The sequence below is a fragment of the Pelmatolapia mariae genome, linkage group LG1 (assembly GCF_036321145.2).
Source record: "Pelmatolapia mariae isolate MD_Pm_ZW linkage group LG1, Pm_UMD_F_2, whole genome shotgun sequence".
In the NCBI taxonomy this organism is placed as follows: Eukaryota; Metazoa; Chordata; class Actinopteri; order Cichliformes; family Cichlidae; genus Pelmatolapia; species Pelmatolapia mariae.
The window spans coordinates 13,552,733-13,606,529 of NC_086227.1; the positions used below are offsets into that span (position 1 = coordinate 13,552,733).

General features: G+C 41.2%; 3 protein-coding genes across 4 annotated transcripts in view; 2 read left to right on the plus strand and 1 right to left on the minus strand.

Annotated features, from left to right (window-relative positions):
* Window positions 1-16,300, plus strand: part of tnfaip8l3 (tumor necrosis factor, alpha-induced protein 8-like 3) — a 19,929-nt gene extending 3,629 nt beyond the window's left edge. The window contains exon 2 of the mRNA XM_063485561.1: window positions 15,169-16,300. Coding sequence (XP_063341631.1) covers window positions 15,169-15,731 — 563 coding nt within the window. The 3' untranslated portion in view covers window positions 15,732-16,300. The remainder of the gene's footprint in view (window positions 1-15,168) is intronic.
* Window positions 16,301-25,890: 9,590 nt separating this feature from the next.
* Window positions 25,891-39,378, plus strand: scg3 (secretogranin III). 2 transcript variants are annotated; one of them, XM_063472825.1, is made up of 12 exons: window positions 25,891-26,310; window positions 27,281-27,333; window positions 27,470-27,512; window positions 27,684-27,881; window positions 29,015-29,157; window positions 29,520-29,669; window positions 29,751-29,964; window positions 30,327-30,443; window positions 33,428-33,511; window positions 34,121-34,231; window positions 36,224-36,313; window positions 38,481-39,378. In XM_063472825.1, exons 1-12 carry the CDS (start codon window positions 26,205-26,207, stop codon window positions 38,597-38,599), a joined length of 1,428 nt encoding a protein of 475 aa, XP_063328895.1. In that variant the 5' UTR covers window positions 25,891-26,204; the 3' UTR covers window positions 38,600-39,378. The 2 variants fall into 2 exon arrangements, with proteins under 2 accessions (XP_063328895.1, XP_063328904.1); XM_063472834.1 differs by having other exon boundaries at window positions 25,892-26,310; window positions 27,684-27,869.
* lysmd2 (LysM, putative peptidoglycan-binding, domain containing 2) lies at window positions 39,159-46,788 on the minus strand. The gene is made up of 3 exons (XM_063472845.1): window positions 46,336-46,788; window positions 43,828-44,183; window positions 39,159-41,007 (listed from the first exon to the last, which is right to left on the minus strand). Exons 1-3 carry the CDS (start codon window positions 46,579-46,581, stop codon window positions 40,956-40,958), a joined length of 654 nt encoding a protein of 217 aa, XP_063328915.1. The 5' UTR covers window positions 46,582-46,788; the 3' UTR covers window positions 39,159-40,955.
* Window positions 46,789-53,797: the final 7,009 nt, after the last annotated feature.

Below are 53,797 nucleotides of genomic sequence, written 5' to 3' on the forward strand. Positions count from 1 at the left end.
AGCACACAGAGCTGTGCTGCAACCACTCTGAAAAAAGGCCATAAAAAAACCCAGCTCAAACAGAAAGGATCATATTTTCTTACCCATAATCATCCAGTCATGCGCTGAGCATGCCTCTGACCATACCAATATCCACAAACTGATTCACCCAGTCATCCTGTCCCTCCTTTCTGTGGCGGGGCGGGGATGACCACACCTAATTATGAGTCAAAGCAAAGCTGACTGTCAGTACACCTGTTCTCCTGTGTATGTTGCACAATAGGTGCAAAATAGAGGCTAGACATTTCACTAAACTGTAATGCTTCAGGGCTTTCAGACACTCCTGTTTTCCACTTTGAATTATTTTTTATATATCGCTATATTATATTAAGTTATATTACTGTGGCATTATGTTTAGCTATTAACCACGTTCTGTTTTTGGATGATTTATCCTGGTAATGCGATTCTCTCTAATACCATAACTCCATCAGCCCTGTATAGCTCTATTTCCAGGCATTTGTGTTTACCTTCAGATTCACAGGAAAAGCAGACTTGTTGAAAAGGGGAGCTTTTTGGCTGTTGTAACAACAGCTGTGATATCCATAGTGGCGTGAGGGCCGTTTCTGTGCTTCTATTAAAAACACAAAACTGCAGATGTTGTCTGATGACACAACTGAAATGCGATCTTGGGCCAGTAGATTATCCCCGCCATTCATTCACATGTTTGCGCACCAACAAACCTGCTTTATTTTCCCTGTTAACCGCCACTATTCCAAGCTTCCACAAACACTTGAGCTATCTCCGACACATCAGAGCAGGCCAGATGCACTCGGCAATCAGAGAAACGCTTCTGCCTCATGATTGCCATGTTGGCAGACTGGCCACATGCTTTGCACATGTGAGCCAGCCCTGGATACACTGCAACACTCCCATAGATACACACAGACATACTGAAAAAAAGCCTGCGCTCTTCTCGCTCATATCCTTGGTCTCCCAGCACATGCATCCCTAAACTCTGCATTTAATCTGGCCCACAGATGGAGATGTGCTCACTGCCCTACACCCAGCCCTCTGTACACACGCGCATACACACAAACACCCACACTCAAGACACCAGGAGCTGGTTCTGGAAAATTGTAACACGAACTGAGAGAAAAAAAAACACAGGAGCGAAGCCGTAAGTGGAAAAGACGACTCAGGAGAAAATAGTTTTTCCTACAACTGAAGCAAAAGACAAAAAAACCCTTTGGTCACTATCTGTGTGTGAGTGCACTTCCTCTGTATGCACATGCATGCATGCATGCACTGACACAATAATACCGTGGCATTTCACGGTGTTTGTAGGACATTTGGAAAGAGGATTGTCTCCCCACGGCTGAGCCATTACTGAAACACGGAGTTAGACCGCAGAGGCACTCTGACAGGCATTCTGGTCAAAGGCCTCATAGACACACATTCATAAGGAGGAGATGGCTGTGGTTTCACAGGAGGGCCATTCGAAGCAAAGCAAACAGTCAGTAGTGGCGCCTGAAGTGAGAGACGATCTCTTTGGGGAGAGCAGTATGCATTAAATGAAGGCTGGACTGGTGTTTGAGAACCACTGAGCCTGTGCAGATGCCGCCTCTGTGAAGGAGCGTGTGTTGGTTTATTTTCTCACTCGTGTTGACCTAAAATCACAATCTCAGATAGAAAGTGTTTCAAAGTGTTCTTTAAGTTTACTTTGTGGTTACAAGAGTTTTCTACATTAGTGCCAATAGAAAGCGATGTCTGGGTTTTTCTGACTTTCTGACATTTCCCCAAAAAACTAACAAAAAAACCCAAAACTTAACATGCAGATGGTAAAAAGCTAAATACACTTTTCCTCTCTCCCACTCCAAAAAAAAAAAAAAAAGATAGAAAACAATGTGGAGTGGGAGGCAATTACACACACAGCTTTTCACACTTAACTCTAGGAGAACTGAACAAACTGTGCTGATTATAGCATTATAGAGTTGTGGTAGGGAAAAGCACCCGTGTTCATCATATTTCATAACAGTTTAGCAGTGTGTCATGTTGATCCTGCTTTCAGAAAACCTTTAAAAACAATTTCTAGTGAGATAGGAGACGGCCGCGCAGACAGAAGTAGCCCTGGCAGCTATGTTGTGGGCGTAGACATTTCACGAGCCTTAATGGTAGCTAAAACTTTACTCTGTGTTATCCCTGGAGGCTGGGATTTGAATTAACTCATGGAATGATTCGGTTTAGGCTTGTAATAAGGAGTCGAAAGAAAAATGCAGTCAATAAAAGTCAGTTAGAAACATACGAATATGAGAAAGAGAGGGAGCGTTGTGAGTCTGCGTGAACCACAGTTATTTCCTGGTCATTAGTTAGTGGTGTGTTGGCAGCCAAGGCGGCAGAGGCCCTTTGGCTTCACACTAACGCGCGTCGTGCGCAGAGAGGGAGGGCCCGCAAGGTCAAAGCTCAAAGCATATGCAGTTTCATCACTTCAATCAAAGCAGGAGCAATCTGAAATCCTGAAACCCTGATCTTAATATTCTTTGCTTGACTATTCATTACTCTATAATAGTTTATTATTATTGATGCTTTATTTCATCTGTCCTCTGGCTATCCTGACAGTAGCATTTGTGTGAATATTAGATAGAAAGCACTTAGATAGAAAGAGCATTTAAAAGTGCTTCTGCAAAGGGGTGTTAATGGGTCAATGAGACAAGTTGTGTAAAGTGCTTTGAGTGCTCAGATAGAGTAGAAAAGCGCTACATAAGAACCAGTCCATTTACAAATTGTCTGAATCAGTGTTCACAGTATGTCGAGCTGGTCATGTTTAAATCTTGGGCTTGCATTCGCTAAAGGACGCTAATTGAAGTGCACAGCAAACATCACAATTTTCCAAATTACAAACATCCCTGCGAGGTGACAAAATCAGTGAGGTCATCACATTTTACCAGCAAGTACAGGAAAAACCTGTGAATAACAAGGATAATGGACAGAGAGGCCTAGCAGAATTATGTAGTGGTTTTTTTTTTATAATGGAAGAGAGAATAGCTGGGGGGCTTTCAGCTCTGTATGAGGGCAGCGACAGACTGAGCTCCTCTGTGAGTGATTCGAAGCTTCTCAGTGCCTCATTTTTATTTTTTTTTATTTTTTTTACGTGAACTCGAAGTGAGTGAACTAGTAAACAAACCAGGAGGCCAAAGTTCTGGGAAGGGGGGAATTTGGGTGGGCTGTCATGGTCTGGATGATTTTGCATGCGAGTATCTGTGTGTCCGCGCATCTTCTCGAGCACCCGTGTGTCCCTTTGTGAACGATGCCACGGCATGCTGAGACTTGGCCGAGGTCTATGAGAGGAGCGACTCACCCAGGGCCGGAAAACGCTTACTTCCTCGACACTGTAGATGCGCTGAGAAATGGAGAGGGAGGAGCAGATGAGAAAGACACAAGAGCTTCGTGTGTGTGTGTGTGTGTGTGTGTGTGTGTGTGTGTGTGTGTGTGTGTGTGTGTGTGTGTGTGTGTGTGTGTGTGTGTGTGTGTGTGTGAGACAAAGACACTGCAGCCAGTTCTTAATACAGCTGTATGAGAATGAGAGGGGGAGAGGTGTTGTTTCTTTTTTTCTGTTTAGCTTTTTTTGGTGTTGTGCGCGGCTATGTCTGACGTTAAGGGATTTTGACAGGAGTTAGGCAGTCAAACTGTGGACGTATGATCTCACCTCTTTTTCTTCGACACCCCCACCTCCTCCTCCATCCTTGCTTCCATCACTCCTCCACACTCCTTTATTTAAGTGACCTGACACATCTGCAGACGGTATAGATTGCTGCGACAGTCTATTTGTTTTGATTTTTTTCTTTCATCCGCAGTAATTCAGAGCATTTCTCAAGCAAAGATAGTCAGTTTTTCTCTCTTTTTTCGACCATCTTCAGCTCAGACTGAAAGGCGTGAAAGGAAAAGGTGCATTCCTCTTTTTCTTGCCCTTTGATTCTGTAAAAGGCATAACTTCTTTATTTTTAGAGGGAAAATGGGAAACTTGTAACAGAGAGGCTGAATACATCATACTCCCCTGCATTTTATTAGGCCTCAGCCCCACAGTCTATCATTATAGTTAACGCACAAGCCCGCACACACACATTTGTTTCCAGCTGTCGCTGGAGTACCCTCGTTTTATGAATCAGATTATTCGGTGCACAGAAGCAAATTTGTCATTTCTTCGCGTAGAAATGTGGAGTCTTTTTCTCCATTCAGTCAACATCATCATAATGAGATTTGTCAGCTGGTGATGGTGGCAGAGTACTTTTCCACAGAGGCTCCCAGAGAAGGGAAGTGGAGAGGGGAGACAGCCTGCAGCTAGTTCCCATACCCAGCTAGCCAGGTACCCAGTTCACTGTGGCCTGGTGCTTTACTGTAATTAAACAATGGCACAACATGGAAACCACAGCTGGTGGAGATATTTGCTTTGCAGCAGAGGAAAGGTCAAATGGTCACAATCTCACAGGACCCTGCAGTCCACGCTGGGTCCTAACAGGATGTCTTGGATGCCACTTCTGATCCTCAGCGGACCAGGAGCTCCTTTGGTCTTCATAACAAGGAGTGACTGTGATGAAAGCCAAGGGCAGAGTAGAGGGTCGGGGTCAAATAGCTGCTGTCTGTCACTCTCCCTCTTTTCCGCCACCCATTTTTTTGGGTGGGGGTAGGGGGGTTGTGACAGGACATCAAGCCAGCGGCACATTAATCAATCAGACATCTTCTGCAAATGCTTCATTTCGCCCAATCTCTTTGGTTCAGCTCTACAGGGACGTGGCCATTAAAACTAAGAGACGGAGAGAGACAAAGAAAGAGATGAGGAATGGAGCATTAAATAAGGCTGCGCGGCTGCCAACGGCAATCTGTTCTTGTGTCCCTCATGAATCAGAGAGCCCTCCTAAGTGCTTTTCCCTGGACCCTTCATCACAGTGGACATTTAAACCAGTCCCAGGATAAACACACTTATAGTTTCAAACTCTGTCGCAAACCTCTTCATTACAGCTACATTAACATCAGTCCTTTTTTTCCCCCCTTTATTTAGAAACGGCCTTTAAAGCTTTTCCTGGTTGATATTCATCCATTATGCAGTGAGTAACGCTGAGTGAAACCATTTCTGAATAACACACAGAGGACTCCTAACTTCAGAGGCCAATTAGCTTCTATTTTCCAGCTTCATTAAGAGCGTTTTTATGCCTTGTTTTTTTTTTCATTCCACAATTTCCTTTGACTTAAAACTATTTGATTGCAAAGCCACCAAAGAAAAAGTCTGAGAATGGTTTATTTTTAAGCTCCTCCGAGCACAAAATAATTTGATAATGACCTCACCAATCTTATAGTTTCTGTATGCTCTGAAACAAACTATTGATCCAACCTGCTGTTCAGCCACACTGAAGGAAAAACGTGTTTGTTTGTTTTTTCTGTAGCTGTACAACTGAATATACAAAATGCTTTGGAGCACACACACTAAAAATATAATAATAATGTACATATGCAGCATGACGTCAGCTGATTTTTCTTTCTAACATAAATATATCACAAAGCAGCTGTGATTCAGCAGTTTCTGGTTATTGGTTATTTTCCTGCAGCACTTGAAATGCGATGAAATGAGATTCATATTTCATCTCCCCACCCTTCCACACATATATTATATATATATGTAAAGCCTGAGGCAGCAAGATCCCCTCCAATACAGAAGCCAACACAGATCAGTGATAACAGACATGATATTTATTAGGTCAGAATTAGCATGACAAACATTAGCTTGCATGGAGGTGGGTCGGCAGAGAGGCTTGCAGGGGCAGAAGCAACTGTGAGCAGGCTAAAGCCAGTTTTTATAAAGTGCACCCCACGTGTTATCTGTTGAGCCATCAGATGAGCTGTTATGAGTCGCTGTACGGGGATACCAGGCTGAGCTTGATTCCATGTCCTGCCTCAGCTAATGCTATATGCTCAGCCACTGGCTCACACTCATATGCTGTTATCTGCACTGAGAATATATGCTGATCGTCAAGTTGAGTCAAAATCAATCCATCAAAGGAAATCACATAATAAGTGTCCCGTGGCATCAGGCTTTAGCAGACCATATATTTTTACTTTTATTAATACAGGCAGATTGACTGAATATATATTTTTTCTTTACACTTAACTGAAAATGCTTATCAGAAATCACACACATATAAATATTGCAGGCTCGGTGAAAACAGTCACAGGATCAGTTTGTTTGCTTTCTTAGTCAGTTCTCCAATTTGTGATGTTTCCATCACGTGCACTGTCTTTATGACCTTTATCTCACTAGTACTCGTCTGTAACCTTTGTGATGATGCAGTCACTTTTGTGCCTCATATTATCCATAGCATCCATAAAAAGCAGAGACAGGTAACACCTGCACAAAGCATTAACAATAGAGCAGTTTGCATTTGTCTTGTTTGTCATATTTTTGCACAACGCTAGCAGTATTAAAAGCCTCGGGGGCATAAATCGGGACATATTTTTTCCCATTACGCTCATTAAAGCGTGAGCTGTAACCTACAGCATACCCTTCGGTTTCAGCCACACACACTACATTCATACTTTAAGCTCCATAACCCCACTTTGCACAAATGAAAGTCATTAAAGTATTAAAGCTGAGTTATTTATTAACCCTAAACTTCTGAATGCCACTCTACATCCTGAGCAGCTGTTAAAGGCACAGTGACTGACCTCTTTCAGCACCAGACTGCCCTTTGGAAACTGGCTCAGAGTCAGATTTTACATGTCATGAATAATGCACATCATTGTGCTTCACTCCACTGAATCGCACTGTTTTTTTCTCTGTGCACTAATCATAGCTTTGTCAAGTTTTATCAGATGAGAAACAAACACATACATTGCAACAGACAGAGTGTGCAGGGGCGCTATGTTTGACTCATCTTCTGAGGAGCGTTGTGGGAGTCCAAAAAACGCCTATGCAGAGACTTTTGCAGGTCCAGGGCGAGTGGAGGAGGAACATGAAATGACAAAAATTGGTTCCCATTCGTCAACTCCTTCCTTATGTACAAAGGCATCGTGATGTGTCTTTATGCAGCCTTTATCTACACGGCAGTATATTAGTGAAACAGCGAGTCTGACAAACAGCAGCTCAACAAGTCAGAAGCCTCGAGACTGACAGTGGAAAATAAATATGTCCCTCCTCCAGCTCCTCTGTCGAGGTACCAGCTGGCACAGTCCACCGGCCTCTTGGGCTCGCTTAACACCAACCCTGTAGGCTATTAAAACCCCCTTTAAGATCACTGAATGACCCACTCCTTTGTTTTCCTAAAGCCTTGTAAATGCAGCCAGAGAGAGTCTCACTGCAAATCCTTATTGGGAACCAAAAGCAAACGAAAAGGCCAAGGCAAAAGAAGTGGAAGTCAAGCTGCCACCCTTGTTTACTTCTGCTGCGTGAGGAGCATTCTCCCTGACATTTTCCTGGTATTGATACATCGTTGGTGCCTTTTTTGTGCTCCGAAATGGCATCGCTGATGGATGGCAGACTTTATTACCGAAGGCTTTCCCCAGATATTTTACAGCAGAAAGAAATGATGTAAATTTTTCCAGTGAAATTCATTTTATTTATGTGCATTTGTCACATAAATAGAAAATAGAAACCATATACAGCCACTATATATCATATATATGAATCATCATATATAGCACAGTAATGTGCAATTGGTCTTATAATGTGTCCAGCGAGCATATGAGTCGTTTAGATGTGGTAGCTAGGAATGTCTGTGTCAGTCTCTTTCCATCTAGCTGTAAAGCTATCATCACCCCAGTTAATTAGTGGTCAAAGCTGGTCTGCAGATATACATCTTTTAGTTGTTACATTCCATTACATTTTTATTCGTTGGCATTCAGAGTGCAGTCTATCAAATTTGGGCTTTTTTCCCCTTCTCAGTATTTTATATATGCTACGTAAACCCATTCTGTAGACAGTTTTTGTGATATTGGTCATAAAAAAATGCATGCACATTTTCATTCATCACGTGTATCTTACTCCTGAAATCCAGACATCTTCCTATATCCTTTCTCAGATATTGGTTGATCCGATTACGTTTGGCACCATATGCCACTGATATTGCTTTGCTATTTGATTAACTTTGAATCTCACAGAATATGCTTGATCTTTCCTGCAGGCACATATTTGAAGAGGAAAGTTTGAACACTTAGATTCTGCACTGTAACTCAGTTTCTCTGTGATTCTCATCATCCTTAAAAGGAGGCATCTAAATCCATAAAATACATCATCATGTCATCCGTGCAAGGGCTAATTCTATGATCCCTGTTCCTTACAGCTACTCCCCTCAGCTCCCCGTCCTGGCAGATAGCTTGGGCCAGTGGTTTGATATAAATAGCAAACACTTTAGGAATAAAACAACATTCCCATCTCCTTCCTGTTTGTAACACATATCTCCGATAAGGAGCCACTTACCTTTACCTTTGCAATATGATCCTGATACATTGCTTTGATGCAACATTATATATTCAGTAAAACCAGATGTTTTATATAAAAAGAATCTCAATTAATTCTGACACTGGTCAGTAGCTGTCTTATAAAAAAAAGTAATATAAAGTAAAATATGACTTTGTGCAACTCCTGCAGAAGTCCATTTTTATATAACACATGAGGCAAAAGGGTATTTACACTGTACTTCTGTTCTCCTATAAAAGAAAATACCTGAAAAGGAAAATGTCTGGAAAATTATTGCACTTGCAGAGTGCCAAGAATGTCCTGGAAACCACTCATTTCAAAGAGGCATACAATACATAGCTGCTGGTGAATAGAAAATTGGTTGCAGATGGAAAGTCACCGTATACCAGGAGGTTTTTGGTGATGCTGTGAACAGGCAACAAGGAAGCTTTGCAGAGCTAAACTGTGTTTTTGTTTGCTTTGGACCTTTTTTGCATCTCAGAGCTAGGTTGTGTGTCAATAGTATTTACTGTTTGAAACAGGTGCTATACACACATTTATATAGTGCTTTTCCAGTGTTACTTACATATATATATATACACACTTACAGGACTTTATTCTATGTGATCTAATTGAAATTCATCTATTTCTCTGAACGTTTTTCATTCCTCTTCTTTTGCTTTTTTGTTGTCACATGTTCATCATATGCTGATATCCATCTTCACTGGAAATAATTTGTATGCTCACCCGTGTCTGTTGCATAAACACTAAGACATGTGCTGTTAGTGTATCAGTGGCTAGCTGGCTTTAAAAAAACAAAAACAAAACAAAAAAACCCTCTGCACCTGCGCTGAGAATGTGACCTGGTTTGTTGTCATTAGTAAACCCCGCACGGGGATGCGCTTATCAAGTATTATGTTTCCTTGTGTGAGCGGGTCTGTGTGCCTGTATCACTCACGTTGTGGGTACATTAATGTCACGTTATAGAGCCCTCCCTGCCTTTTAAGCACAAAAAGCAAGTCCTCCGTGCATCAGTTATCGCAGTTTAGACCAAAGACGAAGTTAATGTTGGGGTTAGAAAAATAGTTTAGTAAGGCTAAGACCCCAAGGAAATGATTTTAGGTCATTATAATGTTTTTGGAAGAGGAAATAGAATTATTGTGTGTGTGCGTGTGCATGTAGTCACCTGACAGGATCAAGATCCTGAGTATTCAGAAACTCTGAATGTTTCAGACTAATAACACTCTAATGGCTGCACCAAATGACTCATAACTCTCTAAAAACAGTCCAGACAATATTAAAAAAACAAAACTGCTAAGACAGCTCCACTTAGGAAGCCTTTTTTTAGAACAACCTCTTTCCCTTTAGGTCAGTTACATCTTTGATTATGTCTGTAAACAGGTAGTATTTCTTTAGATTGTCATGAAGCTTTTTTTTCTGGTCAAAGGACAGACACAAAATATACACGTACTGTGTCCAGACTTACACAGAGCCGCCTCATATTTGTGTGTTCCACACTTCCGGATGTAAAGTGCCTCCAGTGTTGACTCAGTAAAGGCCAGCCAGCTATTGTCAGTCTTAGTTGCTGGCTCTGCTAATGGCTCATTCTTCTGATTAGTCTGGAACGAGACCAACACAAGCCTTTTCCACCCCCACCGCCTCACAGCTGGGTGTGCTACAGAAAATGTCCAGATTAGCAAATCTTGCATCCAGTGTTGAGCTTTAGCACTTTACACAAATAGAAGCAGCTCACTTTTCATCCAAAGAAAACATATATTTTCTTGGATTGTCAGCATTCAATGATCAGTGATTCCCTTTAAAGTGGGACAGTTTAAAGAACGCAACAGCTGAAACAAAGTTGACTGCACATTTTTATAAGAATGCACTGTTTGGTATTAACCATCCTTTCACTATTGCTGACTCATTCCTAGTCTGTATAATGTCTGCTTATTATATCCTCACACTGGAGCAGCATCTCAATCCATCACCCATTTAAAAAGCTTCAGGGTCAGTATGGAGAGGAGGACTAACTCATGCTCATTATATATGGACATATCTGTTCACTAGAGCCAGTGGCTCCATAGTGTGGTGGTTTAAACATGTGCTTAACAAGCAAAAGATTGCCCACTTGATCCTGAGAGGATACACAGATCCCTTAGGGGTTGCACCAGGAAGGCGATCTGTCATAAAAATCTGCAGAATTAAAAATTACAGCGCTACCTGCTGCAGTCACCTCTTCCTCGGACTGCCCGAAAGCAGCTAGCTGTTTGCAAGAGCCATGACATTTGCCCTTTTCAGGTTGTGAAACATAAGGCTACAGCTTCACTTCACACAGGGACCCTTAAACTGACAAATAAATATTTTTCCATCTCATTCTCGGTTGCTTGATGTTAGTGTCTCTGGCTGCAATCAAAATAATTTCGTCCAGATGGATCTTTTTTTTTTTTTTCACTCCAACACCTTGAGCAGGGCAGGTTTGGCCGGTCTCCATGATCCACAGTGGATGTATGTTCTGATGCAGTGCAGCTGAAACTGTTGACTCAGGCCTCTGAAAACACCAGGCGGAACAAAGAGAGACTGTCTAGTCAACAGCCATGGCCAGAGAGCAGCAAGCACCTTACTAATCCTGATGTTAAAAGTAAACTTCACCAGCTCCCAAAACATGCTTATGTAACCCCTCTGATGGGCTTCTGCGATTGGCCCTGCGTTAGCAGTTTAGCTCCGCTCCCTGTTTGTGTTCAGCAGCGTATTCAGAGCAACCGCTTTGTTTAGTAAAAACTTTTACAGCAGAGAGTGATGCAAAGGAAATAATGAGCAGGTAGGAGAAGAAGTGCCAGTGCTGGAGAAAGTTAGCATACAGTTTTTTTTCTGGCCGTGTCTCCTCTGACAGCTTGCACTATTCCTTAACTTGTTCTGACATTGTGGTTCATGCATGTCACTCAGCACAGCCTCTGGGTGACAGGCTGTACGTGTGTGTGTGTGTGTGTGTGTGTGTGTGTGTGTGTGTGTGTGTGTGTGTGTGTGTGTGTGTGTGTGTGTGTGTGTGTGTGTGTGTGTGAGAGAGAGAGAGAGAAAGAGAGAGAGAGAGAGAGAGAGAGAGAGAGAAGGAAAGCTTGGACTTCTCACTGTCTTCTTGTTCACTCCCATAATGATCCACCCTCACTTACTCGCTATGTGCTAAAATCTCCAGTCAGTATCTGAATCACCCACCTCCTTTACCAGCACTCTGACTCACACCTCAAGCGGCCTCATGTCCAGTCTTCTCAGTAATTTCCCCCCGCCCCTTCCACCACACTCCTTCATTTTTGCTTACATTCTTCATCACTCTGGGATGCGCAAACAGACTTGAGACAGGGGTCAAGGCGAGTGAGTCGATAGCCACCTGCTGTTGCTCAAAAAAGAGGCTCCGGGCTGCGTGTTGAGGAGTGGCAGGAGAATAATTAGTCTGCTTTTAGCTCTGCAGAGAAGAAAAAAGAAAAGAAAAAAGAAAGTGAGAAAGTGTCCAGTCAATTCCAGCTCAATAAATCTTTTGGCATAATCACAGCAGATGTTGTTTTCATTTTTGTTTGCATCTTTTTTTTAATTTAATTTAGAAATGGAGTCACTCGCACATACTGGTGGGATCCAAATCCAAGTCGCCCGCACCGCCATCGGTCTGACAAGGCCGGCTTTATGGAGCAAGCTGTCACCTTTATCAGTGTGCCAGGGTTTCAGAAATCTATCCAGTTGGGTTTCTGAATATCAGAGGCTCGCTGGAACAAAGAGCTGCTTCAGAGGAACAGGAAATGACTGTGACAAAGAGAGTCTGTTGATGAGAGGCACAGACACAGATCTGCCTAATCAGAACCAGTCATATGTATATTATGGTGTGACTATTCAAATATCATGGAAACTATCGTGCAGCTGCTCAAATGTTTATGTGCATGATTCTCAGTTATTTCCTAGTTGGTTTCTTGGAAGTCTTTTAAGTGGATTGTTTATGAAGTTGTTGGAGTCCTATTGTAGCTTGTCTGTGGCCTCTATGGTAAAGAAAGGATAGATGGACATCTTTAATAAATGGAAAATGTAGCAGCCCTTTTTTTTAACAAGCAAATATTTAGTAATTTTGCTCTGTACACACAGTGTGGTCCCACCACAAGCAAGGAAATCAACATACAGTACATTTATCAGTAGGAAAAGCTGTGAAACTTGTGAAAACACAGTGAAAAGTCAAAAAATTAATGTCCTGCTTTACAGGCCCATCCAATTGGTCTGATTGGAGTCCTCGCCTCTTCTGGCCCCCGGGCCTTATGTTTGACAGCCCTGCTTTAACACCGATACAGCAAAGCGACTGTGATTTTTATGATAAGTGATTTTTTTAGGCTTGGTTTTACTCTCACCACACTCTTCTTCAGTTATAGTTTCAATACTGTAGTCCATCTTAGGTTAAAAACTTAGGTAAACCTATTGTAAGCTGTGCAGCACCAAACAGCAGGCAAACATACAGGAAAGCAACGTGGAGCATTTAGCTGCTAACAAGCTATGAGTTTCCCTCAGCAAATGGTAGGAAGCAAACGGTAATTTTAAATTTGCTAAATTGCCAGAAACGTGACTCCAAACAAATGCTGACGTTGCTCCACAAACAACTGTTAGTTTACCAGCACCTCCATACTGTCAGGTTTATGTGGGGATAATTCATCAAAGCTATGCTCACTGCTTATTTATGCCACGCCAAACTGGACAAAAAAAGAAAAGAAAATCGGGACATATAAATCCATCATGAAATATTGCACACTTCCAAAATCTGAAAGAGTAGGATATATGCCATGCAACTCACTTCCTCGGAGACCACAAGTGAAACGAGTGTTTTCATAGTGATTATAGTCAGGATGACACACTTATCCCTGTTCCCAGTAAAAATCTGCCTTCGTGGTTTACTGAACTCATAGAAATACCAGAAATATTGACACCTCATGATTTAAATAGCACTGGGAACTTCTGTGTCCTCATGCTCACCCACCACACGTTTGTCAAACGCACAATAGGTCTCGCCCCCGCTCTCCTGAGGCTCTACAAAGAAAAAGTGAAAAGAGACATCAGATTTTTTTTTTTTTTTTTTAATGCGATGGGGGAAAGGACTGTAGACAAAGACATCTGCTGTTAAATGTCATGGTGGGCTAATTATATATACATGAAATGTCATTTAGCTGCAGACCAACACAGGAAATGTCACTTCTGTACATTCACATGAAATGCCACTGATTAGGTTTTCCCAATTGTTGCCCACCCCACCCCACTCCCCCACTTCCCCCAAATTCAAACACCTCCTTTGTATTGAAATAACAAACAACCAGATGATGTGACAATGCTGTGAATTCTAAACAGTCACATACAGGAGCTGTGTGCTTAAATAAAATTATAATGACAACTAAGCAGGTGTTCCTTTTCGAATATGGGCTCATCTGTTGCTCTGCGCTAAGCCCACTGGGCAATGGCACACTCATCCTCACTTTTTCTACCCCCTCTCTCCCACTCTGGACGTAGATGTGGAGGAGGGAGCGGTTGACAACGTGCCCAGGGAACAGGGGGTGGGGTGGGGGGTAGTGAAGCCTCTTTGCTTGGCTTTAATCATAATAGGAGTTATCTGGTGTGTAATTTGAAGCTGGGTGGCACCTAAATAAAACCCCTTTCCATCCTCCCACTCCTCACATTCACACACAGACACATGTTTGGCTGCTCGTATTGCTTCATGAGGACACAAGGAGCCTTTGATGTTCGCTCTGAGATAAACTGTGGCTGCAGCGGGACGCAGACTAACAAATGTGATCAATCTGGACTTGTAAAAGGAAAGTGTGCGAAAAGGAATCTTATCTATCTTCAGCTGTTTGAAGTTTTCCAGGGAAGACAGTCATTCCTCCCATAGCCTGCCCGCTAAACCACTGCCAGCTCCAGGAAGGCCGCCGCCCTGCTGTAGAATGTAGATGCGTCTCATTTTATCCCTCGTTCACTTCTTCAGACTGTCGTCTGTACCTTTTTTTTTTGCCCTTGAAACAAAATATAATCTTGTTTAGAAAAAAAAAAAAAAAAACAGAGTCGTATATCTGAATAGACTGATTTATTCGACTTGACCTTTCATCCCAAGAGGAACTTGCAGCATTGCCATGTAATCATATGTACTCACATAAAACCGTTACCAGTTTTCTTGTAACAAAAAAAGAAAAAGAAAAAAACTAAGAAATTTCTGCAGTGTCATGTCATGAAACGAGCGACTTGCAAAAGCCTGCTTGTCCAGATGGATTTCAGCTGTTATGTACATGTAAGCATGTAAGAGTGTGTAAACAATGACTAATGTGTGCATCATTTATTTTCTTTCATAATTTCTTTTATTTCTCTTTCATTTGCCACCTTCCCACCTGGTCATGGCAGATGACTGCCCCTCCCTTAGCCTAGTTCTGCTGGAGGTTTCTTCCTGTCAAAAGGGAGTTTTTCCTTCCCACTGTCGCACACTGCTTCTTCATAAGAGGTCTTTTGATTTTCAGAATATTGAATATTGTTGTTATCCTATATTCTAAAGAGCTTTGAGTCGACTCTTGTTGTGATTTTGCGCAACAAATATTTCTCACCTCTGAAAGGTGCAGCACACATTTAAGTTTTTAACTCATTTGTAAACCTTCTTATTTTGGATTGGTCATCACGAAGTGCAATATATGCTGCAAAATTAAACTCACGTGTCTTTTCTTTTTGTCTCCTTTTCGTTTCTCTTCCTTCAGGGCAGGAGAGCTTCAACTCCCGTTCCCTGGCTCTGCAGGCCCAGAAGAAGATCCTGAGTAAGATGGCCACCATGGTGGTGGCTAACATGCTGACGGATGATACCAGCAGTGAGATCTTGGACGAGCTCTACAAGGCGAGTCGGGAGTTCACCAAGAGCAAGAAGGAGGCCCACAAGATCATCAAGGACGTCATCAAGATTGCTCTGAAGATTGGCATCTTATACCGTAACCACCAGTTCAGCCCGGATGAGCTGGACACAGTGGAGCGCTTCAAGAAGAAGATGAACCAGGCGGCCATGACGGCGGTGTCGTTCTACGAGGTGGAGTACACCTTTGACCGGAATATTCTGTCAGAGCTTCTGCTGGAGTGCAGGGACCTGCTTCACGCCTTGGTCGAGCAGCACCTGACCGCACGCTCACATGCCCGCATCGATCACGTTTTCAACCATTTTGCCCACGGGGAGTTCCTGGCCGAGCTGTACGGAGACGGAGAGGAGTACAGACTCTCTCTGAGGAAGATCTGCAATGGCATCAACAAACTGCTGGACGAAGGAACGCTTTAACCTCTTGCACTTGACCCCTTTCACCTCAAGCTCTTTCTCCCTTTGCTCCTTTTCTCGCTGGCCTCTCCTTTGTATGTCCTTTTCACTTGACTGCCACATCCTCTTATTGCTCTCGTCTTCCTGTTTCTTCCGCATCGATTTCCACGGAGGTTGTTGTAACATCCTGCTGTTATGGTTCAATGAGGGATTCTTTTTTTTTTTTTTTGGACTGTCTTTACACTCAGTGGAATCCTTTCTGCACGCTAAGACAGCCTGTTTCACATTGTATGCATTTTACATCCTCTTTGTGTGCAAAAGTGTACTGTACCAATGGCCAAAAAAAAACTTGCAGTAGGTATATTTGGATATGGAAGATAATCAGTTGTAGTAATCAGTCTTTCTATGTGTGGTTGCATGTGTGCGTGTATGAGAGGATGGCTGCGTGTGCTTGTATGGGATCCGCTTGAATAACGTTGTGTAGTGTTTGTACATAAGACCAATAATGACCTGGTATGTATTATGTATCTGTGTCAATCTTCTCAACAAGGGTGTAACACGTGTCCTTTATTAAAGATTTCTTTAAATCATTATTTTGCATTTTTTTCCTTACAACAATAGCTCCACGTGGGCTGGGAAAGCTTTTAGGAAACACGAGTTTGTTCCCTCGTGTTGGCAGTCATAACGCTAATTTTCTCCCGTGACTCACGTCGTAGTCAACTGAAAAAGGAAAACAATGATTTGCTTGATTGCTAACCAGTTACTCTCTTTTAAACTAGAATAGCTCTTTTAAGGGGAAGTATATGGGGGGACTTTCTTGTCCATTTGACCCAGATGCTTGCCAGACATAAATCTGCACATGTTTTGAAATGTCCAGAGAATTCAGTGATTTGTTATTTCTGGTTCATTAGATGCCCTCTGCCTCTGTTCTGCTCCCCAGGCCAGGAAAACATATTACTGGTGGCTTGGTGTGACTCCAGCAGCGTAACTCTGGCAGAGAAGAAGTCCAGTTTTGTGTCTGTGTTCTCTTACAGAAAACACAGAACAAGGAGACCACCCACCCAATGTTCACCCTTTTGCACTCACTGTCAGTCAGATGCAGACGTCGAAATAGTCATGCAGCTATTGTTACTGGACGCTTACTTTCATGTCACTCACCATAAACTTCCATTACATCTATAAATCTTTGTTCTTCTAATTCCCGGCCATTGCACAAAACCTCCAGCTGTTTCCAGATTCTTAAATCAAACAGGCTGGATATGAGAGCGGGAGATAAAAGTGGATGCATAATTTATAATGTTGACTAGTTTGAATTAAAGAACTGCTACAGGAAAAAAAGACCGCACACACGTACGTGCACATGCGCCTCTCCTCTACTTTTTTGTGGATTTCCTTCCATTGGCTCATAGAGGCCGATTTATAATAATCAGTCATCCCATCTAACTCTCAGTAACTTGATTTTCTTTTTAATTCCCAAAATATCTAACTTGTCCTTTAACCCTAATTCAAACTTTATCTTAAACTTTAAGTAGATCCTGTGGTCAAGACAGACCCGGCTGTAACTGGGTCAGTTTTGACTTTCGACCTCTTGTGTGGGTCAAGCTTTAAAAACATTGAATCTGACATTTCCCAGAATGCCACCAAAATGGTCTTTTCTTTGAACCCGAACCGCCTCCTATGAATTCATATAAACATCTAGCAAAAATGAAGTATGTAATGCAGTCCCCAAACCCAGGGCAAAAAAACCCCCTTGTAATGTCATTTCTCAGACTTTGATAAAAACCTTCCAGAACCACAGACATACTACTAACTGCCTCAGAAGAGCACTTGTGTTAAATTATCTAATATGCAGAAGAACAGTAAATGTAAGCAAAACCTCAAAACTAATGAGATATTCTCTCATTAGAAGGTTAGAAGTTCAAGAAGGACACACATACACAACACAGAGGAGAAAACACAGAAGGCTTGGTGATCTAAAACGCCCTGCGGCTTAATGAACTTCCTGAGCTCCATCTTCAAAGGATCAGAGGGTGAAGAAGAAGTCAGCAGCATTATATCTTAATGTCAGCTGATTAAAAAGAGACCCCACAGCTGATAATTCCGCTGGAAATTCACATTTTTGATCTCCACTGAAAACATATGACCCTTCAAAATGTTTATGAGGAACACATACAGCATATGCAGTGACATTTCACCCACAATTACCTTCCAATACCAGAGATTGCTTCAGGTTTTCTGTGCTTTTTTCTGTCCACTCTTGTCGGTCCTCCCCAGCACTCCTGTGGATGGAAGGGAAGCGTAGACCTCTAGTGGTGAAATAACTTCTCACACATGTTAGTACCTTTGCTAAATGTGAGAGCTGCCAGTTACAAAAAGCAGTGCAGCTAATCATCTGTCAAAGCTTTTACTCAAATGGGACACCGAAATCCCTATTTACACATTTCACAGATGGGAAAGTGAATTAAAAAATTATATTTGAGACACACAACCAGTTGTTTGTCCCACATAACCACAGGGGGGTTTCTCTTAAAAATAAAAAAAAGAAAGAAAGAAAGAAAGTTTAGATAAATGAAGTGTTTCCCTGGCAGTCTGTTTGAAAGAGGCTGTAAATAGATGACATATCAAAAGCAGTGCCTCCGTGGATTGGATTGAGCTGAACTGACTTTGAAGTCTCAACAGTTTCCCCCTGGGTCTTACATGAGCAGAGACTTCATGTCTTTCCATCTATTTTTTTCTCCAGAGAATGCCTCTGTTCAGGCCCTCACAAAAGAGAGTCAGATGGTATTTGCAAACAGAGGAAAAAGACAAATAAATACCATGTCAGCTTGCTCCTCAGCACCTCTTCTCCCCAAACACAGGCTCAAACAACGATGTCAGATCCGGCCTCTAGGCACAAACGTGCAACGCCAACTACTGGCTTTCTTAGAAATGCATTGTAATAAACAGCACGTTGAACGTACTCAAGAGGAATCTTTGATTCAAGCCACAGACGGTTTAAAGGATGAATAGTGCATGGGCTAAGGCCTTTTGAGGCCCTGATAAACTGCGTCACGTGATTTTACTTCTGTCAGAGTAGCTGGCTCAAGGATGCATTAGCAGCTAAACACTTGTGCCTGTAGTCCCAAGGCAAAGAGACGAAATTCTCAGAAAACTCTTTGAATTATGATGTTTTCTGAGAATTTCCCCACAGTGTTGAGAAATATAACAGTTATTTAAAACACATAGCTCATAACAACAAAAGGTGGGAAAACTATCAGGAGCAGAGAAGAGAACTTTTAAGACCTTCACTCTTCGTACAAAGTGGAGAAAATTGTGGATGACGTGCAGCTGGTGAGACCGTCGAAATAATGGTTTTGATTAATTTCTGCAGAGAGGCTCTCACATCTCTCTCACCCAGTGCAATAACACTACAACGCTAAAAATGGAAGCGATCGCAGCAGTAAGATATTTGGCAATCAGAAAAATATCCTGTGGACTTTCTCATCAGCGGAGTGATTACACAACCAAATACAGCACTTTAACAGTCTCACATTGTCACACACTTCACTCTACTTCCGCTGGAAGCACGCTTATAAAAAGAGGTATGTCATGGTCCCAGGTCAGAGATGTGATATTTGTTTTTGTTTTTGGTCATTTTTACTTTGAAGCTGTGTTTATTATTTCATGTTCTGTTTGGTTTTCAGTGTGTTTATTGTTTTCCATTTGATTTTCATGTTCCTTACTATCTTCAGCCTTCAGTTCTTTGTTTCAGTTCCTGTTTTTTTCCATTAGTTTTCTGGTTGGTGTTTTCTTAGTACAGTTTGTTTTTTCTTGACCTTCTGTCCATGTCTTTCTGTGTCAAGGTTATGTATGTTAGGGTCTTGCCTCTAGTAGGAGCTTTGCTAGTTTTCCACTTTTACTTTCTCTGTGTTGCTGTCCTTGTGATTAGTTTAAGCTGCTTTCCAGTTTCCTTGATTGTCCCGGGTGTCTATGTATAGCATTACCTTTGTCACTATGTCTGTTAACCTCCCCCTGGTGTGTTCTCTGTTTCTCTTGAAGTGTTTGAATTTATTGTTTGTGTTGTTGTTTTGGACTTTGGAATATTAACTAATAAAAGGTCAGCCTATCAGTGAGTCTTGCACTTGACTCCTGCAACTTGCTACACCCTGTGACGGAGAATTCAGCAAGCTTCCCCAGCGTTGCTGGTGTGACTTGAATGCAGAACTATTTTCCACATTGATATCAAAGTACTAAGTTTTCGAAGTATAGGACAAGACAGTAGCAGTGCCATGTGCTTTGAAGGGCCACCGCACAAGATTAATGCTCCATCAGCCAGTCACAGATGTTAGGGAGAAATCCTCAGTTGTGTTCCTCAGCATAATTGGATGTTTCAGCCTTTTGGCCCCTTGGTTTGTATCCCTGAAATACCTCAGCTGAGGTCTTTTCTCTTCATCCACAGCAGTTATCTACAACACCCACCAGACACCAGAGATTTCCCCAGTTAGTTGTGCCTCCAGGTAAACCTGCCATGAGCGAGGCTCATGTTGGAGGCAGTGAGGATGTCTCTAAGTGTAGCTGGGGTTGAACACAAGGGGCATGCGAAGCTACCAACATTACAACTGCACAGTAAAAAAAAAATGTAATCATAATCAATAGCATGTAAATAGATAACTGTGTTGTTAACCCCGTGCTTTCCTTTTTTAACCAAACAGCTGAAAGAATGAATGTGTCACAGGAGTTTCAGACCCTTTCTAGTTCAAAGTTTCTCTGAGAATCACTTGTAATCTTACTAGATTTATATTTAGGCTGTTTAAAAAACTCCCCATGATTTTCCTCAGAATGTTTGTGAGCCGTGGTGGACTCGATCCACAGGAACCAAGAAGAAAGACACTCTGACTCTGTCACATTAGTGTTTATACATTTTAACCATGATGTATAAAGATGTTGAGTGCAGTCCTGAATTGGGGGCAGCCCACATTGGAACTCACCTTAAACTTCTTTACTATTTTAAATATTTATTAGACAGCATTATTCGGATCATAAAGTTATACTCCAAATTTAAAAACAAGGAAAAGATTTCATTTTTAAACACTGATTTAAAAAAATGCATGATTTTAGGACTTTGCTTTGTTCGGCAAAGGTTAGTTACTGGTTAGTTGAGGTTAGTCACTGATCACTGTTGATAAGGCCTGTAAGGCTTTCAGTGAATGACAAAACCATACTTTATATTTTCATAACTAAAAAATCAAAGTGAAAAGCTAATTTCTCTGTCACTGTATGCTATGCCATGTAGCATGCCTTAGTCACTCCTTTCAGGCTCATATGTTTCATAGCTTTGTTTAGCATGAATGGCAAAAAATAACATGAATTGTGTTTTATTCAACAAACACACGATGGCAGCATATTCACTATACATCACTGAAGTAATGCAGTAAAAAGCTTTTGTATATCCTTTATATAAGCATATGCATTGTTCAGAAATAGAATCAGAATACTTTAGTGATCCCAGAGGAGATTATGTGGTCACAGTTGTTCCAAGAAAATAAGATAACAGAGAGTAATAAAATGTTCAGCTATACTTGGATTGATTCATTTTTACCAGTTGTACTGTTATTGTACATTTGGAGCTAAGTCAAGTACAGTTTCGTTTTTTTCCTTTTCTTCTTGGAATAAAAAGTCAGAAACTTAGACATAACTATTTTTCCTCCTAAATATTTTTTTACATGAATGGTTGAAAATATTTTGCATCAGAAAATAAAATTTCTAATAAAAGTATTCAATCACTTTCTGTTTTGTCCCAGTCAGTTTTTTTTTTCACATACAACCCACTTGCGCTTGTTGTATTTCAGCTTCTCCAACACGCTTTGCATATTTTCACAGGTTTCTTTTAATTGGACAGAATGACCAGCTGGCACAGACTGACACAGTAATTGCCATTATGCAGAAGAACACATTTAAGGCTGACTTTTGACCTGTTAGCCTCCACTCATCTGCATCATGCTCACAACCCACTGACCACAAAAGAACCTCAGCTATAGACATCGTCCATTTCAAATAATGGAATTAGATCTTTCTAACGATGCCTCTAAAAACAAACTTCAAAGTCTTCATTAGTAGATCGATGGAGACAAAATATCGTTGGATCTTCGGGTCTCAGAGCTGATGGCAAGTTAGCAGAATGGGCAGTCATCAATGTGATTCTGGTGTCTCACTACCAAAATAAGCAGAGTATAGCTTTTTTTTAAAATAAAATCTGTCACTGTCCCTGTTTTTGAGAAGCATCCACAAATACAGCAGAAAACATCTGGATCATGTGTACAATTGTCTTTTGTTCAAAAAACGTGCAAAATGAATAGTATTTCTGAATCAGTAACTCGAAATTACTTGAAAACTAGTACTGGGTTTCAGAATAGTTATGGCTGGTAAAATTTATTTTATTTTTGGGGTGGGTGGGGGGGATTAAGGACGGTGGGTGTAATTACAGTTATCACACACAAGGTGTCACTAGTGTACTACTTTTTTTGTCCATGCCAATTAACAGACAGATAAAAGGATAAAAGGTTTGTTGGGTTAAATCAAATATGGGGATTGTAGAAAAAAATCACAAAGAAATAACTGTTGTTACTTTCTTTTGCAGTTATGAGCAAAATAAAGTGATTGTTGTACATCCTCAATCTCTTCTTTTCGTTAGACTGTAGCATACTGTCTAATCTGGTGTTGGCAGTGCTCCTGTTCAAGGCAGTCAGAGGACAGGAAGTGCAGTCGTCCCACAGCAGGTGGCAAACACCCTATTTTGTACCGCAATGAGCACCGTGATGTAGCAGGGTCATTGCTACAGCTTTAAAGCATCTGCACTGTAATGAATTAAAGTGATAAGAAAAACTAATAAGATGCCTTCAAATAGAAGACAGAGAACTAGTAACTCACATTAAACTGCAATACAGTATAACAGCTGTGCTGCACAAGTAAACAGAGCACATCTTTGTCAGTCTTTGTTACTTTGTTTTTTCACCCAGTCCATACAATGCTATTCAGAAGTCTTGAGACACTCCTCAGTTTTTCATTATTTGCTTTTGTCAAGTGGTCAATATAGCAATAGTTCTGTAGGCTTTCTAAAGATCGTTCAAAGTTCTTCTTTGGACATTCGTTGCTTTGTTACTCATTTTCAGTCCAGTCCTTGAACCTGATCATTTGTTTGGTTCGGTTCCTTGGACTATTAGCTGAAAACTTGGCATTTCTCAATATGGTGTGCAGTGTGTCCTTGAGCATTTTGAGTAAATTGGACTGACATTTACAGTAAATGAACAGTACTTGAAAGTCATGTCTTTAAGAGGAAAAGAAAGACCTGAAAAATACCCGAGAGATGCTTCATTTGATTCATCTACTGTTTGCTGAAGCCTCGTCACAAATGATCTCTGTGGAAGGACAATGGGGAACAGATTCTTTCTTAACAATGATCCCAAACAAAGTATCAATGCAGTAAAAGCATATCTTGATAAAAACACACAGTCATGAATTGGCCTCCCCAGAGCCCAGACCTCAACATTATTACTCCTTTAAGTTCCTCGGCACCCACATATCTGAGGACCTATCTTGGCCCACAAACACATCAGCCCTAGTAAAGAATGCCCAGCAGCACCTCCATTTCTTGAGGGTTTTGAGATGGAACAGGCTGCAGACTGAACTCCTAGTGTCCTTCTACCGTGCCACTATCGAGAGTGTGCTGGTGCACGCCATCCCTGTGTGGTACGCTGGTTGCACAACAGCTGACAAGAAGAGACTACAGAGGGTCATCAGAACTGCAGAGAAGGTGATCGGCTGTCCACTCCCCTCCCTGGACTTAATTGCCAGCTCAAGATGTCTCTCCAGAGCCAGGGCAATTATAAAGGACCACCTCCATCCTAACCACCACCTCTTCAACATCCTGCCCTCTGGGAAAAGGCTCAGATCCATCAGGTGCAAAACCAACAGACTAAAGAACAGCTTCTTCCCGTGGGCTGTCAGAACTCTTAATGCAAACTAAGAGTGTGTACAGACTTCCCCAACACATCCACTCTGACACTGCTGTTGATCATCTATGTGCAATATCTCAGTCTTTTCCATGTTCCATGTTATGTGCAATATCCTTGGTATGTGCAATATTTTTCGGTCCTGATAAATATTTTGGTCCCAGTAGAACTACCATCTCCACCCTAAATGACCATAACCCCTCCACCCTTATTTATTTATTATATTATATAACTGCCCTTGTATACAGACCCACAATGTTTCTGTTTCAATGTTTCTTACACATAGACCATGTATATAGTTTCACTCACATATATGTATACATATACATTGCTTTTTATTTTATTTTATTTATTTATTTATTTCCCCCTCGTTGTATATTGTTTTCTCTTCTTCTTACTTTTGCACCTTTGTGGTCCAGCTACCCAATTTCGCTGTGCAAGAAACTGCACAATGACAATAAAAAGCTCTAAGTTTAAGTCTCTATTATTGAAGCAGTGTGGGATCATCCTGACAGATAACAGAACAAAAGGTAGACACGTCCAAAGAAGAGCTTTGAATGTCCTTCAAGTAGCCTGGAGAACTGTTCCTGAAGACTACTTGAAGACATGAGTAAGCTTGTCTAAGAGAGTTCACAGTGCGTTGAAGAAAAAAGGTGGTCATACAAAACGCTGACTTTTAAGCTTTTTTGAAGACTTGTACAAACTCTGCTTTTTTGCATCAAATGCTGTAGTTCAATGTATGATTTCATGTTTTAATAAACTATGGCACCTATTTCCTATTTTCCTAGAAAAATATGAAAACATATGTCTTTGCACAGTACCGTGCATACTGTTTACTGTTAAAAATTATTCCTCTCAGTTTAAGCCTAAGAAAATTAAATATTTTATGAACACAAACTAGATATTATGTTTACCTTTTGATAATGTTGGCAATAAATGAACACCTGTGTTTCCCAACAAACCAATATGTGAGAGGGAAAAAAAAAGAATATTGACCTATACCACGTCATATATTGGCATTACTGTGTTGTATTTTTATATATAATTCAACGAAAAGCAAACAATTTTAACAACAGACAAACATATAAACCAGTAGCACCAAATATTAACAAGGAAGAGATCTCATAGGTTCCCTTCTAATGTCCTGTGAGGGGAGAAAGGCAGCTGTTTGCTAACCTAAAGAATAATATTGAAGCTTGTCAAACCAACAAACATGAATGATGTGACATGAAGAAGAATTGTCCAATTATTGACCGGGATGCACTTTAAGCTAAAGCCGGAGGATTAGCAGTGACAGGCCACATCATCCAGCTCATATGCTCCTAATGACTGTCTGGTTGCATCCAGACAGCCCGCTGCTTTCACACTGTGACATGTGAAATATGAGTGCGCTGCAGACCAACAGCTTTCTCAGGATGACATCTGATTTTTTTGATGAACTATTTGAACCATTAAATGCAAAACGAACGAAGTTTATCTCCTGCACTCGTTTTTTTTCTTTTTCTTTTTTGCGCAAGAACTTTAAAATCCAAGTATTTCATTTTGTTATACCACTTCAAACCACCCCTGATAACACCTGCTGGTTCCTTCATGAAACAAGCAGCCTAAATCTAATTAGCAGCCAAAGGACAGCGGTCATAAAACGAGCCTGATGTGTGTGTGCACCCTTTGTTTATGTGCTCAAATGCTGTTTTAATAGCGGTTGCTATTGACAAGAAGAAGATCTACAACCATGACGCAGGTTGTGGATGACGCACGGAGTGGGCGGGGTTTTTTCCCCCCACTGCTCATGTGCTGCAAAAAATTCATACTCAGCTTTACGGCTTTGCTTCGTCTTCTCTTCAGTTTTAAGTGTTATCAATTAATTAGCTGATCCTGCATAAATATTCTTTACTTTCAGCGCAGTCTAGCGTGTTTTAGAGGACTTTTTCCCCACTAAAAGCGTCACTGCATGGTTGATGATCATAAACTCATCAAATATCAGAATCTTAACCTGTTCTCACGTTTTGCAGCAGTGTGTGAAACTATCGCCCTTGCTTCCACGCATTATTAGTGGAGAACTCATAGGATATGTAGGTGGACTTCACGTGCACATCAACACTTTTTACAGTGTTTAACTCCTCTTCCTCCCTCCCTCTCTCTCCCCCTCCTCCTCCTGGGTAAAGGCAGAAGGGGGCAGGTCTTGTTGTAGTGGGCTCTTTTACTGCCGTGGCAGGTGATGCTGTAGCTCACACGGGGCTTGGAGAGCCTCCCTGCTTATCTGGTTATAATTACAGAGACCGTGACCTGTTTTCAGCACCGCGGCTCGTCAACAGCTCCAGTGGAGAGACTTGACCAGCCCCAACCCCGCCCGGTACGTCAGGCAGAAGCGGGTTCCTCAGGGCGGCAGTTTCAGCACCATCGGCCGGCCGAAGCGCAGCGGAGCTGTCCACACATTCAGCACTTTTGTTGGGGAGGAGGAAACCGGACAGCAGGGACACCGAGGAGGGATAGACAAGTTATTATCAGCATGGCGTCAAAACACGTTGGCCTTTTCGTCCTTTTCCAGCTTCTTGCCCTGAATGTAGTGAGCCAGACATCTGCCTTCCCCACACCTACACCAGCCTCAGCGGACGGTGAGTTGAAATCAATCAATTCTCGTAGAATAGTCTGCGGGCTGGTGGAGAGACCGTCAGTGATTGCTTAGGGGATTTTATAAAATGCCACAAAGTAGTCCACAATGAAAGTCTTTATTTAAGCACATGGTTGTTGAAATGTTAAAAAAAATCCTACTAAGTTGATATTTCTGTGGGTTTTATACGTTTTAGAGCTCCAGGTTAAATTCAGTTTTAAATCTGTTGATTCATAAATCATAAAAGCACAATAATGAGTAAATAAATAAATAAAAAGCGGACTAACTAAAGTTAAGGTCCAGCTCGGCAGTGCCTGGCCGGTGGTGTTTTTAAAGGCGCCTGGCTCTAGGCCGCTTGTGGTCTATTTTCGCTGCAATTTAATCTTTTGTTTGATAATCCGATTACGCTGTGCTTGTGCGGTGGCGAGTTAGGAGAGCAGGGACGCATGAAGGCTACGTATTTATTCAATAAAGTTAGTTTTTTTTTAAATGAGACATGTTTTAACTATCTTACTGGTTGTACAGTTGTTAGTTATCTATTGGTTTGTATTTTATTTTTTTCGTGTTGACCCCTGTACTAGGTGACTTTTCACTGTTCTGTGGAGACCTTTAAAAGGTCAAGAAGCCTTTTGTAACACAGTGACCTGTCCTCTGTTTTTCACCTTATTTTCTCTTGTTACAGTTTTTTGGCTCTGAGATGAGCCTCGTGGACAGCCAGGCTGCTTATTTGTAATATAGGACAAAGGGAGTATAACAAAATCTATGTGGGATTATAATTTAAGAATAGGATGAGCATCACTATAATATTAAATATATCTATTTTCTATACTGTTCATTTGAGCCTCCTGTACAAGTATTTCTGCCTGATCACAGCATCGATTTTATATTAACATTTCAAATCTGGCTCTGTTTGTCAGTAATAAAGTCTGGGCAATACAGCTGTTTAGTAACTGAATGCATTTTTCCTGGCACAGATAAAACTGTGTACAATAGACAGCTGACAGAAGAAAGACCTCTGCAAGAGCAGGTAAGCTCCTTTCTCCTCCAATATCCGGACAAATGAGCTTTATGGCCACTTGGCAAATAACCCGGGTATTAACCCGGCAAACATTATTAATCAGAGCTTATATCCTGAGTGGAAATTATTTTTTGAATTTCCTCAGATCGCAGAGGCGGACAGCGTGAAGGCTGCAGTACAGTCAGCTGGTAAGGGGAAACCTTATTGCCAATCAATTAATGACTTTATTTCCGCCTGCCGAGTGGAATCATGTTGCAGCACTTCCAGTAAAACAGAATTCATCCGTACTGAGAAGAAAAACTGCTGCAGCCACAGTAATGTAAGATGAGTTCATCTTTTTTGTTTCCTCTGCCCGACAGAGTCAGAGCAGAACCACGATGACTTCACCATGCTCAAGTCGCTGGCTGAAGGCCCAAAATCAAAGGAGACCACCGAGGTGCCTGCCAAGAAGAGGGACGATCAGTACATTCCTGACGAGTCAGATTCCACCAAGAGCCGACGTCTCGCTGAGGACTATGACTCCACCAAGAACGGGATGGACTACGGCAAGTACCAGGGTACACGCTGTCATGATTTCATGTACTGTAACTTTGGCCCCTTTGCTACGGGCAGGCTTCACGCTGCGTGCTTCTGTCCTTTCGCTGGCAGGACACCGGGCAGGCGTTTTAAGGAAGAGCAGGCAGGATAAACACATGAGTGTGTGATGGGGATGAGCAGAGACAAGAGTCAGAGAGAGAACATGTGAATGCATGAAAGATTATCCTCTCCCTGACTGCGTTTGTGAACGCTGATGTTCGGCTACAGTGCTGGCTTCTTCTTTAATCTCTTCACAGGAAGCCGTGTGAACACAGCCTGGCATGGTTGAATATTACTGCGGTATCTCATCTCTGTCCCATGTAAATAATGCCTTTGTCGCTGCTCTAGCTTTAACTTAAGACGTGATGTAAAATGCATTCATACCCAGTTGCTGTCACTGCTCTTTTAATATTTGTAAATTTAGCCAAAACACATTTCTCAACATTTATATTTGGTTTTTGGGGGTTTTTTTTGTCTCACTGGACTTTATCAGATGTGCACACATTTGGCTGCATGTAATTTTATCATCAGCAATAAGAGCTGTCTCTGAGGTGAGGTGACTCTGACACAAACCACTGAGCGCCGTCCTTTATTGATTTGTGCATAAAGTCCAACAATGACAAGTGGCTATATTTGGCAAGTGTGGTCTAGATTTCATTTCTCATTTTGTAGCGTGAGGCAAAAATAGGTTCCCGGTGTTTGAAGGCTAAATGCATCAGCGATGATTCAGTCAGGCCAGTGCAGGCACAAGCATCCTGTCGATGCTTATTTTTATTGTCTTTGGACTTTGAGAAGCAGTAGAGGATGTTATGTAAGAGAACAAGCTGTAAAAATTGAACATTTCGTGCTCAGTAATAGAGGCAGAGATATGGTGAATGTGAGGAGAGGGAAAACAACTTGTTACTAGCAAATCTAATAAAAGAGAGACTTGTTTCCGGGTCCAGGTTTGACATTTTAATTTGAAAATGAAAAAAGAAAAACAGAAAAGTTGTATCAAAGTAAAGAAGTGAAGAGAGAAAAGCATCTTTAGTTGATGTAGTGCACACATTAAAGCAGCTAAAAAAGTGTCTCAAGAAAGCTACCAAATGATAACACGAGTGCCCTCTCCTTTCAGACGACCCAGAAAGCTTCCGCCAAATCGACGGCACCCCGCTGACGGCTGATGCCATTGTTCAGAAGATTGCGAATAAGATCTACGAGGAAGACGACAGGGGAGTGTTCGACAGGATCGTCTCCAAACTGCTCAAACTGGGGCTGGTAAGTTGTAAGCTTCCATCATTCAGTTCAGCACAGCACGCCGCATGGCATTTTCTCAGCGGGAGCCCTCTCTCTCCCTCCCTCTCTGTGCGCTCGCTGCTTCCTCATGGGTTAAGATATAGAGACGTGTGAATTGTTCTGTGTTTGCACCATTTTGGCTGTGAATTGCTTTTTTTTGTTTGTTTGTTTTTTGCCAGTCAATAAAAACTTTTTCGGTCCTCCCTGAGATGGAGAGCTCAGTGATAGTGATCAATACGTGATATATGGAGTTTTATCACCAGTCCACCAGTATCCATCTTGCAGTCCATTTCTTACTGCACACATCATTCTCAGTCTGCCTCTTTCACTGTGCTGTCTTATAGATCACCGAAAATCAGGCAGATACTCTGGAGTACAAGGTGGCAGAGGCTCTCCAGGATCTCATCACCAAAAACGCCAAAAACAACGAGATTGAGGACGTTGACCAAGAAGCTAGAGGTGCTCAGGATGATGAGGATTCTGACACAAATGCGGTAAAACCTCCAAAAAAACGGTGAATGTAATGATAATAAGAATAAGGATGACAACAATAACAAAAAACAACACCCTTTCAGGACACATGGGAGCCACCCAGGAGGCGCTACGAGGAGGATGAGGATGAGGAAGATGATGAGATTGAAGACGAGGTGGACAGAGATGCGGAAGAAGATGGGGACAACATCTGGGACAGGGATGCTGACGACGGCAATGAGGTGAGCCCTGAAGACGGGCTCCAGGACCTGCAGTACTTCCCAAACTTCTACCGTCTGCTTAAAAGTCTCAACTCAGGTACAAAAACAAATATGTCCACAAAGTCTCTGTGACGCGTTAGACCACACCCAAAAATATATTTGTTACAGTCATTTCCACCCCAAATAGCAGTTCTTCAGATCGAGAACAGGATTGGATTGTTAATCTTCGTGATGTTGTTTTCAGAGATCGAGGTGCAGCTTGTTTTGTTCACCATTTTTCCCTTTGCAGATGTAGGAAGTGCAGATCAAATACACACACACACGCACAAAACTAATTATTTATAATCCAATCATTATAACCCCTAGAGTCAAACACCATGTGGTCACATAAATGCCATGGTAGGCAATTACCATTATTAGACACCGGTTTGCGATTTGTCTTCTGCTCTGCTGTTGCAGAACAAGACACCCAGGAAAGAGAGACGCTGATCACGATCATGAAGACTCTGATTGACTTTGTCAAAATGATGGTGAAGTACGGCACCATCACACCAGAGGAGGGAGTGTCCTATCTGGGTAAGACATAACATAATGCTAATGTTGTGTAACAGTTGGAGATTCTCAGTGATTTAATGAGAGGCACAGGATTGTATAATAGATGGCAAAAGTCCTTGAAGATCCTGCTCTATTTGTGGTAAATAATATTATGTACATGCAGGACATCGTCATAATTCAGTAATGTTGATCTTGACAGATCATTTTTCATCTTGGTAATGGTAATGACAAAGTAGCACAAAGTCAATTTATTGGCTTTTTCCAGCTGCAATTCAAGGTCTTAATGTGGTTGGTGAGTGCTACAAAAAGTCCCATGGGGCTCCTAATGTAAGCTTGGACAACATCATTATTTGATCAGATCAGCAGCGCAGCACAGACACAGTGATGTTTTACTTTTTCTTCTTACTTCTCTGTTTTCTTCTGTTGGATTCAATCAGAGCTCTAATGCAGTTTTAACATTTGTCACGCTGACTGCAAACTCATGTTTGCATCTCCCCAGTGGCACCTGTGGATCACAGCTATCAGGTCAACTTTTAAAAACAATTCATTAACTTAAGCTTTGTTTAAAGGATCATATGGTTTCCATTTCTATTCCTTTTTTTTATCATTTTTTCCAGTTTTTACTGGAAAGAGTTTCACTAAAGAGTTTCTGCGTTATTTTATCAGCACACAAACAAACAGCAGAAACAAACTGGTCATTTAGCATTAACAGGTCAAGGAAACAAACATGTTTTGCCTACTAACTATTGATCTGTTTGCCTTAAAAACATAATACAATTTTTGTGTCTGTTAAAACTGTTGGCCAAGAGTCAATTTCTAATTTTGACCATAATTTTGATGAAGATCTTCAAAAGCTATTAAGTGGATTCTAGTTTTTTGAAACCTTTTTGTTGTTGCAGATTACTGACCACCAATGTTTGAACTTGTTTTGTTTACATGTATAGCTAACATGTGGATAAAAGGTGTAGGTTTTCACCCATTCGTTGCATTAACCAGCTGGATGTACATGCGCACATTTCTCTGTCTCTGAGTTACCTGAGCTTTCCCCCTGTGCTCTGTTTGCGTTCAGTCAAGCTAATGTTCGCTATCAGCCGACGCAGTGAAGCGTAAAGCCTGCAGAGACAGATTAGTGTCAAGGGCACCCCTGTAAAATCAGACTGCTTTCTTTTTTTTTAATGGACGTCCATCACATCACTGGCCAGTGGAAAAGTCAGGCACCTTTAAGGGACAGCTGTCATCTCTATTTGACATTCAGTCATAGAAAGAGACAACGGAAATAAAATCCTCTTTCATGCATACTCAGGACCGAGTTCGACTTTAACATCAGGTTCTATTCTTCGAGCTTCTAGAATTCTAACATATGTCTTTTTGTTGCTTGTTCTCTCAAAACTTAAAGATATTTAAAACACAGTCCTTAGATCCTTAGGTCTGGGAGGGCTAACCTGTCGTATGTCGGTTATAAAAAGATGAATCAATTCTCCTTTGAGTGACCCCTGACAGCAGCTGGCCAGTGTTGTTTCTTACACAGAGGAAATGACCACTGCTGATGTCACTTACAAAAGCAAACAGCCATATACCACGAGAGCGGATGTGAGTTTCCTAGGCAACCCCTCTGGCTTTATAGCATAGGTTGCAATAAGATAATGGAAAAACAATACGTAAATGCCCCCCTCCCCCCCATGCCCATCTGCCTGTGGCGCTCCAGTGAGTCACACAGGTACACGAGTGAATACACACAGCTGTCAATCTGCCAGCGGGTGATGCAGGACTTGAGCTAGAAAGTAAGACGTGAGGGAGAGAGTGGGCGAGTAAGAAATGTTGTGTGTGTGTGTGTGTGTGTGTGCGTGTGCGTGTGCATGCGAGCACAGAGGAGAGAGTAAAATAATGGGCTTCCACTGTGGCACAGGTGGGAGGAGGTGGAGTGAATACACAGAAAGTGCAGAGCAGAGTGAGATGGTTGAATAATAAAAAAGAAAAATGGAGGAAGGAGGCCGGAGCGAGCAAAGATGAAAGAGGAAATTGCAAAGCTCTGACAACAAACAAACTGAACCTTTCTGTTTGTCTTACATCTTTATCGTCCTTCTGTCCTAATATCCAGTCCACCATCAAAAACTCTTTTGCTCCTCCGCTCTCATATGTGGTCATATTTTATTCACCAAACTCTACCAATCCATAACTAAATCTCCCAAGATATTTATTTTAATCCAGTATATATTACCTCTTTCAGACAGTGAGGTGCACTTTGGGAGTTTGAGTAAACATTTATTAACCAAAATAATACAACTCTGTGGGGAACTTAATTACACTATGAGGGAACCATATCTGCAGACTAGAAAATAATCTTCACAGAATACATAAAAAAAACACTTAAGAGTCCTTGTACCTGCTCATAAATGCACTGTAGGGATTAAATGCGTAAATAAACCTTTTAAATGCTAAATGAGGGGACTGTGAGGTACATCTGAGAACATCTGCTTCCTTTATTTTTGAACATGAGGTTCACCCCTTCGTTAATCCAGATAGGACTAGATGTCTCATTAAGCTGCATTACCTGGTTGTCTCATTCCATGTTTTCTAACACCTAAGTGAGATCATCATGACCCTATGTGCATACCCAGTATATCCCCCCCAAATAAATGCAGCTATTCCTTTGTAGTCTTTATGAGTGATTAAAAGAGAGGATAAACAGATTTAGCTCACTGTTAACTGCTTTGTACATAAATTATTTCTGTAAGGGCTCTTCTCATACTGCATGCATAAATAAATTAGTGGAAATAATAGTGGAAAACACAAGATTATGTTTATCCCTTTGTTGTACTCCTGAGACTTCTTTTCAGTAATTAGATGACACTCGATTTAAATGATAATCAGGCTCTGAGTCACACAGGAACAGTGCGGGTCACTCAAGCACTTAAGAGGCTTTCATTCACTGTGCAGCAGCAGCGTGATGCTGATGAAATCTAAAGTGAAATCTAAATTGTTTGTCGTGTTTTATACACCTGCAGAGAACCTGGATGCTATGATAGCCATGCAGACCAAGAACAAGCTGGGCAAGCCTCTCCTGCCACCTGAGTTTACTGGACCAAACGGTAAACAGCTACACAGACTATCCTCCAAACATGCCAGCCATTAATTAAATTATTAATAACATATATTATTAGCACATTAATAGTTTCAGTTCAGTTATTTTACTTTTTTTCCATCAGGAATGCCCTTCTGCTTAAGCTAACCGGCTAAAGGCAGGAATGCACTTCTGGCCATTAGCCAGTTAGCTTAGCTTAACACTAGGAAACACCAGACTGTCTACACTAGAAGATTAAATCCACCCAGCAACACCCCAAAGCTCACCAGTGAGAACACTGCATCATGCTTAACATTTTCTAAAATGTGGACCTGAAAACAGTAATTTAGTCTTTACTGGGAGTTTTAGATGGTTACATGCTACTTCTTGTGTGCTATTAAGCAACGAGAGTCTCAAGAAAGTCCCTCATCAAGACATACCGCCTGCAGGACAATCCACCATTAAAATGTATTAATGTTTTACAATATTAAATCAGATTTTTTTAAAGACTAAACAAAGTATTCAATGTAAGTAATTTAACTAAACACAGAACAGGTTCACCTGTAGCTTTAAGCATTGCTGTCAGCAACAGACCAGAATTTTTTTTAAGGATTCCTGTCCTGTTTCTTTGCTGTAGGGAAAAACCTGGATGAGGATGACAACACCAAAGCTGAAGCTGCCAAGATGCAGAAGGAATATGAGAACCTGAAAGATTCCACCAAGGAAGAGCAGCCATCAGCTGAGACCAGTCAGTCCGCTACCTAATCATCTTTTTTCTGTGATTTAAAAAGAAAAATCTAAAATAATTTGATACTATCTAATAGTTTTGCCCTTGCAAAGCAATAAGCTACGCTCCTGTAATTCTTTTTTTGCATTATTTTTTTAGGGTTTGTTTAGTGCCAGACATCTCAAATAAATACATGAGTCACAAATATTGCAAATCCCACAAGATTAGCTCTGTGAAGCAAATCATCCTTTCCTACCTGACTATTAGGCTGACTACAATTTCAGACATTTTGTTTTTCAGCAGAGCTGACACTGAAATATACAGTCCTGTGTATTCGAGTCCCTGAACTAGGCCAGTCCAATAGCACTCAAAGGAAAGCTTGTCACAGCTGCCATTATTCTGTGTCCCTGTCTGCTGTACTGTACCCACTCATCAATCTAATCCACGCACGTACGCACACACAAACAGGAGTGCATAAAAAGGAAAAACAAATGAATCACAGAGCAGGATTACCACCATGACATTTCAGCAGGAAATGAAGGAAATATGAAGTGCTGCCTACTAAACTCTGGTTTATCTGCATGCATGTTAAAAGGCTGAGTTGCATAATATGATATTTACGGAACAAATTGGGTTAAAATCCAAATTTGATGTGTGATTCATCAAATCATTGCAAGTTTGCTGAAATATATAACTGTAACTGAGCGTTCTGTGTCAAAAAGTGAAATTATACATGTCTTTGATTGCAAGCGGTGAATGTTACAGGGAAGAAAACAAATACATCATCATTATCTCAATGCAAACCAACACTTGAGGCCTGCTTTCAACCCTCGCCAAGGTCTGGCTTTTGACTCCAAGGGGAAAGGGTACAACTGTCATTCAGTCCCGGGTCACGTGACTCTGGAATAGCCATTTATCAGGCCCAGCTCTGATAAGCTCTGAAAGAACACATCACACTTGGGTGGACATGCTAATTTCAGAACCCTTTTCCAGTGCAGTGCAGTAATGGATGTTGAAGTTACTGCAGCCATGAGTAATTTCTGCAGCTGTTTGTCACATTGACCCAAAGATCAACCAGTTGAGTTTAGAAAAGAAGGAAAAGTAACCACTGCAACATTGTCACTAGTGTGGCTTTATACTATTTCCAAAACTTGTTTTCCTGCTGGTTTGTTCATGATGAATGAGGAAAACAATGGTTGTGTCACACACCTTTGATTTGTTTGCTTATCCTTCCTGTTTTTAGAATATTAAAAACCATCACTTCAAAACAAATTAGCAATACTGGGGTTAGTAATCTAACCAAGCCCACACCTAAACCTCTGTCAAAAGGGGCTGACTTGTCTTATGATGACAGAGTATAGCAAATGATACTGAAAGGTCCGACAACCAGGTTGTTCAGCCTTTTCATTCTGAGATTTCCTCTGGTCTTCCTGTCCTCTTACTTTGGTCACCCGATTTGTTTTCCTAACCTCTTTAGCGACTTTCTCCGATAACTAGATGAAAACACACTCACTGGTGTGGGACACGGTGCTGTAGATTTTGCGGGGAAGTGCATCTGATTAACCCGAGTTACACAGCGCAAGAGGAGGCGTTCAGGGTGTGTGTGGGCATGAAAGAGAAGAAGCTTTCTTTAGTAAGAACCAGTAAACTGTCAAAAGGATTTTGATTTTGGGGGGGAAACAGGCACCATTTCTACCATTTTTTTTAAAGTGGACATCTGATTTCAGCAGCAGTGCTTTATTGTGTTGCCAAGTTATTAAAGGAAAAATCTTGTGTTGTCAAAATCTGTGTTTCCATGGCTTCTGAAAGAAAAAAGTAAAAATAAACAAAGTGCGCTTTTTGCTTTAGAAGAGTTTTGAGCTATAAATAATTGACATGCCAAAGATAGCACAGACTGATTCTTTGGTGAAAACAAAGCTTATCTGAGCTGAAATTTTTTGCATTTTGTAATATCTTAACGAGCCGGTTCGTCGCCTGCCTTTCTCTTCATTTTCCCCTTTCCTCTAACTCCAGATCAGCCTGGCAAATCCGAGACTTATCTGGAGGCCATCAGGAAGAACATCGAGTGGCTGAAGAAACACAACAAAGAAGAGGGCAAAGATGGTGAGACGTGTCCTCATGTTCGACAATAGATAAGAAAAACTGGATACAGACCTCGTTCTCGTGTGTCTGCTTTTTGTGCAAAAGACACAAACATTTCCACGCTGAGTCCTGAATGGCTTTGTTGAGCACTACGAGCCAGAACTAGAAGCTGTCCTCTCCTTACTGAACAGCTGTAGATCACAGGTCTGAGGCGACACGGCAAAGAAGAGGAAAAATTGAAGCCTCTTTTGTTCGCCTTGATTTGCATTTTCAAAGAGAGTGGGATACTAACATAGACGCTCCACTCCAGATCTCATGAATATGGATAACTGTAAATGAGTTGTCCTAATTGCTGTGATACAGCTGGCTTGTTCAGAGACAAAGGTCAGTTCATTTATTCCCTCCTACCTGTTCCTCATCATTGATGGCATCTTTGAAGAAGAAATATATTTAATGATACTGACCCTGCTCCACAACACTAAAATATCAGGCGTCAGCATCTGTCTCAGGATTTTTGTGTAATGTTTGTATATTTTCAAATGTATTTCTTTCCCGGAACAATCGGTTTCCATAAAGAAAGTCTGCAGTCTGCAGAGCTGTGGAAACTGTGGTAGTTTCACACACTACGGTGCACTCGTCTAACAAGAGGAACCTGCTGTTGGACTCTCCACAGAGTAAAATCGATGCCCAGTGGTGCTTAATTAAGCAGAGCAGAATGAAATGTTAATGAGTTCTCACTATTGAGGCCATCCGCCCAATGGCGATCATCTCAGTAGGAAATCCCAGACAAAAACAGCAAAAAAAGAAAAAAAGTAAACAGTTCCAGCTAAGTGAGATTTATATCTGTTGTGCTGGCAGGCTTGATCTAATCTGAGCTGATCAATAGTGAACCAGACAAACGGCTCAAAAAGCACAGGAATTAAAGAAAGCAAAAAACAAAGTGTGACCCAGATTCTCGTGCGGATCTTAAACACGGAAGGGAAAGAGAAGAAAAACAAGAGACTGACAGTGAGCTTAAAGCACTGAATAGCAGAGAGGAGCAAAGCAGCGGGGAAGTTTTGTCTGGAGCTCATCTCTGACCTTGCTCTATATAGGACGCCTCATTAGCATTCAAGTGCGTGGAGGAGTTGTCTGGGACAACAGAGGGCCTCCCTGCCTGCCTGTCAGTGATCTGGACAGGAGACAGACTGATACTGGTGTAAGAAAGGACAAGTTCAGGCTGAACACACAGAGGGTCAAAATGTGCCCGAGAATCACCCAATTTTCCCATACCGAGACACTCGGTAACTAAAATGACACACCGCCAGGCCCTATTTATCTAGCACAGCTTGTACCACTTTAAAACGCTCTCTAAAGTTCTCGTCTTCCTCGTCCTCTCTTTTTTCAGAGTGTTAGACAAAAAAACACCCTCATAGAAACAGAGAGTGTAAGATGGGCCATTTATTGTGCTCACTCTGCCAGAAGCACCCATTAGAACAATCTCAGCAGACTGTGTGTGTTTACGCCTACGCACCACAGAGATTAGCCAGAAGAGCAGATGGACGTAGAGGCCACATCCTGGTTTGGGCTCTTGGCTCCTCAGTGCCAAGATTGAGAGAAGTAGTGCTGTCTCTAATTACATCCTGCTAATCCTTCACGCGCATCATGTCCGTCAAAGCAACTGTATCTTCGAGCAGTTTAATAATTTGCCTCTGTTAGAAATGTTGTTAGGAAGATGCTCGGGAGTGACTGTGGGACTTGTTGGCTGTCCTCTAGCCTCCTGCAGCCACTTTACTCAGAGTCTGTTAGCACAGAGAGGGGTGCTGGTGTTGCGGCAGCTGTTTGCCTCCACTCATTTGTTACCATGATGGATAATACAGAGTTAGGCTGTGTTCAACCCTAAATATAGCCACAGCCATATGGTGCGGTTTCAAATGACAATTAGTTCTCTAGAGCATGGTGGAAAACAATCTCACAAAGTCTGTTAGTTAGCAGTTATTTAACTGGCAAGTGTGTTTCGCTCTGAGATCTTTTGACCTCATTTCATTTCGTGCATTTCGGCCTAAGACAAACATGACCTTAATCCTCCTTGAACCCTGTTTGGGTGTGCCATCTTAAAAAGACAGCACTTCTAGAATGTCTGATCTTTCCTTTAACCTCATGATCTTCTCACAAAACCCATCCTTTCCTGTTTTCCTCATCTTTCCAGATTATGACCTGTCCAAGCTGAAGGATTTCATGGACCAGCAGGTTGATTCATACATCGAGAAGGGCATCATCGCCAAAGACGAAGGAGACACCATCAAGAGGATCTACAGCAGTCTGTAACACTATTGTCCATTCTGTAACCAGCCCGGCCTAAAAACCACACACACACACCAGGGCTCAATCTGATATGAATAATGCTCAAAAAATCCCAGACTACAACTTATTATTACCGAAGGCATGGTAACGTATAAATGTTGTATTCAAACCTACCTGCTTAGGGGAACTCCCGGAGATTCCCATATGTATTAAGAAATGGGAATTCATAATACTGTCAACACAATAAAAAAAAGAACCCTTAAATTATTCCTTCCAGCTACTGAACTGATTATATTTGCACGCCAAGATCAGAGTAATAACCTCTAGAGCTAAAAGGAAAATCACACTTGTCAGATTTTAGTGCTAGCTTTTACTCCAACCTGACTCCAGCGGGACATGAATGTCATGGGTATAATGCCGTAGTTTTGTCATAACTGTTTTCCATACAATTTTACAGCAAAACATGCATATATCAAGTTATTCTCATTGTATTTAACCTGTGTTAGCCTACATTTATTTTTCCCCCTCCAGTGTATGTGTAAGCTCCTAATGTACTCTCGCTTTTTACTTTACCAAAAATATATTTGTTGTGTATGTCAGTGCCCTATGTACGCCTGTTCTGTTGTAATCCCTCCAGAGCCCAATAGGGGGCGGTGTCTGACTCAATCAGTTCTCTCTGCATGTCTTTTGAGTTCAACATTTCTATCTCTGTAGAGGAAAAACAGATGAAGTATTTTTAAATGTAAATATTTGTGATTTTTTCCTAAAGTTGTAAAAGCAATTAAAACATTGCCTTTTCTTTACTCGACTGTGCTCGACTGTGATGAAGAAGCAGCACTGGAAGGAAAAAAAACCCTCTTGATCTTAATATTTGCTTAAATATGCATTTATTCTGTCCAAATAAAACCCAATAGAACTTAAAAGCACAATAAAACAGTTGATACAGACAGTTCTCCACACATAAATAATGCAATCACACTCACAAAACAAAATAATAATAAGAGCAGTCCCATTTGTTCTCAAACAGGGCAAATGGAACTGCGTTCAAAGGCTTGAGTCCATCCGCCGCCTCCGTGTGGGGTGAGCTCGTACCGAGTAAACACTGATGAGGAAGGCCTGAATATACTTTCCGACGATCCTATTCTAGGAGGAGATTTAGAACATCAGAAGCGGTTAGCAAGTTAACAGGCTAATCCTTCTGGCATTGCTTAGCGCCCTGTGTGTGTTTGTGAGATTGTATCTGAACATATGCAGCAGGTAGGTTCTGTACAGCAGCTTTGCAAGCATATCATATGTGGACGGGCACGTGTGCTCAGATGCTCCTCCAGATGAGATGTGAGCTACTTGGTGAAACTACAAAAAAAATACCCTCAAACCTACTTCCAGAAGAAGGAGATGTGCCATGTAAAATGGAAATTTAAAAAAATACACATATTTAAACCCTAGATTTATCTAGACGTATCATGAACACAGCATGACGAATTTGAAAACATTATTGTTTTAACAAGAATAAATTATCGTTTATGAATTGGATGCCAAAGTGCTGAGTCAGGCGCACGTCTCTCACTACTGTGTTATATCACCTCCTTTTCTTAACGGAACAGTCTGGAGCGTCTGTTGTGAGATTTGGTTTTTGTAATGTGTCACGAGCTTTCAGTGGGTGTTTAGCACCCAGACTCTCCAGAGCCACGCTGCTGGAATATGTGCAAAAAAGTGGTCTGGCCTTGTCTTGCTTGGACCTTCCCTGTGTAGCGGCAGATCTATAGGAAGCTTGTTTCTGTCACAGTTTCTCAGATGCCTACCTTGAAATTTTGAAATGACTTTGAAATGATGACTTGTGGATTGAAAAACTTTTTCCTCTGGCAGAAACGAGCTTCCGTAGATATGAGCAACACATCCACATCTTCGCTTCTGATAGTGGCAAGTCTAAATTAACTATAGGTGGGAGTGGGAACGGTTGCCCTGTGATAAAGTGGCAACATATCCAGGATGTGTGTTGCCTTTTGACCTATGACCACCAGGACAGGCTCCACCCCCTTGTGACTCTTTACTGGGTAAGTGAAAGAAAAAGGATGGATGAACAGCAGTTAGCAGTTTCACCATGAATCAGTTCTTGGCATGAATCGCACTGAGCTTCTACGACATGTTTTCAATTAAACAGTTAATATTTACATTTCACACAGCACAGCAGCTCTCTTGGAAATGGGCTTGTAATGTACATCATAAGAACTGCATTTCAATAAATAAAAAGGCAGAAATGACACTTGCTAAACGCAGTTCAGTAAACATGAAAAGGTAAAAAGAAAAAAGCGATGAGGCTGCGGTAGTGTTTGTGTCCATGGGCAAGCGTGTCCGAGACTTTGGGTAAACAAGTTGCTCTTTAGATCTCCTGGTATGATGTTGTGGGGGCCGCGTAATTCTCCTCGCTGCTCCTGCAAACAAGAGGAAATTAAAAAAAACATGTTACAGCCTTTAACTTAATATGATTACAGACACATACTCTCTTTTACGCCTCTTCAGTGTAGGTAAGGATGTGAATATTGGACGAGGCTAACCAAGTCGCTGCCTTGATCTCAATCACAGCTCAGAGCTCACATGTTCAGGAAAAGTGGGCCAATCAGTATAAAACATCAATGTCCTGAGATCCATCATAAGTGTTAACATTCGCTTTTACAACTACTGCAGCAACAGTGAAGCTGCTGAGAGTTTATTTAACTAGAGGTGAAATATGAGAGGATGAACATCAAAAGAGGATCCAAAAAAGGTTTTATACCACAATTTTGAGGGTAAAAAGTGAAATGACCGCTAATGCGATGTGGCGGATTTCCTTCGACTTAGGATAAAATCAATCTTTTAAACCACAAATAACTCACTCTCAGTGTAGTTTGGCTTTCAATAAACCCTCACAGAAACCTAACTGGTTCACCAGATTCCACAGTTATTTTGTTTATTCAAATGTGTGGCGGCCATTAGATTACAGATTTCCTGAAAATATACATATAAGCACACAAAGTTCTTAACAGATATATCACACCTCCATCTAATGTAAGGTTTATCCCACAGCTGTCCTAAATTAAGAGTATCGGTAATTAAAAAAAAACAAAAAACAAAAAAAAAACATTTTATTGACATTGTTTATGTTTCTGTAATGGTTATTCCACCAGTATGCACCAATCAAACAAATGTATTTTTATTTCAAACCTCTGGAGCTATTGAGACCGTTCTAACATGAGCTGCCTAGTTTTGAAAATTTCAGCGAGGGTGTCTGTAATCTCTTGAATGTTACTAACCTTACCAAATAGCACCTGTAGTTTAAAATACACAGAGGTGAATACTTTCATTAAAACATGACCCAGTTACAAACAACACCAAACCACAAACCTCTTTGTGAGAAGTTTCCTGTAAAAGCAATTTTATTTCCCTCTCACTGAAGCTACAATGTTAGCTAGAAGCCATGCAGGCGGTAGAATAAAAACAGTTCTTACAATTTTTGCCCTTTTTTCTGAGAAACGGATTATGTTTTGGGTTTTTTTCTAAGCACTTTGACTCCTAAAAGGAGTGCCAGCTACTTCCATTATATTCAAGAGAAGGCAGACAGGTGGGACTACAGAACAGATGGAAGCATGCAAACATAATTTTACAGATTAAACTGTGCTGTATTCCTAACTTGTTGTAATATAATAGCCACGGGTGCGCAAATGATAGAAGGTCTTCAGAAGGGAGAACTGGGCCTGTCATTGGTTTAGCTTAAGGGGGCTTGTGGTTCATTTCATCCCAGGCAGTAAGTCAAGCAGGCACACTGCTCGTGTTTGCCCTAGCACTCTGTATAAACAAGGGAGTGCGCCTTTGTTTGTCTAAACACACTACAGCTTTACAAAGCAGCCTTTTATGTGACTGAAGTCAGAAGTGGGACTAAACACAGAGCACAGATTTGACAAAGCCAGCAGGCGAACTCTGAAAGAGAAATTAAAAACTCTCTTTACTCGAAGCTGATGCATTTTGTAACACCAAAACACAGATCTAGAGTTAAAAGCACAGATCTGTGCTTAAAAATAGATTCATAGGAAATGCATATGAGCTGAATAGATAGAAAGTGTGTAATAATGAAATGAGAGACACGATTTTGCACTGTAATGTCTGTAGTAGGCAGTAAAGGGGGTGATATATATTACAGGAAGAGAACGCAGTAATGGTTATTTTTTCAAATGTAGTATCTACTTTGAGCTGTTCCCTTATTCACGAGGGGCTCAGTACATCGGGCAGATCCACACATTTAATTTGACAGATTTTTCTTTTTTCTTTTCACCGGATGCCCTTCATGACACAACCGCCCCCCAAAGGATACATATCTCCTCCAGGGATCGAACTGGGGGATCTTTTGCTTGTTGGGCGAATGTGTGAACCAAATATTGAAGTTAAATACTACATAGCGGGAGCAATATGACTCACAGCGTGACTCAGTCCTCCAAAGTGATAGTACCAACAAAGCCCGTTTCTCTATGAACGTTGTACGCCAAGCACTTACTGCTGCTTCACTACTGAGCAGACGCGACCGGCTTCTCTGCCTCAGCACACAGAAGTAGGACGTGCAAGGGCAAGTCAGATCTCACACTAAATACCTGAGTAGTACTGCAGAAGGGCAAAAACCTGTACTCCTAGCTTCGATCTTTTCTCTGTGAGAACATTTTAAAACAGCTTATTCCTGCTGACTGGGACTTCTGACGAGCTCCCGCTGAGCTCAAAGAGAAGATGAGAGCGGTTCACTTCAGACGACGCTGCACTGTAAGCCGTTTCCGCAAATTCACTGCAGCCCTGAACTTTTCTGGACTGCGCCCATGTGAGAAAAGAGCAGGAAGCTGTCTGGAAAATTAAAAGCAAGTGAGCAAGCCCCTGTGTGGGGACACGTGAGGAGATGAAACATTGGTCAATCGAGGTCAAAACACACAAACATTATGCTGTTTCCTGTCTACTACGCTTGAAAAAAAAAATTACTTGGCATTTATGACCTGTCATTGGTTGATACCAAACCAAGACACAGTATCAGTTTTTGCATCTGACCATGAGGCAAAGGTCAGTCAGAACAAAGTCTGATTGGATGCAATGCTTAGAAGAAAGCACCAGTGTGAGAAGCAGCGGCCCAGAGGAAAAAAACTGAAATGAGCAATGGTGCTCACAAAAATAGTATGAAAGTGGTTACTTATCAGCACACATAAAAGAAGAAGCAGTTCGCTGGCTGTTGTTTAACACCTCACCTCACTTCTTCTTCTTCTTTCAGTCTGCGCGCAGCCTGCTTTGACTGTTTAATTTGCAAGTCCAGTCTGTGTAAGAAGTCTTTGGCTGACAGCTCCTCTGGCTGAGGCTGAGGCTGGGCAGGTTTGGAGTGCTCACGGGGCGGGGAAGGGGGCGGCGAGGGTCCCTCGATATCCTGCGTGATAATACAAGGTGCGTCTGCCTCCTGGCAAGCCGTGTCACCATCCCCATCAGGAGACTCGAGAGACAGTCCATTAAATATGGAGCGCTTCTCTGACACCACGGGGATGTTGAGGCTGTTCCTCAGGAAGATGCAGTCATTGCTGAACAGCTTATTGGCTCTCTTGATCTGCTCCATCTGGAAGATGACAGCAAAAAAAAAAAGAAGAAGAAAGAAATGTTGAAACTCTATTTCATCAATTCTGACTACACACTTTACTTATTTTGATGGCACCCCTGCCTCTCATCTGAAAGGAAAATCATCTTATATCTGCGTATCTATATTGGTAGCAGTATTTTAAATACAATCACTGACCACACGGTTAGTTATACCTTGCTGGTACCGGTTTGAATCACCTTTTGCTTTCAGGACTGACTTAATTCCTCATGGCACTGAAAACATTCCTCAGAGATTTTGCTCCATATTGACTTTATAGCATAGCATCATACAGTTGCCATGGATTTATCGGCTGTACGTCAATAATGAGAATGCCCTGTTCCATCACGTCAATATGATGCTCCGCTAAATTTGGATCTTGTGACTATGGAGGCCATTTGAGTACAGGAAACTCACTGTCATGCTCAAGAAACCAATTTGAGATAACTTGAGCTTTGTGATCCTGCATAAAGCAGCCATCAAACGATGGTCAGTGACAATACTCAGGTAGATGTGACAATCAATCTGATGTACCGTCCACAAACACTGGAGACAAGAGGGACATAAGCTTTTGTGTTGTTTATGATCAATTCTGACCCTATCCACACATCTCAACAGAAATCCAGACTTATTTTTATGAAAACCACTAAACATTGTTTGAAATCTTCTGTCGTCCTATTTTGATGACCCTGTGGAAACTGTAGGCTTTGTTTCTTGTTCTTAGTTGACAGGAGTGGACCCCAATGTGGTCTTCTTCTGCTGCTGTAGGCCATCTGCTTCAAGATTCAACATGATGTGCACTCAGGATGCTCTTTTGCTTCTTCTTGAATGTAACAAGCAGTTATTTGAGTTAATGTTTCCTTCCTATCAGCTCGAAGACGTCAGGCCATTCTCCTCTGATCTCTAGCAGCAACGAGGCATTTTCTCCCTGAGGATTGACTCTCGCGCTATGTTTCTTATTCTTCAATCTCTGTAAACCCCAGAGATGGTTGTGTGGGAAAATCCCAGTAGATCAGCGGTTTCTGAAATACTCACAGCTGCCCATCTGGAACCAGCAACCATGAAATGTTCAAAGTAACTTCTATCATCCTTCTTCCCCTTTCTGATGCTCAGCAAGTCATCCTGACCATGTCTATATGTCGCAATGCACAGAGTTGCTGCAATTTGAGTGGCTAATTACACACTTGCTATAACCAGCAGCTGATGAGTGTATATGGTATTTATTCATTTTACACAAAAGCCCAGTCTTTAAACTTAAATATATTAGTAATATATTAGAGGAACACTTTCACTCCCTGAAGTCACAGCAGTCTGAACATCAGTCAGTTCAGTCAGCAGCCCTTCAAACAAAGTAAAACTTGTGTTTTACATTTGGGAACCACTGAAGTGACTGGCAGGGTATTTTTCGGCTGTTTCAGAGGTCATTTCGGGTAAAAATGAACAAGAAACAGAAAGTGGTTAACTCACGGCAGGTAATTATCCTGCATGTGTGTGCGTGTATTGTTTTTTTGTTTTGTTTTTTTATTAAGAGAATATAGCATTGCATGTGAGCCAGATTACTTATTCTAACCCTGGACAGGAATCATGCAGAGTCACTTCACAAACTGTGGACTTTTTGAGGAAACTGGAGATGTCGACACTCAGGTAGAGCCCATTTTTGACCAAGTGATCATCCTCACAGCAAGCTTGTCAAACTTTTGCTCTCACCCATCTGAACTCAGAGTGGAAACTCTGAACCCTCGAAGCAAATATTTCACGCCTCTTTCAAATTGGAATAATCTTGCTGCATTTCGGGGGGGGGGGTCCACAGAACTGCCTGACGTTTACATTAGGAGTAAAAGCGAAAGTAAAATATGGAAGTGAGCTTCTGTTCTCACAAGGTGAACGGAAATAGTCCCCAGGTGTTCAGTCACAATCCAGAGAGTTTACGGACAACTTTCTGGGCTCGGATTTCTTAGTGCGTGACTTTAAGTAGAATCAGAGAGTGGAAAGTAAGAGAAAATGTCTTCCCTTATGTCCGTTTCAGTGTTTGCTCCTCTTATCTGTCAGTGTGGTGTGTTTAATGCAATCTCTAGTTCCGTCAAGGTAAACATCAACGCATACACTGCTATCTATGGCCGAGAAGCGACCTTACCGTGACACCGTATTTGAGAGCAATCCCTTGCAGAGTATCGCTGTCTGTAACCCGATGCTCTATGTATTTCTCCCCCAGGGAGGCCGTGACGCTGGCTGTGCTGCCGTACGAGCGGATCTTGGTCCGGGCCAGACTCTGGGACAGTTCACTCTCTGACTCGGAACCGGACCTGGACCGAGGGAAGATGGGCTGGGCAAATCGTCCTCCTCCATCCCGCATCGGCAGGACGGGCGAGAACTCCGCCATCTTCTCTTGAATAAATAAACAGCCCGTTAGCCTCTGTTTGTTTTAACGCTCCAGCTCCGTCGCTTCAGTGAACTAAATCGCTGATTTAGGCGGCGGAGAGAGTCCCATCCCGGGTCATACGGAGCATGCAACCCCGGGGAAAACAGACATGTTTAGGGGGGCACTACCACACAGCCCTCTTTTGTCATTGATCCGCTACATTGACGTATAAACGTACAGAACGTGCAGGGGGGAGACTATAACACAATTTCCGGTTACTGCACTTTCAAAATAAGTGAAGCAGAACCGATTTAGGGCACGGGCTTTATCTGTTCGCTGTTGGTGTGAAAATTACAAGCAATGACTGAAATATTTCTAAACAATAAGCTCACTAATAGGAGGAAATTAATTGATCAAAGTATCTTGGAATACAATGAGATAAAATTTAGATGTCCTATTTCGCCTGAAAGTGCTAATATTTTCGTGGTCCTTCATTTCCTGTCCACAGACAACCACGGCATTTAAAAAATCCCGAATCGAACGTTATGGGAGGCAAAAAAGAGGAAGTTAGTAGTAGGCTATAATTTCCCTGGGATTTTTAAAACATTACTGTAGACCTTTGGGCTTTTTTTGTTTTTTGTTTGTTTGGGGGTTTGTTTGTGTGTGTGTGTGTGGGGGGGGGGGGGGGGGGGGGGATTCTTCTTTGTTTTTCTCCATTACAAATTATACTATAAGAAATATAGGACTTTATAATATATTTTTTTAAACAACAGAAATATGTGTGAATCCACTTAAAGTGTTGTATTTTTTCAGGGTAGAAACCAGCAAATTTTATTGTGAATAGGGAAAAGAAGGAGTTTATCTGTTTTTAAACTGAGTACTAACAAGAAGATATTCAACACATTTGTTTTTTTCTAACTTGGTAATATGGCAGACAGTGGGGTGATGTCTTTGCCATTAAAAATTAGGTCTTTGCCATTATTCGTAGTAGTGGTATTATTATTATTAAATGCAGACATGTTTGTCAATTTCACCACTAAAATGAGACCAAAAGCAAAGACCAGTGCTTTTATCTCATCTTTTAGCTTCGTCTTGTAGAGGCCCAGGATAAGAATCTAGGTTTTGGCCCTCTGGGGGGATGGTGCATTTTTTCCTTTGTTGAAACTATGTGGGTATGTGCTGTTTGCACTTCTGTTTGTCAGCAAGAGTGTGCAAGAACTACTAGAGCAAATTTCATGGAACTTGTTTGGAGGTAATGCATGACGAAAGAGGAAAAACAAATTACATTACATTGGCACAAATCAGTTTCTGAAAACTGGAAAATACAGCACTGGCTTTGGTGAAAGATGTGCTTTTAGTTAAAAAATATCAGCACAGACTGAGTTTTGATTGGCTGCATTAGTCATGCCCTGTACTAGAAAAAAAGACTGCACTAACTCACTTTTCTCATGTGTGTGCGGTGCATCAGGAGCAATGTTATTATAGTCAACTCAAAAACAGGCGTGGGGAGAAAAAAACATTTGAATTAAAAGAAATACACTTTAGCAATAAAACAAAATGGACTATAACTGAAACAGCACTTACAAAACTAACTAACTAAATGAAGCAGAAAATGTCTTTAATCAGGTCATATTGCTCAAACCTGTCAACACATCCAGCACTAAGACTGAAATGTGCACATGACTGTGAATCATGCACCTTCACAAACCTATTCTGAGCTTCTTTTTCTATACATATATGTCCCAAATTATATTAAAACACTAGAACTATAATATTACAGCTAATTAAAACTTAAGTGAAAGAGTGAACCATCATGGAAAAAATCATGGAAAATCCAAACAATAATAAAGCTGATGTGCTGAACACCAATGAGGACTGGAACGATACTTTACACTGGGTGGGAACATTTGGCAGGTTTGTGTGATACCAACCGCTGCATGTGACATCTGATGAGGCTTCTGTGAGAGGGACATGGTTAACAGTCATATGACCGACCATCAATGATAGCAGCATATTTTCCATCATCGCTAGACAGCACACGGTACAAAAGCATTAGAGGGATTTTCCCAGGCTTGGAAATAATCGGGTCTGCCAACAGAGGAGCTGGCTGTGTGTAGACAAAAATAAAACATTGCCATACTCCCTTCTATTCTGTTGACCTAAGTTTTTGGAGACATGGAATGTAAATATGCCTATAAAGCACTCAGCTTCTGTTGTTTAAATGTGCTATAGCCTATAAATAAAATTAATTTGGCAATCAGCACAAAAACACTCAGATATTTTTCATAGTGCTTTTTCAATATTTGAAGTATATTTTTTTCATTTCAGTAATAATAATAATAAATGTAACACAATTCAGTGGACTACATACTGAACTTAGAGGATATAAACAAAGGATTGATCCGGTACCAATACCAGCGTTGGTATCGATTAGCTTTAGTCATTTCTGGTGTTTGTACAACCACAGTGAGAGCTTGGCTGGCAGACTGGTCAGACAGGTATTATATCATGTTATAACAGGCTTAATGTCAAAATGTGGGTAAACAATTGTGTTGCTAGGCAACATGGTGTGCTGCAGTAGTGGTTTTTACATTCATTTCCATAGGGTCAAAAAGACATCCTTGGTGATTCAAAGGATAAATGGGCATAATTATTATTATTTTTTATCTCACACAGCCAAAGATTCAGTGTTCAATGAATGAGGCCATGTCATGAAATATGAGAATTTAGTCTAACAGAGTTACACTAGAACCACCAAGGGGGTCAAATTCACCCAAAATGACCCTTTTGGTGGTTCTAGTGTTAAAGAACAGAATCTGACCCAAATGCTTTAGAGATGGGTGCATTTACATTCTAGATCTTCATAAAAACCCAGTTTTAATACACATGAAAAGCTGAAAGGTGTGTTTTTCTGTTTTATCTAATTACTGTGGAAAGTAAAAATCACAGGGATTTAGTGGTCATTAAAAATATGTTCAGAATTTGCAAATTGATGATGATTCAGTTCATAAGTCATGACACACTGCTGTCCCCTACATACGCTGCCTTTATATAAAAAAGTATCAGTATTGGTATTGGTATCAGCAATACAGGTACTGATTTACTTGAGGTCCCCAAGGACCCCAGTCGGTGCTGCATGTTTGTAAAATATGTCAGTAGAAAGAGAATTAAACAGCCCAATTATGTGAAAGCCAATCTGTGGATGAACAGAAGTCTTCTCATTGTGCATTCATTCCCTGGAAGCCGGATGGAAAGTTTCACTGCATTCTGTCCCTGCTGTCTGTGCACGCCGTGTGGCTCATGGTTATTAAGAATTCAGAGATGCAGTGAAATCTGTTGTTTGTCCTTTATCCAGTTTCCATTTTGGTTAGTTAGTTTCCACTTATTAGTTGATATCAATACAGGAGTGCCATAATTTAACTTTCGGGAACGGTTCTAGCTACATTTTGGTTTAAATGCAGATGCTATATGTTGCATTTCTTTCAGGCCCGTCTTCTGTGGAACAAGTTTCCAGTTTGCATTCAAGAGACAGATGCCCTCTCTAGTCTTAAGATTAAGCTTAAAACTTTCCTTTTTGATGACGCTTATAGTTAGGGCTGGATCACGTGACCCTAAACCCTCCCTTAGTCCTGCTGCTGGGGGCTTCCCATTATGCACTTAGTGTCTGTTCTTCTCTTACTTCTTTTCACTCTCCATGTGCTTATACACTACTCTTTATTTAATCATTAGTTATCATTAATCTCTGGCTCTCTTCAATAGTCCTGTCTTTCTGTCTTTAGACTGCCATTTGACTCATTGAATCTTTTCCCTTCATGACAGTATAAATATTTTCTTGAACTGCACTTTCCATGAAGTACTGCATGTATTGTCTAGACTACTGTCTGTCACACAAAATGCCCTAATAAAGTTTTACTGTACTTTCCACTGTTTGTTGCTTGCAGCTAAAAAAAAAAGCTGGCAGTGGAAAGCAAGAATGGTGTAAACATTATTAGCATATTAAGTAATTTCAAGCTGTTGCTTTGAATATGTTATCTAGCACAAAGGGTGCAGGTGCTATTCTGGGATGCACATGATGTACCTCTATAAAACCTAATTCACTGAGGAACAAATCCTGGGAAGCAACAAGTGAATCGACGATCTCGCGATGATTAATTTATTCAATTAGCTTCTCTTGGTTAGAGACGACGCTGAGGTAATCTCACGGGCTGACATTTTCTAATGGAAATCATGTCATTAAACTTGGAGTACAAAGAGAGAGTGGGAAGTAGGAGCTCGGGGCATTCATTATTCATGTTGTTCTCGTTATGAGATAACACTTTTTTTTATTAAACGGCTCGTTGTTCATGTCATATTTGCTCCACCTCTTTCTCTGATTCAATGCACAAGCATATAGGAGGGAGAGACGTTTTTATTGTTTTTAATGGTTGTTTTGTTGCGGAAGTAAAAGCATCACAATTAAAATATAACCCAGCTTTTAATCTAAACTGAGCTCTCGGGATTTACTGAGAGGTCAAAATAGCAATAGCAGATTGACATTGCCTGGCCTGCAGCAGGAATCGGATTGCATCACTTGCTTTGGGGCGGGGGGGGCAACAAAGCAAACAAAGGCGACTAGAAAAAGAGGATGAGAACCAATAGCAGTGGGTCATCTGTCACATTGTAACCATGACAACAATGTCTGTAGCCGCCGTCTGAACCTTTCACAGCAACATTACTCCCAAAGCAGTTTACCTGCAAGGAGGTTGGTGCCCCCACTACTTCCAGCACATGGGTTCTAGTTTTAAGGTGGTGGGAGGGGCTGAAGTCAGTTTTACGTGTTAACTCATTAAGCCTCACTACTGTCTCGCGTTTACCATCAAACGTTCCACAAAATACTGAGAACACGCCCCGCTTTAGACCCCTACAGGAGCACTTTGGATGATACCCAAAGAAGTGCATTTACTCTGACCCCTACTGGACCATTTTAAATATTGCACCTACGCCAAGTGCCTAATATTTTCAACCACCAGGGGGTGTAAGTTAGTCACAAGAGAAGCCTACGACTTTTTGAAACCAAAAAGGGCGTCTGTGACCTCTGAACCCCTGCATATACACCCCTAATTCATTCTGCATTTCTTAGTAGAGTCTTTTCGTTAATGAGATCTGTTTGGTTTGGTTTGATTTGATAATAAACAGATTGTTTGGGAGGGTTTGGTGCCCCAAAAATCTCTAACAGACAGAGTGAAAGACAGATTAACAACCACAGTTCAAGTAAAAATGATCTAGCACTCACACTGAGAAACACAAATAGCCAGGAGGGTGTGTTCCTACATACAGTGTCTCCCCCATAGCCCTCTCAAACCTTTATTACAAACAACCCACTGGTTTATGGCACTGCTTATGAATAGTTTTCCACCCTGAACAGGAATTGCACTGGCAGTCTCACTCGGCAGATTGTTCCTCACATTATGAGGCTGACATAACTTCTATTTTTAACATGAAAGAGAAGGAATCTAAAAGGACACTGTTGCTTTGGCTGCAAAGCTGACATTTATGACAGGATGCACTTTTTATTTTTCATTAGAGCTATTTTTACATAAGTGTTAGTAGAGATGTAAAAACATTCTCTCCAACATCTCTTACATAACCTGATTTGTCTGCTCCACCTGGAGATAAGACCAGATATGGTTTTTTTCTTGTCAAACACGTACTCGCACATGTTACTTATTTCATCTCACTTAGTTCACAGACTTTTAGTTATTACATGATCATGTCAGGTATGAGCCCGTGTTGAAAAACAACATCAAAGCCCTCTTTGTTCTAGTAACATACAGTATCAACTCTTAACTTGCAATTAAGATTAAGAGGGCCTTTTAACCTGTTAGGAACTGAATATGGTGTACTCTAAAATAAACATATTATAGTGGTAGGTAGCACTTTATTCAGTGTGCCTATCTACAATAAGTTTGAAGTTTGTGAATGCAGTACAAGTGCCTTTCCTGTTCTCTCCTCTCCTTTGTAATCTGCAGGCCTTTGTTTACTGACTGCATGAAGTCAGAATGGATAAGGACTTCTGAGAGCTTTGTTCTGGGCTCGCAGGGCTAATTACAGTTCTCATTCTGGTGGAAAATCAAATTGACAACTGCAGGTGAACACACCTGTTTAAAGAGCAAACAACAGAGCTTGTTTGTGAAAGATGAGGAAGTCTGAGGTTGAAAATATAAGCATGAAGTGAACACCACTGGTAACGTGCTATAATAGATTGACATTCTTCAGTGTCCCATCAAGAAGGTACGTGTACAGGCCTATCTTGAGTTTTCCAGTAAACATCTAAGTCTAATTTAAAGAGAAGGCTTGGGAAAAAGTGCTGTGGTCAGATGAAACCAAAATTAAGCTCTTTAGCATCAACTCCACCTGCCATGTTTGCAGAAAGAGTTAAGTATGACCAAAAGGGCATGGAGGTGGAAACAATATGCTTTGGGGCTGTTTTTCTGCTAAGCTTACAGAACAACTTCAGTAAAAATCTACCTTTAAATCTTCGATGAGAACCTCCTTCCCTCAGCCAGAACACTGAAGATGAGTTATGAATGGGTCTTCCAGAATGACAATGAGCCAAAACATACCGCCAATGCAAAACATGAGTGGCTAAAAAAGAAAAGGCAAATTAAGGTCATTGAGGAGTGGCCTCGCCATGAGATCTGTGCAAACCTGAAGGCCACTTCAAGAACTCTCCTACTGCTCTACTCGCCAACAAGGGGTACTCCACCAAGTATTAAGTCATGACTGCTTATTGATCAAATGCTTATTTCACTCAATGAAGTGTAAATCAATTTTTAACTTTTATGTACTATGTGTTTTTATTTCTGTCTCTCTCAATTAAAATGAAACTATCATAAAAATCAAAGACTATTCATTTCTTTGAGTGAGCAAACTTACAAATTCAGGAGGAGGTCTAATAATTATTTCCCCCACTCTATATTTATATTCATTATAAGCTGCAAACTTTGCTTTATCAGGCTTTGTTAACCAATAATGAGTGTGACATGGAGTGATGCATACTGGAGTCAGATTTCGAACCAAGCTTGAGGTGACAGGTAACATCTGCTTTGGGGTTTTATGTTCATGGCTTGCCAGAAACTAATACCTGTATTTGCTTGAAACTAAACAAAGGCGTTTTTCAAAGGCAGTACTATCTGAACAGCCTGTGATAAAGACAGAGAACAGAAGCTGAGTTTTAGATGCTATTTTTTCCACGTGC

What these genes read in the sequence shown, in the direction of transcription:
- scg3 (XM_063472825.1), top strand. Translation starts at nt 26,205, where the DNA reads ATGGCGTCAAAACACGTTGGCCTTTTCGTCCTTTTCCAGCTTCTTGCC. An exon ending in GGCTGCAGTACAGTCAGCTG is followed by an intron (nt 27,513 to 27,683) that starts GTAAGGGGAAAC and finishes TCTGCCCGACAG; the next exon opens with AGTCAGAGCAGAACCACGAT. An exon ending in GCTTAAAAGTCTCAACTCAG is followed by an intron (nt 29,965 to 30,326) that starts GTACAAAAACAA and finishes CTGCTGTTGCAG; the next exon opens with AACAAGACACCCAGGAAAGA.
- lysmd2 (XM_063472845.1), bottom strand. Translation starts at nt 46,581, where the DNA reads ATGGCGGAGTTCTCGCCCGTCCTGCCGATGCGGGATGGAGGAGGACGA. An exon ending in CTCTCAAATACGGTGTCACG is followed by an intron (nt 44,184 to 46,335) that starts GTAAGGTCGCTT and finishes GTCATCTTCCAG; the next exon opens with ATGGAGCAGATCAAGAGAGC. An exon ending in AAAGAAGAAGAAGAAGTGAG is followed by an intron (nt 41,008 to 43,827) that starts GTGAGGTGTTAA and finishes TCTTGTTTGCAG; the next exon opens with GAGCAGCGAGGAGAATTACG.